This window comes from Amblyomma americanum, chromosome 10 (genome assembly GCF_052857255.1).
Source record: "Amblyomma americanum isolate KBUSLIRL-KWMA chromosome 10, ASM5285725v1, whole genome shotgun sequence".
NCBI classification, from domain to species: Eukaryota; Metazoa; Arthropoda; class Arachnida; order Ixodida; family Ixodidae; genus Amblyomma; species Amblyomma americanum.
The window spans coordinates 111,490,873-111,559,481 of record NC_135506.1 but is presented as its reverse complement, the minus strand read 5'-3'; the positions used below and the strand labels follow the sequence as shown (position 1 = coordinate 111,559,481).

Sequence of the window (68,609 nt, the reverse complement as noted above, 5' to 3'; positions counted from 1 at the left end):
ATATTGAGAAAGGCGCCCAGTTAGAAGAGAAAGAGGGGACGGAAAATGCAAGATGGCTGAAGGGCTTGTTGAGGCCGTTCGATAGCGACGCTGTGTGGAGAGAAAACGCGTGGTTCTTTTTGACGAGTTGTAAGGTAGAGAAGAGATACATCCCAGCAGAAGCAGGACGCAGTGATACAGTGTGTCATGTCTCACCGGCGCCGTATCTTTTCGCTGCATTACAACTAGCCCAAATTGCCACCTTAGTGAACTCCTGGATTTAGGATCGTGATTAGAAGCCAAATTAATATGTATAAAAATAAAAAAAAATCAAGGACGCCGAATTCAGGGATGTCAGATGCTTGTAGAAGAATTTTTTGGGCGAACGCAATGGAAGCGTCCAAAGGCCAATCTCAACAATCATTTGGGGAGTTAGTTGCAAGATGCCGTCTTGGTTGTGTAATTGCTGTCGCCTATCTTTGTGGCGGATCAGTGAACCAGCTCTTTTATCGGCGTAATGCTATGTACAGTTTTCAGAAACACGTCGTACTCCTCATCAGCACGACTATAGTTTAGCGCTATATTTTGCGAAAAGTAACGGTTATAAATTTTCTTTCTTTTTTTTCCGAGGACGGTTACTGAGTGCAATGCTCTCCCTGAGGGAGTGATATCCGCTGTTGACTTTCTGAAGGCCTTTGATGATGTATTTTAGTTACTGTATATAAATATTCTTCAGTTTTATTTGTCGTGCATGCTTTTATTACTGACTTATTGCCCTTGTATGTTATATCTTTGTGCCCTTCCTGCTTGCACCCAAGCAAGAGGTCTGCAGTATTGGGTAAATAAGTAAATAAATAAATAAATACAGGACTTCGTGTTGATATGCTTGGGTATCGGGACCGAGGTCTTCACCGCATGACGATGAACTCTGCAGACGACGGAGGGAAGCCTTCAGGAGGGTTAGTAAAAGGTTTATTTACCTATTTACAATAGAAGCAGGGAGACCAAAAGTCAGAGATGAAGTGCCGTGAAACCAGCCAAATCGCGGCTTAAATACAGTGGATATTCCCTAGGCACCTAGCTAGGGAAACCGGTGGCTGATCAAGCGCCCGATGGGCAGACACACTCTTCATAGTCTCTTCCCTAACCCCGTGACCACTCCGCCCTCAAAAACACGTGCACAGGCGATAAGGAATCCTGGCGCCTTGAGGTCCTGGAATGCTGTTTCCGACGGGTTGACCAGGTGCATAAGGTCGTTGGCTTTGCAGGCGGTGATCCCCTCCGGGGGAAAGATGCGTCCTGACGGCCCCGTGAATTCCAGAGGGTAAGATGAATCAGCCGTGTCCGCCCCCGCTTTGTCTGGCCGCGCAGGTGCAAGCGAGCGAGGCGGGTCCGGCGCCTTTGTTCGGGTCTTTCTGCCGGTACACGTGAGGGCGCAGTTCGGGAGAAATGCCGCTTTCCATACTGCGGACGAAGGGGTGAGAGGCCTTTCGTCACAGCTCACCGTCGCCAGGAGCCGTTCCTAATCCTCTTAGGACGACAGCACCTTTGGTCAAACATAGTTCGATGGCGCCTGCCGGGCTCGTCTGTTCCCGCTGTCGGGGCCTCCGATCACAACAGTGTCCAGAAGATAGCGTATCTAACATCAACTGGTGAAACCACGAATAGCGGCGCACTCCATGGTTTTTTTGTGACCGTAGTGAGACACTCCTGTGCAATCTGAGGAGAATGAACGTTCTCTTGGACACCGTCTCTCTCATCGTGTACCGTCAGCGTTCATGAACTGAGCAGCCAACAATCGCTTTGCGGGACCGTGGTAGAAACACATTGTTTAAATTAAGGGGCTCAGATGGAGCAATTGACGACAGACCACAGTAAGGGTAATCCCGCATGTACATTGAAACCACCACCACTGCTCTCCCAACAAGCTGCACAGAGCATGAGTAGGATTGTTTCTTGGTTCTGTTACGTAGTTATCAAACAAATTCACGGAGCATTGTTTGCGCTTGTTTGTTAAATTATCGTAGCCCGAAGAGTTGCCGCGGTGGCTAAGTGGTTATGGCGCTCGGCTGCTGGCTCGAAAGACGCGGGTTCGATCCCGGCCGTGGCGGTCGAATTTCGATGGAGGCGAAATTCTAGAGGCCCGTGTACTGTGCGATGTCGGTGCACGTTCAAGAACCCCAGGTGGTCGAAATTCCCGGAGTCCTTCACTACGGCGTCCCTCAAAGCCTGAGTCGCTTTGGGACGTTAAAACCCAATAAACCAAACCAAACTAGCCCGAAGCAAAAGAAAAAAACTAACCGTCCTCACCATGTTTTGTGTACTACAGCTCTTGTACATCGTAATCGGGCCGGACAGTTATTCAGAACACTGACTTCAGTGTTGCGACAATATTAGAAGCGCAGCAACGCCATGCGTCGGTTTCCGACTTTATATCCCTCTATCGTTGCCTGTCTCGATCTCCCACTGCAAGCAGTTTGTACATTTGCAGCATAGTTTCAGAAGGGAATCTGTGGATAAAATTGGGACATGCAGCAACGTAACCTCCCGAAAATGGACACAACGTTGCTATACAGAATACGCGGAGTGTAATACGGTTCTTACCTGCGCAAATGTAACATTTGCATCGCAGTCTCAGGATGCAAACAATTATTACGTTAGAACCAGAAAAAAAAATTCAGGGGGCACTTTGTTGAACTAAAGTGCGGTGAGGCGAAAGCCTTTAGCGTGGTGTTGCTGCTTGTGTCACTGATGTGGGGTTAAGATGTTAATTAAGTACACAATTGCTTGTGAATCTTAAAGGCTGGAGACACTGCAGGGCATTTGGGTGGCATCCATCTGATTCGACGCCCTTCTGCAAACACTCTCCAGCGTCCTAGACAAGCAGAACTACGTATGCGTTGGCAGGAAGTAGCGTAGTCGTTAGCACGCTTGGTTGAGGAACGGAAGGATGGTAGAACTACTCTCTGAGTATTTGCATGCTTGCATTCATACTATTATGCTGCTGCAAAAGTGATGAAACCGTTTGCTGTATTAGTTGCCGGCGGCCACACCATAACAATAAAGTAAAGACTTCGAACGGTGATTCCTTGTCAATGCACTGCTATCAGTTAGTGTTTGCGACCCGATTGTGAGAAGAATTCGTTCTAACTCACTCTTGAAATCTTTTAAGAAGAAATAACTAAACAGATAGCCTCACTAGAGAGAATACATGGGTAAGCATTTACCCTTCATCTCGTTATGAGAAGCTGAATTCGCGTTCTTGCTTGTATCATACTCTTTTCAAAAATTTTTGAGTATATTGAATTTTTTCTTTGTTTTGTGCCTTGTTATGAACGCTGCCAAGCTGCAGACGTGACGGACGTTCATTAATATCGTGTTGGCTGCAGCAAATAGCGCTTGCTTTTTTTCTAATGTATACAGATTTCTCTTTTAAAAGCCGTAAAAGATGCATCATCGTGGTCCGTGCAGGTGGATTGTGCGCCAAGGCGGACATTATGCCCGTGATAATGTTCATTTGAAAGACTATTAATGAACTATAAATTGAAGGCTGTAAATATCGAAAGTTAACCAAGTCTTCAAAATTCTTTAATAGATACAAAGTCTTTAAAAGGATCCAATTCCCACAGTCACTCGTGAAATGCGCCGGTAGTAGCACATCTCCACTTTATGCCATGGGGATGAGTTTATCGCCGCAATAACTAAACAGAGATACTTAATCGTCGGGCTTTTAACTTTTTTTCTTTGAATATTGTAACATTAAAACCTTTTTTTTTGTATTTGTAACGCACTGCTGGGTACATTTAGTCATTACCTGTGGTTTGATTTTGGTATGTGCAGCCATATACTTCATCAGAAAAATAAAGTGCATTTATTCCATCTGCAGCACTAAGTTTGAAACCTAAGTAATGTTCTTTCAGAGATTGTTAAAAAGGTACCCTGGAAAATTCGTTCCATTTAAAATAACGGCAACGCAAGAACAAAAAATAATTACGCATTGTATTAGATTATCTGCTTTAAGTGTGGATGATTCATCTATCACCGAACACACAGACTTGTTAAGGACAGTATGCATATGATAGGGAATAAAACAACATTGAGGGTCACTTATATTTACTCCGCTCACGCATCATTTAGTCTAATAGTTGTGACTGTTTTCACCCGGTTTAGGAACGAGGTGCAAACTGCATTCCCATATTCAAATGCACTTGCTCCACTTTGCACCGGACTAGTCCCGAGCAAGACAACATCGTATCATTCACAAAAATGTACAAGTTCATGTACATATCGTTTTATGTAATGTTGTTATAAAAATGTTTGTTGCGCTTCTGTTATGGGTCACAACGTCTTCGCGTAGTATTGCGTGCCGGCAAATAGTTGTTCAATTTAGTATTTGATATTAGTAAGTCGCACCGACCTTAGTATACCGAATTTAGTATTATGCCCCTGCTACACGGGCGCTTCGAATGCCTTCCAACCTAATGTCATTCGACTCGACTGCCGAACTTACGCTGCTACATGAAGTTTCTCAACGGCATTCGGTTCGGATGACATTCGAGTCGACGGAGCTCGGCAGAGACATTCCAGATTTTGGAATGCCGTCGAAACGCGAACGCAGCCCGAACCGACCAATAGGCGTTGCCGCCGCCATCGCTTCGCCCCGCCCACAGCCGCGCGAGTACTTTCGGCTCTGTGGCTGCTCATTTTGATACCTGCTGCTCGCTTTTTCCTGCTCTTTGCTCAGCAAATAGCTCGCGTTCTTTCTACGTAAGTGCTTGAAGATAACAGTGCACCAGATAACATTTACCGCGTGAGCATGAAATTTCTCCAGCAGTGTGCCGATGAGGACGCCTGCGCGCATATACTATTGTTTACATCGCTGCGTACGAACAGCTAGCGCTCGTTTGCATGACTTAAAACACATTCTGCGCTTTAGTTCTATTAAATAATCGCATCTTTTTGTACTGGTTGTACCCGTGGCTTGTTAAGGCAGTGCGACAATCTGTGGGAGGAAGCGCCGATACGATCGCTGGCCTGAGAAACACTTGACAGCTGGGCTACTGACATCGTGTACGATCGGCGCTTGTCGCTAATTGTCCCGACTTCGTCCGACGCGATCAGTCGTTTATTTTAAACTGCTTTATTCAGAAGTATGATTGGGGACCGTTGGCGGTAATTGAAAAGGCATAACTTGTTATCCACAAAATAGCAACGGCGACGACTGCTGCTGGTCGGAAAGCAGTGCTCGGCGGTTTGGGTCACACCGGCGCTTCCCGTTCATCGTATGCGCGCCCTGCGATGTGAGCAATAGTTGATTTGAGGGACAAAACTACACTCGTCGATCATTTGCGTTCGCTCAAACTTGTGAATTCGCTCTTCACAACCGCCGAATTCGAAGACGTAACCCTGCGGACTCGCTAGGCCTAGTCGTCGCGGAAGGGAAGGGAGTCGCCGTCGATTAAAATTAATTTGGCCAGCGCTTATAGCTGGTGAGTGTTCGAGTGTGCACATGTGTAATATACCCGTTCCTTTCGCTTATTAACAATATGGATAAGGTAGAAGGGCGAATATATTCACACCGTCGCCTCATCAGCGTGTTTTCGCTCAGCCGCCGGCCTGCCGAGGACATGAAGGCTGACAGTCCGCCGGTCGGATTCGTCGGTGTCGTTGGCCTCAAAAACTTGTCCCACTACAGTCATATATGCTGCTGTTGACCGTGATAGTGTCGTTGTCGCACTAGTGTGACCACTGCGGCCGTCGTCATCGTACACTGAAAACGAGCTGCGGAAATTTGAAATGCGTTTGGAAAGTGTCGTGTAGCGCCGCGGAAGTCCGTCGAGTCCGAATGCCATTCCAAGTTGCGAATGTCATTCGACTCGGGTGTCATTCCAACGTGCCCGTGTAGCACAGGTATTAGCCTTTCTCGCGATTGCCAAGGACGATTTCTATTAGCGTTTGTCGTGATGACGCTCTGCCGCCTTCATATTAGCAGCAGCATTTTTTTGTTTCATAGAGATAATATGCCGATTTCCTTCGTAATAAGGCGCACGTGCGCTTGCGGATCTTATAAACCTAATAAGTACCACAACAAATAAAATTCTGAGACTCAGTTTCAGTTTCCCTACTTTTGGTTTAACCCCCCCCCCCCTCCCGCTATCTTCAGATAAATGAAATCGTTTCCTAAAGTATTGACAAAATTTCTCCATTTGTCTTTCATTTAGCGCAAAGGATACCTGATCCATTGGAAAGGGTACTCCAAATGGCATTGTACCCTGGAGCCTAAGAGGAATCTCAACGAGGCCTGTCTGCGCGAGTTCACATCCCCAAGGCAACCATCGAATCGACGCCTCCAGTCTGCCTCTGAAGAGATCGTGTACGAAATTCAAAAAAAAGCTGTCTAACTGCCGTCGATCAAGCGGTCTCCTGAAGGTGAAACTTGACCAGGACATTTATCGATGGGCTTTTCACGGGAAAGTCCAACCATTAGAAAAAAATGGCTACTCTGTGAGGAACAAGACTTCTCCAGGCTCCAACTTCCGTCTGCATGGTCGATACGGGAAACGAAACTTGGGAACACGGTGGCGATTGAGTTTCCAATCAGAATTAAGGGTGGGGTAACACTTCAGAAGTCCTGCAAGAGGTTTCCTTGCGGATTTCCTCGTGAGACCTTGCAGGTTTTTATCGTGACAAAGATCATTGCTGGCGCATCGTAATACAGTGATAAGTGTTTATTCCCATGCAGTTCTAAGTTTGTACTATTTGTTTTGTTTTCGCGTTATTTTGGCTTGTTTTATACAACGTGTCACCTGTTTAGCTCACTGAGTGTTACTGTCTTTATTCCACTGCTATGACTTGTTCGTCAAATTTTCTAGTTTTTATTTAGTTTGTTGTTTATAGCTCCACGAAATGGCCACGCCAGATAACCATATAATCTTGTCTGCTTCCTTTGACAGTTGCAGTTTCACATTCACGCTGAGCAATGAGACAGCTATAAAGACAAGACACGAGAAGGACCTTCTTCGAAAGACATACTTTGAAACTGTGCAATCATTTTTGCCCCCGAATGTAAGGCTTCCCATTATGGGTAAATATTTTGAAGACCGGTTTACGTCACTGTGCCATATTGCGGATAGGCGCTACAGGAATTTTACAGGCCGTGCGAAAGCGTCCTTCTTAAAAAATAAAAGGTTCATAAAGATTCACTTCTAGTCTCAATCTAGCCCACCTGAAACGAATACCGGAGAATCCATAGAGATCATCATAATTTCTGCTCTGCAAAAAGAACTCGAAAAAGTAGGAACAGTTTCAGAAAAGTCCATAAATGAGCTCAGAGACACCGTCTCTGCCTTTAAGGCTAAGCTTCTTAACCTAGAGCAGGAGAATGAAAAGCTGAAATCCTAAAAAACTACAATGCTACTGAACAAAGGAATAATGGTCGGCGAGGGGTGCAAAAAAACAGACCGAAGGAAGCTTAATGCCGCTGGATATTCCATCGCGCAAGCACTTGACGCTGTACTGGAGAGATACGGCTTAGATGTATGCCAGCTTCTCGTAACTGACTTAAAAGGCCTGCTGCATAAAGTAACATTCAAGGAAAATGGAGAAATTATGTGTAATTGCGGTGTAAAAAGAGGTTTCTGCAGCAATGGTCAAGTTAACTATAATGCCCTTTCTTCTCCAAACAAACAAAGCTTGCGAGAAGTTGCAAAGGTTGCAAAGGCTATGGTGGCGATAGAGTTACGCCGTACATTCATATTTTCGCGCACCACGCTTCCGCAAAGCACGAAAGGTTCAAGTGCCTTGGTTGGTTTTCAAGCCAAGGGTTAGAGAAAAAAAAACGACGTGCTAAAGCATCTACACCATGGGAAGTCTAACAAGTGGAATGCAGCCGCTGATGCTCTCAAGCTGGCGAAAAGGCTTGAAGTGAGTGAGAATATCAGACTAAGCCGTGCATATAAAAAGCGGGACAAAGAGTATTGGTTTGAGGGACTTATTCAAGAGACACGGGCGAAGAGGCTACGCTGTGCAGAAGAAAAAGTGAGCGAAGGAAACTGTCTACAAAATGTGGACGACATGCATGGAGGAGAATTGCGCACGGAGCTTCGGGCTATGGGAATGTCGATGAAAGTCAAATCAATAGAAAAACTTCGCAACCTTGTAAGGAAAGAAAGAGAAAAGCAATGATTGTAGCCATAGGAGGAGATAACAGTTATGTGGTGAGATGTGCCTTTTAGTTTTGCGTGTTTCCTCCTATATTTATAGTGCTGTGTTGTACCTCTAGTTTAGAAAGTGCATCACTGCTTGAAGATGAAGAATACTGTTTCTGATTCCTTATGTAACCTGCCCCTAAAGGAGAGTTCGGTGTGTACTAAAAATAGTGCATTTGTATTATGTGACTGTTTACCTGCCATATATGCCCTGAGCAATTTTTTGGTGTAATATAAATGTGATATGTGTGTTTTGTAAGTATTGCCGTTGTCACTTTTAAAATGATCTTTTGGCTTGTCTTTTGCGTAAGAAAATTCTTGTATGTAAACGAACCATGGATAACTGATTTATAACGCAATCAGTACAGCTAGAAAAAGTACTTGGTGGGGGGGGGGGGGGGGTGCTTTGAAAGTGAACATGCACACACGCCGTTAAGTTCTGAGGGGCAGCAGGGGAAAATTTTGCAGCGAATTTAAGAAAACTGATTGGGCGTATCGGGCGTAGATCATATGATACTGGCATCAAGTGCACAATGCGCACAGACAGGCTCGAAATAAGTGACGCCAGCAGTACTACGCACATTCAATGCCATCATTTATGTTCATTTGTATGTCCCTCTTTGCTGACTCATTTGGTTTGGCAACCGATTAAAAGTTTGCCTTGTTCTTTATTCTTTTCGCAAAGTATTGCTCCTTTTGTATGCCATGTTGCTGTGAAGTGTGTTTAGTTATATTCTATTCATATTCGTTACGTTTGGAGTGCATCGTTCTGGTTGTACATGTAACATGAACACAAGGTAATAACGCTACGTGATTCTAACTGTACACATTTTGTTTACAAATGTTGTATAAAAAGTGTATAATAAAATATTTTATGTCGGCACTATAGCCCTTGTCCTTGCCTTTTTGCGGGGAAGTTATAACGCCTTCCGCACCAGCTATCAGATAGTGTGACAAGTGCAAGTTTATTGACAGCGACGCCATGAAAATAGACCTATTACATTTGCTCGATTTCCTCCCCAAAAGTGCAAAGGAGAAAAGAAATATAACCTCCAGTGCTTCGAATATTACTGTAAACGTAACAGATCACTTCCCATGAGTGTTATCGTTACGAAGGCTTCCCCTTCATTCATGGTAATTTTCTGACATTGTGCTTTCCGCTACGTGCTATAATGACATCCCCGCCTGCTATAATTACATCCCCGCCTATTTGATATTCTCATTAACTTTGTAACATAGAATGCAATTCGTGACTTATTTTATTGGTATACATTCCTTTTTAGCGTCTGGTTATTTTTGTTGCGCTTTACCTGTCTAATACAATTGTATTTGGTTTGATTTACCAAACGCTGCTGCTTCCAAAGTAAGCGATAGTATTGTTCAGTGCAATATAATTAGTTTTTCACGTGACCACAGAAATCAAAGCTGCTGCAGGCAGAGTAACCTGGGAACTGGGAAAAGCTACAATGAAATAATACAAATTCGTTCCAGTACGGCATATGAGGGACAGCGCACTGGAGCGCTTCGAACTAATTCGACCGCCCGGGGGGTAAACAGCCGGAGCGTTGTTGCATTTCGCGTACGCTGAAATGTGGGCATAGCGGCTGGGTCCTGAGCCGGCCTTACATCACCCGGCACCCTGTGCAAGACTTTGCCACCCCCCCCCCCCTCCACCCGCCTCTTTCTCTCTCTTTGAATGTATTTGTGGAAGTGTTTCTCTTGATTTTTATTGGCCGTCCTAACGGGGGGCACTTGTAGTTTTCATTCTTTTAACAGTCTCAATGTAGTATTAGTACTGGTGTGGGCAGGACACTTAGTTGTTTTTATTTTTCTTCCCCCTCTAATTTATACCCCTTGACATCCTTTGATCTTGCTTTTGGCGGTCAATTTTTTACACGAGTTCATAGCATTTTGAAGAAGATGAATCTTAAAAGCAAGCTGCTTGCGATAACGCAACTCATCTATTATACTGGTGAAATAGAAAAATTTATTGCTTAAAATGATTACTGCCCAGCCTCAAAGGGCAGATGCAAACGTTCTTCAAAGGAGGCTCTCAAGACAGTCGCTTCAGACGATTGATATGACATCGCGACTAACCCTGTTAATCCGTGGTTAACCCTCTTGCACCTGGCGACCCCTTGCGATGTCACTCTGGGAGGTGCGGGAGAATTAACTGCGATATCATGACAATCGGCCGACGAAGCAGCGTAGCAGCGACTGGCAGCGTAGCGGCTGGCAGCGTCGCAAATTGCGACAGCCACCATATTTACCATTTATATATACCGTTATGAACTGCTTGCTTGATGACGTCCATGTAAAAGCGCTTTTTCGTAGCACAGAAGTGGACACAACTAAATTCCCCAATTTGTTTTCGAAAATGGAAAAAAGTTGGCGGTATCTTGCGGTATCTTTAAAAGCGAAGTTTCGTAGCTCAAAAGAGAAGCCTCATTTTTTCAGTTGTGTTACACAGAATGGATCCCGGCAATACATCATGCATGCATATTACAGAAGTCAGAATGAAAGAACAGCAAAAAAAAAGTCGCCAATAGCGGCAGCAATAAAAGTATGAATAGTGATCATGCGTGAAATTTTTCATTCATACATTCATACTAATATATTTTCTATAGAAACGAGCATATTTATTAAAGTTAGTTGACCAAAACAAAAGGTTCTGAACCCAGGTTAGAACCCTAAGTGCAAACTCGAGTCACCATATTCGAACAACGCTAGAGTCACAAATTTGAAAGCATTACAGGTGAACGTGACAGTAACAACCTGAACGTCTATCTAGACGCTATTTGCTTCTAGACTCCAAATTCTGTGTTCTGCCCGACAACAGCTGAACAGCTTCTGAATGTTTCTGAGCAAAGCTATATCAAATTTTCTTAAATAAGTATTAAAAGAATAAACTTAAACATTTATATCCGCGAATCCCTTTTGATGTCGGCCGTTTGAATGCCGCTACGGTCTTTAAAAGTATCAAGAATAGCTAAAATTCAGGCGAGCTAGCTCTCATACCCTAATATATCATGATCACACGCCCCAATAAACTTTTTAGATAATAGCAAAGGGCTGACAATTTGCAAAGTTGCTCCACGACAAGCATATATGAACAGCCGCGAATATTTTATGTAGCCGCGTTAATGCATGGTCATCGTAACAACCTTCTTTATTTAAAGCTCCGGTCGAGACACTGGGTTCGAGCTCTGACATGTGTTCTGGTCTGCAAGGCAAAAGTCACCCGATAAAAAGGTAAGCGTCGAAATGGACGCAACTTCAGCAGTCCGAACCATTTCTGCAGCGTAGCTTGCTACCGGGCGCCATCTTTCATATTTTAGGCAATATCAGGTTTCAATTAAAAGGCCTCAGGAAGCTTCTTGATCAAAGCTATGCCAGATCGTTGCACACCATTTTAAGCACCATATATTTGGGTACCTAAACCCGGGAAGCATTTTCGATATCCATCTGTGTTACGGTGCTATACAGTTTCAAAGTCTGGAAAAATGCCAAAACTTTGGCCCCCCTCCCGTAGGCAGCATCGTATAATATTCAAACGCGCTGGGAAGCTCGTGTATTCATAGCAAAGGACTGAAACTTCGGCACATTCCTAAGCTAAGTGTATATTATACAAATCCCCGAAGCATTTTTTGTAGGTGCTTTTGTTCACGTTTTACGATTTTTTTGTACCCCTTCCCATTCAATTACGCTCCCTGTCGCCGCCACTGCCGGTAGATGACGCAAGTAGTAGATATCCTAGAAAGCTGGGCATGAAAGCCGCTGAAATACTTTCGGCCGTGAATTTCTTGCCATGTAGATGTCCTTGTTGGATTTCAAGCACCTCCTAGAGGGTCGGCAGTTCCACAACGTCACGACCACAAACCATTCATTGTAGCCATTAAATCAGGGAGCGGTAAATTCTCGCCCCGTGTATTCGTCACCTTTCGTACGTGGCAGAATTTACGACCGACGCCAGACAAGTGCAAGGTCTTGACAACGCTCCGGAAGATGCACTGTCACGCGTTGCTGCTTCCTTCGCTTCTGCTGCTCGATCACCAAACGTGGGCAAAAAGCGCAGCAACGCAACTCGGAAGTTATGGACCTTCGCAAGAACCCTGGCTTGCTGGTTCTCCGTGAACATATTCTTTCGTGCCCCGTCCCCATTGTCTGTGACCCCTCGGCCCGCCCTGCGCGCCCGTTGGTCCGCTCTGACTTTCATCGTCTTGTCTTCGACGCCCTCCAAGGTCTGTCCCATCCCAGAATTCGCGCCACGCAGCAACTTCTCACAAAACGTTACGTCTGGCCCGGCATCAATAAGGACGTGCGCGCCTGGGCCAGTGCCTGCCTAGCTTGCCTGCAGTCTAAAACTCAGCAACACACGGCCTCTCTTTTCGGCTCGTTCCCTGTGCCGTCAACCCGTTTTCACAACGCCCACATCGATATTTTGGGTTTCTGGCCCTCTTCCGCAGGACATTCATAGCGTCTTACTTGCATCGATCGGTTTACTCGCTGGCCCGAAGCGTTCCCTCTGCCTGACACCACCAGTGACACCATCGCCAGGACCTTCGTCGCCGGCGGGGTCTCCCGGTACGGGGTTCCCTCGACCAGCACCAGTGACCACGGCGCCCAGTTTGAATCTTCACTTTTTAATAACTTACGACTTTACTTGGAATTTCCGGATTTAGAACTGCTGCTTACTATTCCCTCGCGAACGACATGATCGAACGCTTCCATCCTTCGCTAAAAACATCCCTCAAAGCCCAACTCGACACTCCCCACTAGACTGCCTCGCTACCACTGGCTCTGCTCAGCCTCCGTGCTACACTGAAACAACATCTTTATTGCACTCCGGCAGAACTTGTCTGCGGCTCGCCCCAGCGTCTTCCTGGTGAGTTTTTCGAATCCAGAGATTCGTCTACAAATCCCAACCCTACCGATTACGTGACGCAGCTCCGCCATTTTTGCCGTCATCTCCAAGCGCCACATCTCCGACGCCAATCTCGACCATCTTCACTCCTATCCGAACTAGCGACTTGCACACACGTCTTTGTTTACCGAGACTATGTTCGCAAGCCGCTTCAGCGCCCGTACGACGGCCCCTTCCGAGTGCTCGAAAGCATATCGAAGTTATTCATCGTCGACATTGATGGGCGCACTGACACCATTTTAATCGACCTCTTGAAGCCAGCCTTCATAGAGGACGCCCCGCCCACTGGACCTACATGTGCGGTTTCTCTGCCCCAACCGGCCGGCTTCCCTCTTCCGCCAGCTTTCCCAGCCACTCCTCAGAAGCGGCACGTATCTTTCCGGCTCCAAGCTTCACCGGTCTCCTTCACTAGCAGGGGGCGGGGGGGGGGGGGAGGGGGGGGCGCTTACTGTATTAGCAGCACCGGCCTTACGCAGCAGGAAAGGCACCAGCCGCCGAAGATGTTGGCGCCGAAGCGCGCCGTTCGGCTGCGTGCAATCAGGCATTCTAGCACTAAAGCCAATATATCAATCATTTCCTTCATAGTGCCGTCATCATACTGATTGGTACCTCAAATCCCTGAAAGTCCTCCTACCGCTCCTAATGAAGTGTCGCAGCGGTTAACTGCTACTGTGGGCAGTTTGCTTACTGTCCGGTGGGCAGATTGCAATGACACCGCAAGGTAACGTGAACTAAGTGGCCCACATGCCTCCTAGGTTGCTCTCTGGGGACCACCTGCCACAGCCACGTCCGTGATTTCTCGCTCACAACGCCGGCAACGGATTTTAAGCGTAACGGGGCCTTTAACTCTGTAACGTTAAAAAGCTTAGACTAAGCTTAGTGCAAATATGAGGGGTCTTCTCGCACCAGGTGCCATGCGTGCGTCGTCATATCGCCATGCGCCCGACGGTTTGGACATTGCGACGAACGAAAAGGTGTTGAGGCGTGCTTAAGGAGCAGCACTTGCGCGGTGCACCTGACTGGTTGAGTTGTGCCGGTCATGCGACCACCCTCAACCAATCAGAACACAGGTTGTTTGTCGTAACGCCAGATGCGCCAGATAGCGCCGGTTCTGCGCGGTCGCCACAGGTTGCTTGCTGTAAGAACTAGTACTCTTTTTGATAGAGTATAGCGGCTACTGTACTCTCTATAGCGGCATTCTACCCCTCCAAATTGCCTAAGCAGTGAAATGCCTCCTTCTGCAAAGAGTACAACTGCCACTGCACTCTCTCTACGGCCAGGTGTTAAGGAATGTTTTTTTTTTTCGCTTTTATAATGCAGCGGAGTTATACCATCAGCTACGACATGTATCTCACTCAAACTAGGTCCGCCCTAAATTCCGCTTAACGTTAATAAGGAGCTCTCCTTTTGAGGTGAAAAAAAATATGCCTGAGCAAAGATCCTGAATAAGTATCATTCAACGAAAGCAGGCTTTTACGTACATGCATATGAGAAGGGACTGTCTACCTCCGCTATTTTAAACTTTTTCATTGAAGCCCAGTTTGCAAGTACAAGAAAACAATAAGTGATTCTCGGACTTCAAGATGCCTTACCGGCAGCTATTTAGGTTACGTGGCTCTGCTTCCTTGCAGCTTTGCGATTTTTAAGAAGAGAGTGAAAACAAGTCAGCCTTATTTTTTTATTTTTTGCTTTGTGTAGCTCAGTTCTCAGCAAAAAACACGTTTTTTGCTTAGAACTTTGGAGTTGCACATGTAACACGGTCCAGAAGCCAGTTACGTTCCTCAGAGTTTTCTTCATCCGGCGCCCTCTGCTTTTCATGCGAGAAAACAAAGGCTGACTGGATGTCCTTTGATCCCGCCACTAGTACTCGTGACGCTGTTGGCAATCTCGGGACTACTGTGAACTCCTTGATCACCGATTCAAAGTGGACGGTGTAGGGGTCCAGTCTCACAACTCCGCGTCATACGTCGTACAGTGATGACGTAATAGCAATTTGCTTGCGGAAACCGCCGCTGGAGGTAGTACAAGAATATAATTTCTTGGCCTTGTCTAACTTCTGTAAGCTCACGGTTTCAGTGAAAGGAGCCTCTAAGTCATATAAACGGGTTAATAAATTTCTATAGGCTAATGTGAATTTTTTTCACTGTTTCTTTTAAGGCGTTCATAAATTTTGTACCTTATTAACGAGTTGCTTGTCTCCTTACCCGATTGTTGTTAATTGTGGCGCGGAACGACATTCCCGTCCTTCGTGATCACCGTGATTCTCAGCCGTCGCTACTATAAAAGTTTATGGTCTAACGTCCCAAAGCGACTCAGGCTATGGAGGACGCCGTAGTGAAGGGCTACGGGTATTTCGGCTGCCTGGAGTTCTTTAACGTGCACTGAAATCGCACAGTACACGGGTCTCTAGAATTTCGCCTCCATAGAAATTCGAACGCCACGGCCGGGATCGAACCCGCGTCTTTCGGGTCATGAAGTCAGGTCCTGTGACGAAAGGTGACGTGTTTTTGACACCCTTAGACAAAGGGTGGCACAGGATGTAAGAAACTCATCACCCCTCGTCCCAAGACCGAGGTATAGTGCCTAGAATATAATGGCATTCTAGGCACTATACCTGAGGGGTGGCGACGCGCGCGCCAAATTTTAGGGAGCCTATATGTCGCCTGGTGGTGGTGGCTAAAAACATTTTTTACCAAGTAATAGAAAGGAGGGCAAACCCCCTAACAATGAGAAAGGCGACCCTTAGGGGACTGCCATTACAAGGTCAAAGGACAACCCTTGGAGGGCTATCCGCTTCAGGGCGTCGGTAATTATCCTGCGCTTGTCAGTAGCAGCGGAGCTGGCCAGGAGAGTCCCCCAGTATGACTCCGCCGCGGTTGGGGACGAAGGTTGTGGGAAGGTAGGACATGTGAGGAGAACGTGAAGGAAGTCTCCCGGTTTCCGGCAGAGCTTACAAGAAGAAAGGAATTGATCGGGGTAGCGGGCATGAATAATAATAATAATAATTGGTATTTGGTGGAAAGGAAATGGCGCAGTATCTGTCTCATATATCGTTGGACACCTGAACCGCGCCGTAAGGAAAGGGATAAAGGAGGGAGTGAAAGAAGAGAGGAACAAATAGGTCCGTAGTGGAGGGCTCCGGAATAATTTCGACCACCTGGGGATCTTTAACGTGCACTGACATCGCACAGCACACGGGCGCCTTAGCGTTTTTCCTCCATAAAAACGCAGCCGCCGCGGTCGGGTTCGAACCCGGGAACTGAAGAGAATAGGGTAGGGAGCAGTTCGGGGTCTGGAGTTGGCGCCAGTGGCAGGCCTCGGTTAATGTTAGGGAGGGAGCCGGCGGTGCGTAAACGCGCCAGGTATCTGGGTAGTAAGTAAGGATATCTCTGAACACTTGGCCGGGAGCGGGGGGGGGGGGGGGGGGAGGATATGTACTAGCGTGTTCAAACTTCGCTCGCCTTTTTCTCCACCGTCGCCGCCGTCTCGAAGGTGAAGAGCGTGGTGCCGTCGAAGCCCACCGCGGTCACACTATCGCTGTGCTCCTGCTCGCCGGGCAGCTTCTCGAGGCAGTAGGCGGTAAAGTGTTGCGCGTGGCGCCTCACGCAGGGCTCGCCGAACTTCACGGGACTTGTGACTTTCTTCTTCATCTGGTATGTCATGAGAGCCAGCGTGGAAGAGAGCGCCACTTCGACCTGCTTCTCGCCCTTCAGGCCAAACTCCAGGAACTTGAACATATGCTCCTGCGCGCAGCATTGACGTGTATCAAGTTACCTCGTAAAAGCCTAACACATGTTAATACTTTACTTTTCAAGCATAGGCTTAACGGAACAGCAAGGTCGAAATATTGACAGGGCATATTATTACGAAGACAGCGAAACGCGTGAAATTTTGAAAAAAAAAATATGGAGCACCTAAGCAGTTATTACGATGTGTAAATATGAGGGCATGTGTAACTGGCTTACTGGGTCAGTGGACACCTCAATCGCGCTGTCAGTAGGCGGTGGCGTCCCGCTACCAATTGAGGCAGTTATACGCGCCTTTCTTCTCAAACCCGGCGGAAGGTTTAGGCTCCGTTAATTCTGAGGAAAGGAAAGGTGCGTAACTGGCTCTCTGGGTCAGTGGACACCTCAATCGCGCTTTGAAGTACGTGACGGTGGAGACGCCGGCAGCCTATTGTTCCAGGAGCAGTGAGGATGTCCATCTCTTGCCGTATTTCGGCCACGGGTTTCTTATGACGGCGGGGTTTTCGCACAATGAGCAAGGTAATGATGTCGCATGAACAACTGTCTCACGTTACCTATGCCCACGTAATGCTGCGTACATAGGTCAGAGTAATTGAAGCTAGCCTTGTGCGCGACTTGACGGTTTCTCGACCTTAAATTATAAAAAAAATTCTCCGCCAACACTGCCTCAGTGTTCGATTTAAGAACGTTAGCTACGAGACCAAATCCAAACATTCGCGGACGCTTCCTTTCTTAAGACACAAGGAGCGCCATCTACCTCATGGATATTGCGCTACTATTGCAATTTAATGCCACCTTCGCTATATGCGATATATTTCCTCATTATATCAAATAAATTTTGAAAACGTGTGCATCGCAACACGATGGATCGTTTGGTTGACTCCGTCCGGAACCCGGAGCGACAAATGGTTCGGGCGTCATGGCCGTCTGAACGTCCTTGGAATGCACGGTTAGAGGGAGGAAAAGTCGTCGGTGCGAATACTACGCATATTTTAGGCTTCATCTCAATTAATAATCTTATTCTCAGGAACATGCCAAGTCATTTGAAACCACTTCGAACATACTGTGTCGAATTGGTAGCCCACAACTTTTATGCGGATGGTGGTCCCGGGGGGGGGGGGGGGGTTCCCACTTCAATGGCCGCTATGCTGGCACATATATAAGGGATCGAAAGTATAGGCATCAATTGAGGCATTACGCGCCTGGTGTTGCTATGTGATGTAGTGCGGTCACGTGGTAACTGTTTTGGCCAATTTGACCTTTATTGAATACAGGCGTGTACTTGTCAAACGTGAGTAGTAAGAACTAACCCTCTTAAAAAAAGGAACCGTTTCTCAAGCTAGCTTGTGACCTACAATATTGATTTCTTTATCACGACCAAAATGTTGAGCACAACGAAGTATACTCAATGGTCATTGATAATGTCGCCACCTTAAGAAAAGTTGAGTCAGCAAGAGCTTCTACCTGCACAGCCACTATGCTGCGTGCTCAATGATTGCAGCGATCAGATTAAAATGCAACCTGACAGCGTGTTTGTCGGTAGGTCTCCTGAACAAAACAGGCCTTTCTGCAGCTGCTGACAACCCCTTTCCCCCATCAAAATCAGTGAGGTACTGCTCACTCATGTACAGTGTCCAATCGAATCGTAGGTGCCAATAAATATATCAGCACTTGTTCCTTTACAAATCACGTGCATGTTGACAAACCCAGGTTCGCAGTTTGACCAGATTACGAAGAGGTCACTTCTGGCTGAATCTATTCGGATTAAAGAACAATAATGCAATTTGTTTTTTCTTGGATGGTGGAGGTGGTTAAAAGCATTTATTTATCTTTGTATACAGAGAGGTGCTCGGGGAGAGGCCTCAAGTGGGTCTTGCCCCTTAAAATACAAGGCGGAGTCCCTCATTCCGGGACCCCGTTGGTCCTGACCGCTGCGAAGGTCCGCCGAACCAGGGCTAGTTGGGCCGATAGTTCCTGGCAGCCGAGCAGAGCCACCGCCGGAAAAGGTGATGGGAGAGAGAAGGACTTTACCTGCATGCCCAACCCATGTGAAAAGTGTCGGCCATATCTCCCCACAGAATAAGCAGCGGCCGTCAAAAGAAGAATCAAAGTGCTTGAGAACCGGCGGGCACAGCAAGGTGTTTGTAAAGAGCCTATGGAGAGTTCGTTCACCAGGTTTACCCAGTCCCTTCATAGGAACCGGGTAGCCCCGGTGTTCGGCACGATAGTGCTGAGTAATATCTTCAAAAGAAAGAAGAGGGCTGTGATCTGGGTTAAGGTCCTCCCAAGGAACGCCTGGTGCCCGGTAATTGAGTGCGCGGGCTGCCTCATGGGGGCTTCGTTGCCTGGCATGCCTTGGTGGCGGGGGACCCATATGATTGAGCGATGAGTTGGACCGCAGTCACGAGTACTGTGGTGAAGATTTTGGTGAGCAAGTGGAGTGATCGAACCGAACTCAAAGTTGCAACAGGCTCCGCGAGAGTCTGTGAGTATGAATTAGAGTCGGGATGGGAGGCTGCGATGGCGATCGCTACTTCTGCATAAGTTGAGCTGGGCGCTCTGAACGAGAGGTCATCCACCTGCTTTCTCTCGCATATGACTGCCGCCGTTTACCATTCCCACCTGGAGTGGTAGTGGGCCTGCAATGTCGACGTAGAAGGCGTGTTTCTTTGAGGCATAGTGGCGGTGCAGGGCATCCGCCCGCGCCTGGTGCCGTCCAGTATGGCAATCCTTGTTCATCTTAGTCGGAAGGGGTCGAAAGTAGAGGGCGCGTCTCCACAGTTCGGGCACTCGAACCCGTCCCATTGTATGGTGGTCATGTTTGATAAGTAACCGCTCCTACAGGCGGCGACCGGACATTGTCTGGGCGAGACGCGTGTATTGGTTAACGAAATGCACCTCGCGAAGTTCCCATAGGTCTTCACCACCCCCAGCGCGAGCAGTCGCGCGTTGGAAGTGGATGTTGGGAGGTCGAGGATTCTCTTGAAAATTTTGCGTAGCACAACCTCCAAGCAATCTTCGTCATGTTTCCGTAAGCGGAGATATGGAGTCGAGTACAGTGCTCGAATAGTTACGAAGGCATGGGAGAGCCGCACCGCATCCTTACTTCGCAACCCTCCTCGCTTGTTGGAAACGCGGCGAACCATTCGGCCCACCTCGTCGCCGACTTTGCCGAGTTTGGCAAGGGTAGTGTCTGCCTTGCGATGCTGATTAATTAAGAGACCGAGTATGCGGAGCTCCTGCGCTTCACGGATAGGGCCGCTGGCAAAAGATAGCTGAACGGAGATTTCGAATTACGGAGAATGTCGAATATGCGCAAATTCAGATTTGAACGGTAGCACTCGAGGCCGCAGTACGTAGCATAGTGGTCTACTATGCTCGCCGCTGCTTGCAGGCATTCCTCCATCTCTCCTATGTTTCCCGTTGTTCCCCAGATGATGATGTCATCGGCGTACAGGGCATGCTGATGGGGGTATCGGCGGGTGCACCCGCCGACACCCGCCAGCTGTGCCGGGAGGTGCATCATGGCAATATTAATGAGAAGCGGGGACAACACATCTCAAACGGGCCGTACTCGGTCTCTTGTATGCGTATATACGCCAGGCGGTCTGTTAAGAAACGTTTGATGTAATTGAATGTACGAAGACCGCAGTTGGTCTCGCTAAGATGTTTTAATATAACGCCGTGCTTAGCGTTGTCAAACCATTCAGATCTATTCACCACCATTAGCACCATTCAGATCGAGTGCTAGGACTGTATCGTCATTGTGTGGGTGTTCTATGGGTTTGAGAACCTCGCGATGAAGCTGTAAAAGAATGTCTTGTGCGGACTTATGAGGTCGGAAGCCGAACATGGTTGCAGCGAAGGTGTTCTTTCTCTCGAGATGTTCCAAAAGGCGGTCACGGACCATCGTTTCCATCAGTTTCCCAACGCATGAAGTGAGGGAGATGGGCCGGAGGTTGTCTGTGTTTTCCGGTTTCCCCGCCTTCGGGATAAAGGTTACCAATGATTCCTTCCAATAGGGTGGCAACGAAGTGCCCACGGCCAAACTGGCGTTGATATATTCAAGTAGAGATTCGTATGCCCGATCGGGAAGGTTTTCCAACAGTTTGACTATGACCTTGTCCCTCCCGGGCGCCGCCCCCCTCCGCATTTTTTAAAGAGCCGCGCAAAGGTTGTGAAGCTCGAAAAGCTGATCCAGTTCCGGATTACCGCTGCCTGCATACGAATAATCCTGCCCGCACGGAGCTTGATCCTGATTGACGTATTGTGAGCGTAAGACGTTCGCTAGCTGCTCTGTGTTTCCTTGAAAATTGTGTATCGTGCGAGTGAGAAGTTTCTTGGTTTCCGAGCGTGTTTGCGCAGGGCCTATGAGACTCCTAAAGAGCGGCCAAGTGTTGTGGCTCGACATCTGTCTTCCTGCGCTGTTGCATCTATCTACCCTCTTATTGTCAGCGAGCTGGGGAGCATACTCGGCAGCTTGCTGGGTGAAGTCAGAGATGCGAGCCGCGGAGTTTACGATTGTGTTTTTGCCGCCGCCATCGTTTAGTGAGGCTGCGGCGAGCTTCCCAGAGGTGCATCAGGTGGTTATCCACGTCCGTTGCACGCTCCGTAAGCTGGATCTGTTTTTCGTGTGAACGGAGAGTTTACCTGAGTCCGTGTGTCCAAGCTTAGTAGTCTTGCTGCAAGAGAGAAGTTACTGGGAGGGCCTGGCGGAAAGCATTCCAGTCGGGAAGTTTGGCCTGTGCAAGGGGGCGATGTATATGTCGAGTGTAAATGACAGTGTTCAGTATGCACTGGTCGCTGCTGAGGGTGTCCTCAGTGTTGATCCGCTGTGTGTGTCGGATGTGTTTAGTGAGGGTAAGATCGGGGCAAGTGTCTTGAGTGACGGAATTCCCTACACGTGTCGGACAGGCAAAATAAGTGATTCCCAGCATAGATATACGTTCCGCCGACTTACGACCACGCGGCTCTTCCTGGCGATAGCCCCATATGGGACAGGGGGCGATAAAAGCGCCCACTATCATGAGGGGGTCGCAACCCGCGATCCTTACCGCTACGCTAAAGATGTTAGAAAAGCGGATGTTTTTGAGTTTCGGGGGGCAGTAGATATCAAGGATGTGTGCGGGGCTATCTGTTCGCTGTAGAGGGAGGGCAGAGACCATTACGTACAAATATTCCAGATTTAGGTCGAGATTAACCTCCGGGACTGTCTAGGCGTTATAGACTAGGAGGCAGGTAAACGAGTCTCGTTGAAATGTACTATAGCCGGATAGCTTGACCGCATTCCCTGTTTCTTGCAACGCAAGGACTGCGGCGGGGTGTTCGAGGTTGTCAGCGTTCGCCCTTCAGTTGGAGCGTTTGGTCCTGTCTTTGAAACTCCGACAGTTCCACTGTACAAGGGAAAGAGCTTCCTGTTTTGGTGGGGGGAGGCGCCCTCTAGGGGGTTGGTTGGGGGGGGGGGGGGGACGCAGCCATGCTTATTTGAAGGGAGATTGCCTTGGAGAGCCGGCACAGGTTCCGTCACCTGCAGCAAAAGCGGTTCCGGCTCCTCCGAGAGTTTTGTTATATCAATGGGTCGGTTGAATATTGGTTCGCGTCTTTGAGGGGTCCCATTCGGCGAAGAAGCCGAGGGTTTGACTCTACTCACCTCTTAATGTTGGCTGTCACGGCGGCCGTAACTGTGGCCGTGACTGCCTTGAGCAAGTTTTCTTAGAATTGACCAAAATCGGACATCTTAGCCGTTAATTGGACCAGGGCATTTTCGAGGGAGGTGAAACGCACGTCAGAGCTAGACGGTGTCGGGTCCGCCGGCACTTCTTGCATCGGTTCCGGACCTGCCTGGGCAGTGGGCGGGGAGGATCCAGCCGTTTCTAGCGCGCGGATTTTGCCATGGAATTGAGAATTTTGTGCCTGGAGAGTCTCAAGCTCGCGGCGGAGGTCCGAGACGTCAGAGTTAAGGGGGGGGGGAGGAGATTTCGTGGAGGAGAAGGTAGGGGAGTATGGGGAGGCAGAGGAGGCCCATCTCGGCTGCTACCTTGGGCTGGGATGTCTTCTTTGGTGCGCCAGGCGGGGGGCCTGTGAGAGCCAGAAAATCCTCAGTTTCGAACGCGGGGAAGCCTGGATCACGTGACGCCTTCTGATTAGGTGATCGAGGAGGCTCGGGGGCATGCCAGGGCAAGGCACCCGCTGGTGGCGCTTGTCCGATTGTGCCTTGCACCATCTTTTTGCTAGGGGGGGGGGACTTTCTGAGCGGTGCCAGGACCAGGGGCCACTGCACTCTGGGGTTGTTTTCTATGACCGGTTGTGTTGCCCGGTTGTTGTAGCCGTCGGAATTTGGCTTTGCAGTCTTGCGAGCCCGTAAGATGGCCGCCACCGCAGATGATGCAGGAAGGATTGCACTCGTGGGGCGCCATGTTGCCGTCTTCGAGGACTGCTACCGTTTGGCCGCAGTGTCCGCCGCGATTGTCTTGAGGATTCGGGCATAACTCCACGCGGTGACCGATGCTGCCGCATCGGAAACACGCGGGAATAGTCCGCTTACATTGCGCACCACCGTCACCACACTGTTAGAGTGCACGTAACGCGGTACCCTATGCCCCCGAAGGTGAGCACGGCAATCGTTGACTTCCCAGCTTGCAGATGAAAGCAATCTCTCCTCCGCACCACTAGACTTGAGATTCCTGGGTGGTAGAAGTTTCCAGCTTATGAAGCGTAATAATCCCCCTGCAGACTTCACCGTCGACTTTGGCGTGGCCGATCATCGGAATGGAGACATTGGAAGAATTAAGGGTAAGTTCACGAGCAAGCGAGTTCGCCGCATTGACGTCTTGAGTGGTGGCGATGATGATATTCTGGTAACCAAGGCAGCAATGTGGGCTAGTTGGTTGTACATTTGGTGTGAATAACGCGCTACACACTAACAAAACAACTGAATCGGGGGACACAGGACAAGCGCGCACTAACCACAGATTTATTCTGGTACGAGGGTACATGAATACATTTCATGAACATGCTGAAACTTTTAAAAATGCGTGCACAAGCTCTCTATAGCGTGCGACACAGCCGTTGGCAATGAATTGATTGTTTCAGCATGTTCATGAAATGTATTTATGTACCCTCGTACCAGAATAAATCTCATTTGTTAGTGCGCGCTTGTCCTGTGTCCCCCGTTCCAGTTGTCGTTACTCACACCAGATATTCTGGTCCCAGATAGGCCAGATGCTAAACGTGTCCACCGAAGAGGCATTTACATAGGCTGAGAGCAAAGCACCAAGCTCACCGTTCTGCAGGACCGTGTTGAGAGGGATCGTCACTCTGGGCTTGATGACGATCGCGAAGTCTTTGTGGAGACGAGGCATAGCGGTGGGCCGCCATTTCTTCGATACCACTGTTTGCGAGAGAGCTGAGGGCTGGAGCATGCAGTATTCGGGTGTACAGAAACAGTTTCACTCACGGAGGGTCCGTTGACCGCCGAGGTGTTCAGGTGTTGCTGGCGTTTACGAAATGCCACCAACGAGAAAAGACCTTCGTTCCCTTTCTCCTGCGTCGGAGTGGAAGTTTCAGGGGAAGACAGGGCGCCAGCGACGACTTCTGTCCAAGGCTTCGTCTCGGGATCTTACCCGCGGCGAGCGGAGGCCGCCATGGCGTCCGCTAAGAACGCTGCAGACTAGCCACTTGGCTTTAGGCCTAGCTGGAGATCCCCCACGGTGAAGCCATAAATGGGCCTGAAAGGCCTACAAATTGGCCCACCTGGTCGAGAGCGATATCTTCAGGTGCCGTGAGATGTTATCCGTCTAGCAGAAGCAACATTTTCGCGGCCTTATGGAATTTTTCGGTAATCCGGACGAAAATTGACGGAGCCAAAATGAGGCGCATCCGCTCGAGATGCGTGGCGGCCGGGTTGCTCTCCTTTCCTGGAGAACAGAACGAAATGCAGGCCGATTTATGGGTCGCTCCTTGAACAGGCGTTTTAGAGCGAAAGCTCTACTCCTCTCATGCAAAACCTCATGCTCATGTCGCTCCGAAGAAGGACCTTCAAGCGGCGGAGAAGGGTGAGTGGCTGTGAGATGTCATACCATGTGACTCCCCGCACCTGTGCGCAGCTGCGGGCGCGCGGAGCCGGCGCCGTTTGCTCGCCTTCGAAACTGCGTTGAACAACGTATTCGACGCTCACCTAGCAGTTGCGCTCAACCGAGTGACTTGCGCTTAGTCTGATAGATATTAAAATAATTGTCAGTGGCTTATCTCGGCTATCGCAGGATATACTTAGCGAGAGGTACGTTTCCATGGCTGAGCTTACTGTGGTCGCTGTATGTTTAGCAATGAGAAACAATGGCCTCCATCTCGGCGGCTATGCGCCGTCTATTACGGTCGGCAGTCCGGAATCTCCGCTTGGCAAGCCGTTCCTCTCTCTGTTCGGGCGTCTCCGCTGCTCTCTTCGCCTCCTGATGCTCATTCTCTCTTTGTTGAGTAGCGAAATGGCAGGCAACCTCATGATCGGAAGAGTTAATCTCCTCGTGTCTGTACCACCGTTTAGCAGCGGCTGGACTTTCCTTCTCTGCATCCATGTCAAACGTTGTGATACAGCCGCCCACTACATCTCCGCCCTTTATACGCAATGCTGCGCATGCGAGGCGCGGTTCGGGTGACAGAGCAGCGTGCGGCGAGGCGGCGACGAAGCGCGCGGCGCACCTGTGGGTTCTCCTGGTTACCATGGTATCGGTGTATGCGTACAACTGCTCATCCGTATGACGTCACACGCGGCTCCGATAATGGAGCGGGCGCGCGGCCGCGGTGATGGCGAAGTGCATGCCGCACCTGCTGCTCCTCTCTGGTTCCCTTGGTAACGGCGCATGCGCGCAACTGGCCTTTGCCACCGCGAAATGCTCGACTGGTAGCCTAGTGCAGCTCTAGCTACAAAAACGCGAAGCATTGCTTGACGTTTGCATAACTACTTCACTGACCACAATGCCGTCTTCTCTTTTATCCAGCAAAAATCAAGTCAAGTCATTGATATGCAATAAACTTAAACCACAGCGAAGACTTTGTCTGACCATGCTTAACCGAGCTTCCGCTCTGTAATCTATGGTCAGCCGGGTTGAGGCCCAGCGAAGTTTTTTAACGTCATAGCGTTAAGGAGCTCATGTCGCTGAATGAGCAAAGAATCCACGAAAAATCCCCACAGAAGCCACCTAGGAGGCAGGTGGGCCACCTAAGTCACCTAACGTTGCGGCGTCATCACAACCTGCCCACCGAGTTGTGAGCAAACAACGCACAGTGACAGGGGGCAGTTAAAGATTGGTCGCTTGAGCTTGCCGTGTCTCATAAGCGCCATCTTTTGCAGCACCTGCCATTGCAGGGCAGTGGCGCCTGACAACCGCTGCACCACTGCGCCAGAAGTGGTATGAGGACTCACTGATCTCTATGAATTTTAAGACAATGACCAATTCTGCATGTATAGGAATTAACGTCATACTCTAAAAGCGGTGCTTAAAGTGTGCCCTCCTTTTGAGGTGGAAGGGAGGTCCTATTTGAACCGTGCAATTCTGGGACTTTTTAATCGAAAAAAATAGGGCTCATTATGGCTCTTGTAAGTAAAATTTCTTGCTTGGACGGGGGGAGCCCGCCTGCCCGCCCCCCTTATTATTCGTGCTAGGCGCTTATCTGCCGTCAAAGACATTTCTATAGAGGGAAGGCGATTATCACAGCAGAAAACTTTCATTAATCCTGTTTGTCTCAAATTACATCTATAATGTTGAAATCGCTTTAGACTTTACAGCCTCCGCGCTGGCAGTGATCAGCAGTATGGTCTTCCGAACCAGTTTTCAGCACATTTTTCGGTGTCGCTGCAGTAACCCCCTTTTCCCAACCGAATCTTTTCTACAAGATAGCCGGATAGAGTAAAATGAACTTTTCCTGTTATTTAGGAAGGAATTGGGAACCTTTTGGTCATTGCTCAGAGGCGAACGCTTTTCCCAATGCACAAAAGGCAAAATTTACGAAAACCTAATTCCGGTCCTGGAAAAAAATGGGTCTGAGATTAACACGATTGTTTTGCACGCTTCCACTTGACCGCCAGTCTCATATTCGATGTCTCTACTTTCTTCTTTAGCAAGCTGGTGACCGCTGCCGACGACTATTTCGCTAAGTAACTAGTAGCCAAAATGTGCGACACCTGGCTGTAAAACTAAGGTTGAGAACTTGGAGAGAAGACAGTGATGCGACAATCTTGTTGGAAAGTTTCCTCATGCTTGGTTTCATCTATTCGCGATAGGTCAAACTACGCGCGAAGGACTTGTTAACTCTGGGCTCTGCTGACTCAGGGAAACATGGCGGATGAGATCTTAATGAGAAATGGGCCTATTATTGGGAAATTCACGCTTAATAGCTTGTCTTTCTTTATTCATGGCAAATCAACCGAAACTAGATGTCGTCTGAAATCCCAAAACTTGTACTGGAGTATTCATACCCAACAATTCTTGAAAAATCATTACTGAGCGGGAAACTGTATATGAACTCAATTTTTTCATATAATGCAAGATTTCACTATACCAAGCAATATATGCGCACATCATCCGACGGCAGTCTTGCATTTTTTCTATTAACGTTTTTTATATCATCAAAAGCGCTCTCCATTGGTTTTTTTTTTTATGGCAGCCTTAATTGTTCGATGCCATCGATGGAAACGCTTTAAAAGAAATATTTTGCTCCATATCAGAAGAATGGACCATTTCCCAATATTTTCATAACAGTATCTTACAATTTTTGAATTTTCGAAATTTTTGGCCGAGAATTCTGCATATAAAGGAATTAACGTCATACTCTTAAAGCGGTGCTTAAAGTGTCCCCTTCTTTTGGGCTGGAAGGGAGGTCCTATTTGAACCGTGCAATTCTTGGACTTTTTCTTGGTGCAATTCTTGGACATGGAAGGCTTTTGATCTCGGGCCGCAGGAGTGGCTTAGTGGTTATGGCGCTCGACTGCTGACCCAAAAGACGCGGATCCGATCCCGGCCGCGGCGGTCGAATTTTGATAGGGGCAAAATTCTAGAGGCCCGTGCAGTGTGCGATGTCAGTGCACGTTAAAGAACCCCAGGCGGTCAAAATTTCCGGAGTCCTTCTCTATGGCGTCCCTCATATCAGGAGTAGCATTGAGACAATAAAAGACTATATAGGCTTTCTATCGCCTAAATCATGCTGTTTCACTGCAGCAACTGTACTTGTACTGAGTACACGAAGCGGCTACACCTCAGAAGATCTTAACTACAACATAATTTTAAAAGAATTCAAATACGGTCCCATCTGCCATCATTTGAAGCAGTTTCCACTGGTGTACCGCAAGGTAGCATAATAGGGCCTCTGCTGTTCATACTATACTAAATGAAATATGTACAATTCATGGAAAACCGAAAAGTGTTATTTATGCACATAACACAAGTTAATTTTTCAAGCGTCTCCTTTCAAGTACTTCCCGCTTTATAAAAATGAGAAATTAGAGCACTAAAGACGTGTGTGAAAAACTACGCAGTACTCCGAAAGTTTGTTTTCACGCAAGACAATCAGCGCCTAGCCAGAATTTCAACACATATAATGCAAAGACCCACACAGAATTTTTAAAAATACCAATACTTTTCCATAATCGCAGGAGCTTGGACGCTCAAGTAGAATCTGTTGTCACTCATTTGCAAGGTGCGTTGGCGTTCTTGGTCAATTCCGCTATTTCCTTCCAGTTTCATTCAAGTTAAAGATAGTAAAGCCATGTTTTCTCTAATTTCAACTAGTTTATTGGCTAGCGGTACTGAAAGACAAAGAAATACACTCAAACTCTACATGTTAAAAAAAACTGTTCGTTCCAAAGCCAGTGTTGATTACGATCCCTGGACTGATCATCTATTTTCACACTAGCAGATTATACCTTTTCAAAGCTTTTACGAATATTGTATACCAGAAATCTCTGCAATATGATAATCGAGGGTTTCTAGACCTACCTTGCCTCACGTGAACTATTCCGACTTAGTTCCTTTGATATACAGAAAGATGATTTCTTTTGCCGCACTGTCAGATGCTGCGTTTAAAAATGCCGCATTTCAAAGATTTATATCCCCGCCCCGGGTGTCCAGTCTGCAAGATCAGAGGCTGTGAGGCGGATATCCACCACCTGTTGTGGGACTGCCCGGCGCTGAAGCCGACGAGAATTCGGCACCTGGCGGCAGTGGGTCTCTCACCGGACAATCCGGATTCCTGTATTGCCTGGACACAGGGTCCATATCATCGTTCACTTCTTGATTTCATCAGATCAGCTCAACTTTTTCGTTTATTTAATCTTCTTACTCATCTCTCACTTCATAGTTTTTATGCCCTAAGGCAATAAACATCGCTTCAAAAAAAAAAATGCCCCACTCCCTAAATCATCTACCCTTTAAGAATATTGATAACATAAAAAGCAGTTTGCGAGCAATTATTGCCGCTTTAACCTAAGAAGCGATGAAGAAAGTGTGCGGCATGATTTCAATCTAATAAAGCGTAAGCCATTCTTGGCTCGTGAGTGGCGTGGACGAAAGTTGCAGACGGAAGTTTATCCGCAAAAGTGTCCGCACGAACTGCCGATCATAAGTTGCATGATAATTAAAATAAAATGCAAAAGTTGATAAAGCAAGAGTTGATAAGCAACATATATGTAATGATAGCATTGATAGTAAATAAATAGCAAAAATAGTGATATATAGTGATAATGATAGCTACTGATAGTGACAGTGTTAGAGATAGTGGTAATGATAGCTGTGATAGCTGCCTGTAGTGACAGTTCTAGTGATAGTTACTGATATTGATAGTGCTAGAGATACATAGTGATAGTTCTAGATAGTGATAGCGACAGTGGTAGTTGGGGATAGTGACAATGATGACAGCGATAGGAAAATGGAAGAAAATGGAATAAACATGGGATGAAATTAAAAAAAATAAAAATAAAATACATAGAGAAAAATTAAATATTCATAAAAATAAGAAACGAAAAATACAAAATAATAAATAATAAAAGATGGGGGGAGAAAGGGAGGAAAGGGGAAGGCTCTCGCATTTCGACTCTTAAGCGGAATCCTGGAATTTATTTTGTGTGCATGCATAATATATGCTGAATGTATATACTGAGGATGTGTGAAGGTGTTGATGAATTGATGTCCAATGTACTCATATCTGGAATTAATGCAATATACTCTGTCTTAGTTCCTCTTGTATGCCTTGTAAAGTGGGGTCCGGCGCTTCTTAATTCATTTCTTATCACTTTTCACCCGGATCTACCTGCCTACATCCGAGCCTACCCAGGTGTATTTAATACCGGCATAAGGCAGAAACTTGGAGGATAACAAAAAAGGTTCAGTTCAAGTTAATGACTACACAGTAAGCCATAGAAAGAAAAATGATATGTGTAACGTTACGAGACCGGAAGACGGCAGAGTGGTCTAAATGAAGAGGAAGGAATGGGCTTGGGCCCTGCAGCGGGCGTAGCCAGGTTGTTGATGATGATGATAAGGATAGACAGAGCGGAAACCCTAACAAAGGAATATCTCAGTTTAAAACTGTCTCCAGCGAGTAGGTGCTGGCGAATTCGTAACATTTTTTTTTCTGCGCGGAAAGCTAAAGAGTTCCAGCGGTAGGCGATCGGTTAATGATTAGTAGTTCCATTAAGTTAAGCACATTTTAAACAATAACCCTGACAGAAAAGCCAAGGCTTTGTCATTACACACCTTGTAACAGAAATTATTAAAAAGATTAGAGCAACTCTAGCCTTAAATAATAAGCACAACTTCTCCGTGTAAAAGACGCCATTGGCCATCACGGTCGCTGGCTCCAAAGACCTGAACACGTCGCTGAGGACTCTCAGTAGAAAGATGTTGCCTGCATCGTTTTCCATATATTGCTGCAAACTACTAAAATTTTGGTCGCCAATGAATGCTAGACTAAGCCGAGGTCGGGAGAATGTAAAAGATATAGAAATATATTTTCAACGTATCTAAAGATCTCGTACACGCAGCATACCATAGTTCCCCTAAAACGACCACACATATGAGCCCGCGTTTATAAGTGCACTTGTGAGTGTTTTGCAATGCACGCTGTGACAGCGTGTTATGCTGCCAGTGCTTTGAGGGTGCTACCACGGCTTGTTTACTTTGCGAGACGGGCGTAGATACTTTTTTAAATGGTGTTTTAATGCTTCACTGGCGCAGAGTGAACATGGACACTTGGTGGGACTCGCAACTGGGCGACTTGAGAAACATTCCACTAATGACAGAGCTGCTTTGGTCAGAACTATGGAAGGATGAGCGCAGGTGGAGGGAGACGTGCATTTGAGCAGTCGGCTTAATTGTGTGTATCTACCCTCTGTTTAACCACTGAACTCGAGAGGGGAATTGAACGCACAGAACCCTAGCTGTTCCACACTGATGTAGTTTGAGCTTTTTTCAAATGACTCCCATAAAAACAACGGAAATTATTTCGCGTTAAAAGCTATTTCTGAAATACCTCCATAGAAAGGCGAAAAAACTAAATTTGTAATTATTCGAAGACCTATGAGGTGACCTTCCACACGTGCCTGTGCCAGATAACCTAGACAACAAAATTATACACCGATGTTTTCGGTAAGCAGAACATAATCGGAGTGCCGGTGCCTGCTCCCAACGCAGGCTAATACTTAAATATGCCTTAAAAAAGTCACCTTATATTCTGAAATATTTTAAGTGGGTGTGGGAGGCCATCAATAAACCAAACATGGCAGAAATGCAAGTTAAAGAAACGAAAATAATTCCTGAGTTGCTTTATAGAATTATGAAATGAACTGAGTCTAACATTTGCAGGAATTTAGCATTTCATTTTCTAAATCTTTTGAAGGCTTTTAATTGGCACCATGCCCCCAACATACAGAACAAATTCGTTACCCACACCAAGCAATATTATGGCAATTATTCCTCATTTTCATTGCAAACAGCGAAGTGAGAAACGTAGCCTACCTGCAGTTCTCAGTAAATAGACTAATAGCCCTAAAATTGCGTCAGTTATGGTGGTGACAATGCCGTCGATAACAAACAATAGACTAACGTGGCAGGGAAAATTTTGGTATGGTTTTGACGTTGTTAAACCGAGTAGACGTGTGAAATCGTGTTCGTAGCCTGATTGGCCCATAGTTTTGCTCTGCTGGGTCGTCGGCACTTCTGGTGACGATATTAGGCCCAGGTTATGCTCTGATCGAGGGTAAACTCATCGGATCTGTTCGTGCTGCAGATGGAAGTTGATAAAGACGACGATGTGAAACGCACAGCGCGACAGTGCGCTACATTTTAGCACGACGTGCAATCGGCTCTGACGATAGCCTATTGGAGTGCAAAACGTTTAATTCGTCAGAAGGCAAAATGCTCTCGCTCAGCGGCCTTTGAAGCTGATCTGTTCACGCCGCGGCGGTTTCGACTCCCACTCGGAGATAGTGATGCGACTTTTTTTTTTTTTTGAACTTAACGTGGCGTCGCTCTTGCTAGGCGACGGCACAAGTCCAAAGATGACAGGACTTCTTGCTCGGTGTTAGTGAGCGTATGAGTGCTTTTGCACTAAAAGAACTCTTGATTAGATTGACTTGTTCCCGCAAAAAATTAATGAGTCGGCGGCGGCGATAGTCGCATTCTTGCACGAAGGTCGCCCAAGAACACTCTCTGCTGTTTTCAGCCGCGCTTAATTTAAAGCTGGAGAATAACTTTTGAAACAAAGAGCTGTAACCACCATCTGTTGTCTAGAAAAACGCAGAAACAGTTGATTGCGGCTGCAATAATTATAGATAAATTTGTTTGCATCTTGCGTCGCAAATGTCTAAGCAGCTTTGAGGATAAACAAACCAACATTACAAAATTTTGCGCCGACGGCTTAAAATGTGTTTTATTAGCGTGCAGCAGCTATGACATGATTCCTGTTCTTACGAGAACAGCAAACCTTTTCATCAGTGCACTTCATGTTCTTCTTTTTCTCGCTGACATGCGTTGACTTTTAACCGAATGTGTTCGCGGATGTTTGCTTTTATATGTCTAAGACATATGAATTTCAGAATATTTCTTACTTGCACGTACGGTAGATTCGTTTTATTTTTGGAATGCACGTATACAAATTGTTAGTGACGTAATTAGCGTCCTTGACTTCCATGCGAGAGGGTCCTATGCAAAGTCTTGCAGTTCGTTTCAGCATTTATTATTTTAACCCTCTTCACGATATGTTTTAGAAAAATAAATAGCCGAGGTGAACTATATAGGGCATCAACTTGGCTGTGATTGCTTTACCTCATTTTAGAAACTACACTATATTGAGCGCTGTATTTTGTACCGTGGAGTTGGGCAAACACCTTATTTGGAAAAGCGATGAGTAACAGCTGGTACCTACTATCAGTGCCAACGCCTCCTCCTAGAGTAGTTCGAAAAATAAGCCTGAAAATTGCTGCATTTTTATGAGTTACCGGCAAGAGCTACGGGCGTAACAATTCAAGCACAGTACTGTTCCCCCCTTCTGTCATCTTTTAGAAGCGGTAAGCAGTTCGAGACAGAATAAGAAAGGAATTCCGGATTGGCACGACATTCATTGCATAGCAAAGGCGTTATAGGAGTGAGCGTTTTGGGACGTTCTACTCTCTCTAGTACAACAAGGAGGCTGCAGCCCAGCTTACCAGGGCGGGTTTTTTCGCGTCCTTGTAGGCCCTGGGCGACCAAGAGCTGACCGGCAGGGAAGTGCACGATTTGTTGAAGTCCACCACGTTGTGGGTCACGAGTACGAGCAGGGTTATTCTGGACACAAACGATGCAACAAAGAGCTCGCTGAAGCTGGATCCCTGCTGACGCAGTCCGCAAGGATGCCGTGCACGAAGCAGTCTCCCGCAAACTGCCGAAGAATATGCACGCTCTCTCTGTTTTTCATGCTTGTTCTTGTATCTTTTCCTTTCTCATCCTGCGATTACAGCCGCTTATGTGGATAAGAATTGCGTACAGGATGAATAAACTTACATGCTAGTCTGCGCTCGTAGTGTGTCTACGTACCTCTTTCTCCCCATGTTTTTGCGCGCTGTTTGTTACAACAGATCCACGCTACCAACTCGCCCAACTTGCACCACTTCCTTACTGTATTCTGCCAATTTCTAAATTGAATTTGCTGCATGTGCGACATGTTGCAAAGCAAACTGGGTTTTTAGACGTGTAGAGAATGCAGGGGACCAAGTATACACGCAGGTGAGCTAAGCAGTGCAAAAAGACAACGCGCTCCATGAAGATTCCACTAATGTAGTATTGTATGCAATTGTTTCGACCAAGTCAGCCCACTTTTATTTGCGCCTCATACTCTAAACACAGAAAAGCACGCTAGCCAGTATCTCATCGCTATCTATAGAGAAAAATTTCAGATGCAAATGTTGTACTGCATGCTTAAACACGATTATTTCGATAGTCTTGCCCAAAAGCGCCAAGTTATGGGGCTGTAGCGAAGTCAGCGCCTAGGCAGCAAGCGCTATGATAGTTTAAAAAGCGCGCGTCATCTTTGTCGGAGAAACGAAGGTTCGAGTTAGGCTGATGGAAAAATTTATAGAGAGCCTTCAGGTATATCTGGCCTAATTGGACGTAAACCTACTAAACGTAGCAATGCAGTTCTTGGTTTTCGGATGTGCCCGGATGTATCGAAGATGCAGTGGGGCTACCACAGCCCATTCTGTTGAGTCACACCGAGTGACTGGTACGCTTTCGCACGTTTAATTTACAATACACCTATAACAGCAGCAGATGGGCACAGGTGAATTTGATATAAACTTTAGGAGAGGAGGTAAGATCACAGTTGTAGGTTATAGCAGGAATGTATGGGGGAAACGTCAATATCATGTAACAGTGGTGCTGGGAAGATACATCAAAGATGGCAGTACGCGACTAAACTGCAACGCGCTTTCTGGAAGGCTATGTCTGTGATGACGGAAGAAAAAATTAAAATTGGTTGTTGGGGAAAGGCAATGGCGCAGTATCTGTCTCACATATTGGCGGACACCTGAACAGCGCCGTAAGGGACGGCATAAAGGCGGGAGTGAAAGAAGAAAGGAAGAAAGAGGTGCCGTAGTGGAGGACTCCGCAATAATTTCGACCACCTGGGGATGTTTAACGTGCACTGACATCGCACCGCATACGGGCGCTTTTGCGTTTCGCCTCCATCGAAAAGCGATCGCCTCGATCGGGTTCGAACCCGGGTCAACATTCACATTCTGCGGAATGGACGGAAAATGCAGAACGGCTGACGCTCTACAGCCGAAGTCGATTGGCTTCGCTCAAAAACTCCTACAAACCCTATCAGCGCATTTAAATTAAGATTGAGAAAGTGCTGGTAAGTGAAGAAAGTGTTGAGTGAGTGAGTGAAAGTGGCACCCCGGAATCTCACATAAGAGCAGATACAATGACGTATTGTGTTCCATACGCGGCAGTGGCTCTATACTGTGACATTGATAGCACGGAGAGACATGGGCGTTCCGTACGAAGAACATTTTCTTTTGAAAAACTACACCACACGACTTCAGGCTGCAGGGGCGTAGCCTGGGGGGGGGGGGGGGGGGGGGGTTTCGGTGTCAGAACAACCCCCAAAATTTTCTGAGCGCTGCATTCCGCCCCCCTGTTTTCTGTTCTCTATAAAGTGATGTACGTTGTCGCGTCTATACAATAGGAAGCGGAAGTTATTGCAGAAAACAATCACTCTTCTTCGCCATCGCGCGTTGTATGTTGTATGGCACTCTTATTAATTGTAGGCGCAGTTCATCCCAATTCAACTAACCTTTTCACGTCCACCTACTTTTTCGTCCTTTGCAGTGCCGTCAAACGATCATAAACTATTCCGAAAATAAAAAGGCTTTTTTTTTAGCGCGCCTCTGCGGCAGTGCGCAGGTTCACATGCACGGTGTAGAAGTTTTGACAAACGCCCTACGTTCGCAGTTACTGAGTTTTAGTAGAGCAGAAGCTTTTGTGTTGTTGTATATTATATGAAATATTGTAAATAGCCGCGAGTTTTCGTTCGTATGTTTTCTTGGGCGAAAATGTTATTTACGAATCAAGTTCTCGGAGTCCTGTGTGCACTCGAATTTTTATGTAGATATTACAGTGATCGGAACAAACAACCTTCAGCTTCTTAAAGCAGAAAAAATTGTTTGGGCATAGGCTGTCTTTCTTTTTTTTATCAGCGGCGTATCACACCCCGCTCCAATATATTTATGTCCGCGCCGCTCTCAGGCTGTATTCATCTTGAAGAGGGGAAAAAATCAAGAAGAGGTTTTATTCAAAGTTTGCGATGAAGAACACCGGAACCTCCAATATAAATTTCCATCGCTCAAAGAAGGCCGCGTAAGGTTATAATGAACTAAGCATAAAAGCGGCGCTAAACGCTCTTCACAAAGTGATGAACATTATATTAGTTATCTGGCAAAACTTGAGAAAAACACGCATATCCTGCAGACTAGACATAAATAAATTTGTTTAGTGCCGACGCCTAGGGCATACTATACCGAGCAGTCTCTTTCTTATACTGTTCCAGTATTATTAAATAAATAAAACAAACAATTGTTTGACCCCTTTCAGCATTGAAGTGATGTTATTAAGCGATTTTTTCTTAGCAAGATTACGTAATATTACACTCAGTTTAAACCTATACCTGTTATTATTTTTTTCGTTTCCCCATGAGCAGTTATTTGTTTTTCTAATACCTATGTTTCTGCTGCAATGCATAGCGCTGCTTTTTTTACAAAGTGTTTTGTTATTTTGTTTCAGTGTTTATTTGGAAAATTGAAAATCTCTGCCTTTGTACTGTACTGCCAAGTTGATAAAGGGGGCAGGACCTCTGTCAAGCTTACGAGCTTTCAGTCCTATCTCCTTCTCTGTCCAATAGAAAAATAAAGACTGAATGAAATAAAAACTGAATGAAAATAATATCCGTGCTGTGAAGCCGGTTATTCCTAAATAAATCGATCTTGAAAAGTTTCTATCACTCCGGTTGCAAAAGAAAGCAGTATACTAACTATGCTAATGAGCACGTGTGTCATTACAAGGAAAGATAAGGATTTTTCAAACAAAAACAAAGGAAAATAAAACAGAACGATCTCGCATTGAAAGATCGTAAGAAGTTTCAAGTGTTCCGTGTAGTTTTTTCCCAGGTTACATTCGAAGCCCTTTAAACAGAAAACGACAGGGCTACGGTTCATAGGACACCTAAAATAGCAAGGATTGATACCACGAATGTTTGCAGAACAGTGCGCGATTAAATGTCGCCACCTTGCGACTTTGGATGAGCAATATGTGACTAAACGCCCACGCCCGATTTCGAACTCTATTGAATGCGGTGACGGTGAGGCGTTGAATAAAAAAAAAACAGTACTGCATTGGTAACAGGCACCTACTTCATTCTCTTGACGGCCTGAAGTACGTCCTTTGCCAGGTTTCGCGTGGAGGCGAGGCTGCTTCCAGTGTCCATCAGCTTGAGGCCCAAGAAGAGCTGCGGATCTGCACGTGTCTTCACGTACGACGACAATGTCTGTGCAGAACCATAGCGGAAAGTTACTCGTTGCTGTCAGCAGCAGTTGTCAAACAGATGATAAGGTGAGCAGCGCGTGCATAGACCGGCGCCGCGAAAAGGACGAAGAACAACACTCTGAATTAATTCCCCGTCTCGCACAGTGTCTTCCCTGCGCACTTCTATTTTTGATGCAGCTAGGACTTGTCTTAATGCAGCCTATGTCCGTAAAGTTCGAGACTTTTATTTTCTTCGCTAGAAATGATTCCGCAAGACAAAAGTTGGTGCGTGTTTGTAGAGCCATCTTTTCAGGCCAACCTGAGCTATTTATCTTAATTGATGCGCCTGCCGCTAGACAGCGCCACATGTAAAAAATTCGTTGTCACTAGGCGTCTGCGCATTGTACTGTTAGTGAATGTGGACAGATGGACGTCCACCTAGAGCAGCGTGTAAACATAAAATTCTTTGCGAAGCTTGGCAAGACAGCCACACAGACGTATGAGCTCCTTCGTAACGCTTACGGCAACGAGACGTTATCGCGGGCGCGAGTTTTCTAGTGGCACAATAGGTTCGTTTCGGGGAGAACGTCGGTGGAAGACAACGCAAGGCAGGGACGCCCTTCAACCTGACGGAATGAAAACAACGTGGCTCGGGTCAGGGAAATCGTACAGCAAGACCGCACCATTACAGTCCGCATGCTATCAGATGCTCTCGACGTTAGTAAGACAACATACCACCAAATTTTGCGTGAGAACTTGGGGAGACGAGAGCTGAATGCCACACTTGTGCCGCACTCCCTCACACAGGACCAGAAGGACACGCAGGCATCAGTGAACGCTAATTTGCTCTCAGAGGCAGAGAATGACGCTGCATTCGTCGATAGCATCATTGCTGAAGACGAAACATGGTGTCTTCAATACGATCCTCAAAGAGGAAGAGCGCCGAATGGCGTTCCACAAGCTCTCCGGCATCGAAAAAGGTGCAGCGACAGAGGACCAAAACAAAGGCGATGCTGATAGTTTTTTCAATGTCAGAGGTGTCATACACCACGAGTTCACCCCTCAAGGGTAAACGTGAATGAGGAGTTTATATCGGCATGCTCCGACACACACGACGCCGTCGCCCTGACTTAGGGGCATCTGTACAATGGAGCCTTCTCCACGATAACGCAATGCCGCACACTGCTCTCAGCGTGACAAAATTTCGCACCAAGCACAGCATTAATGTACTTTCCCCATCCATCATACTCGCCTGACCTCTCTCCATGCAATTTTTTCCTGTTTCCTCGTGTGAAGAAAGCCCTAAAAAGTCGCTGCATGGGAAGCGTGGAGGCCATTCAAGACACCACGACAAAGGAATTGACACCCCTGCCAAAAGAAGCGTTTTCCAACTGTTTCCAGGACCTCAAGAAACGTTGGAAGCTGTGTATACTATAGACAGCGAGAGAGACTATTTCGAAGGGGTGCTGCACAAATGATTTCAATGTTAAACGCATTTTTTAATGGACTCAGTCTCGGAACATTACGGAGAAATGCTGCATGATAATAGATAGTGTGTGGCAATATACGGAGTCTACGTCTAATGAATAGAGGGAGGACAGCGGAATCGGTAATCATCGCGATCAAAATGTTACGGGACGTGTGCTATCGGAAAGAAGTTAATTATAGCAGCTCTCATAGGCACCGAGTTTTAAATCTTCTGGAGGGTGGGAGGGGCGGCTGGGTCCTAGTTAGCATTCTCTATCTTTTTCAGTCGTCCTCCCCCCTTCCTCCGGGCATGCTGCTTGGCAAGAGATATTTCTTTCTTCATTTTACTCTCAGGATACAGAGTACATTACAGAGGGGAACGGCAATTCACAGCAATATAGAAGATTAGAAAGATGTAAGGGGGCCAAGTACTGATCCTTGAGGAACCCCAGAACTAATTGGTACATTAGACGAATCAGTGTCATTAATGCTGGCAAATTAAACACAAGAAGAAGGAAATTAACGGACCCAGTTATACAACATTCTTGAACAGTCTATGCTGCGGCGCGCGCGCGGCTCCTTCGCTCCGCGTCGGCTTAGCAAAAATGTGCGCCGATTTTCGTGACACACGAGCCTCCCAGAGCGTTTGAGTATTATGCAATGCTGCGTATGGAAGGGCACCAAAATTTGCCTTTTTTCAGATTTTGAAACTACATAGCGCCGTAACAAGGATCGACATCAAAATGATACCCGGTTTTAGGTACCCTAAATATGGCGTTTAATATAGCGTGTAAAAATCTGGCCAAGCTGATATTGCCTAACATATGAAATATGGCGCCTGGTAGTAAGTTACGCTGGAGAAGTAGATAAGGTGGTTTCACGTAAGATCGAAGAAAGCGTTGGTGCTCGATCAGTTAAATTTATTTCAATATTTTGCATATTGTTGCCTGATGACTGGAAAGAAGGGAACTGGAACTGGTTTTACCTATATTTTTCTATGCGCCCAAAACTAGCAATGGCGAAAAGGGGTAGTGCCGTGCTCACGTGATCTGCTGTTTTGGCAAACTTTGGATTATTATTCATTTATTTTCTTTACCCCAGTCGCCGAAGCATTATAGAGGGAATTGGGTTTATATAAATCGTAAAAAAAAAACAACGGGAATCTTTGCGACCAAACGCAATACGATACAAAATTTACGAGCAGTGAACTAGCACACAATACGAACATTAGCAAAGATGATCTAAGCGTAACGGAAGTAGTACCAATTTTCGACCAATAAACTAGGACACCTTGCAAACATGAGCAAGCATTTCATGGCAAAAAATAAGAATAAAACGGGCTACTTGTGAAGAAAACTAAATCAAATCGCGAAAAAAGAATGCAGACAGTGACTGTCGAAAAAAAAATTGAAATCGCTTATTTACACAGCGTCCACGGGAAGGTGGTTCTTGTCATTTAACTATGTACGTGGCATTATCGAATAAAAAAAAGTGTTTGTGTGGCAGTGACTCACGTGAACTTAGCGTTGGTGATCAACAGGTGACGATTGATACGTTGGCGCTGATATAGAGTGGCTGATGGGACGATTTTGTTTATTTTACTTTGTTGCGCGCTTTTTTTCGCTCCAGGGCATTTCGCCATTCCTGTCGTGAAGCGTGCGGCTTGATACAGCGACATCGCTCTCGGCGATTTCCCGCCGGCCGTGTGAATGTCCCAGTCCGTAGAAGAAGATATGCTGCCCCCTGACCCCATAGCTCATTCAGGGGTGGAGGGGGGGGGGGGGAAGGGGGTGCTAATACCACCGGAAAAATATCGGGGAGGGCTTAGCCCACTCTTCCCTTTGGAGACTGAGCGATGACTGAGCCTGAGATGACTGCGGCTGAGCCCCTCGCGGTCGGCGCCTATGGAAGATCTACCTCGGAAACATGTGGCGTGGTGTCTGTACCAGCGTATAGAGAGCTTCCACGTCATCGCGTACACTGTCATGTTTCAAGGCAGTGCATTTCATGACTGCGCCGAAATACAACCTTTGTTCGTAATGTTCCGAGACTGAGTCCATTAAATAAAATGCGTTTGACATTGAAATCATTCGTGCAGCACCCCTTCGAAATAGTCTCCCTTGCAGCTATACAGAGCTTCCAGCGCTTCTTGAGACCTTGGAAACAGTTGGAAAACGCTTCTTTTGGCAGTGCTGTCAGCTCCTTTGTCGTGGCGTTTCGAATGGCCTCCATGCTCCCCATCCAGCGACCTTTCAGGGCTCTCTTCACACGAGGAAACAAAAGAAAATCGCATGGGGAGAGGTCACGCGATTATGCCGGATGGGGAAGTAGAGTAACGCTGTGCTTGGCGAAAAATTCTGTCACACTGAGAGCAGTGTGCGGCCTTGCGCTATCGTAGAGAAGGCTCCATTGCCCAGATATCCATAATTCAGAGCGACAGCGTCACAGTTCACCACGCATGTGTTGGAGCGCGCGAATATAAAACTCCTGATGACATTTATAATATAAATCTCTGATGAATATAAAACTCTGAATAAAAAACTGCTGATGACTCCTGATGACATTTTATTATTATTTTTATATCATTTTACTGGTTAAGGAGTTTTCACATGGCATGTGAGGACATTGATAACGTCTGTAATCGTAGCAAGTCACCGTAGACCGGAAACCATGTACAAACATGGCTAATAAGTGCCAACGTTCTGTCTTCTGCGGCGGTTCAATGGCTCTCTCATTAGCTCCCGTAATCATGTAGACTACATGATTGGTGACTATCGGGATCTTTCTGTATTTTGGCCGCGGTCACTATTTTTTTCTCCACAATTCGAAACTTTGTTCTTATGAAGCGTTTTCTATTCCAGGGTTAGTTCCGTGACTGAATGAGCTGTCTGTCGTAAGCAACAAATACACGCGCGTTAATCATAATCAGATTAAGCAATTCCGACATCAATAATAATAATAATAATAATAATAATAATAATAATAATAATTGGTTTTTGGTGCAAAGCAAATGGCGCAGTATCTGTCTCATATATCGCTGGACACCTGAACCGCGCCGTAAGGGAAGGGATAAAGGAGGGAGTGAAAGAAGAGAGGAACAAATAGGTCCGTAGTGGAGGGCTCCGGAATAATTTCGACCACCTGGGGATTTTTAACGTGCACTGACATCGCACAGCACACGGGCGCCTTAGCGTCTTTCCTCCATAAAAACGCAGCCGCCGCGGTCAAGACGACTAGAAAGGAAAGCCTAGTTGCACTTGCCATAGCGAGGCAAATGTATATGTGAGTGGAACCCCTGCTTCAAATTTCGCTAGATTTTTTTTCTTTTATCTGCATTCGATCCCGACACAGCTTTTAGAAATAAATTTGTATTTAAGCTTTTTTATTATGACCTAATTACTGTACTTTACGCGGTCACTTTTTTTTATGGCGATGGCATTTCTTACAACAACTGGTACCCTAAGGACGACTATTTAATTGTGCGTTATATACTGGCACATAAACTATTTTTGCTAACAAAGAAGCCACAGCGAATCATACGTGACGTCTGAGTGCAGGAGGATGCCGCATGTATTACCGAAAAACAAAAAGATCTGGTAATTCTTCCACGGGAAATAATATCAGCTGAAACAATGAAAGTGGCGTTACGTAACAAACAGTGAAATATTTCAGCCGCTTGATGTATATTGCAGGGTCGGTGGGTGTACAGTCCATGGCGTCTGAAGTAAAGACCAGTAGAAAATTTAGGTGATACACAAAGATGCAGCGTAGACAGGACATGGTTGGAGCCTGCAGCACCGTTCTATTTACTACCTTTGCATATGTCGGCTTCCCCGCTTGAAAACAGTTTGCTGCGGTATACGCTTTTACAGAGAGACATTTCATTGATGTTAAAGTGGTACCACTTATTCAAACGGTATAATTGGAAAGGACAAAACAGGACTTTACAGGCGGAGGCGCAGTAATGATGTTGAGAATGGAGTTGCTTGACGTGGATCCATAAAAAGAATTCGAGTGACATATCATCAGCCAGACAACGTCCACTGTAGAACGAAGCCCAGCCATACCTCACCATATCTATCTCACCCTGCAGCAGCTGCAGGCAGCTAATCCCCTCGAACTTCTTATCCTGACTTGCCCTTGTAAATTTAACAAAGCACCCCTGCTACGCTTGCCTTTTTTGTATCCAGTCAGTAACTCTTAACGACCATCGGTTAATTTGTCTTAGAAGTACATGCCCTGCCAATTTCTTCCTCTTGATTTCGACTAGGATGTCATTAACCAGCGTATGTTCTCTGACCCACTCTGCCCACTTCCTGTCTCTTAACGTTACAACGATCATTCTCCTTTCCATAGATCGCTTTTGCTGTGCGACGGACATTCTGAGAGTTTTGAGAAAGAAAAAGTACTAGATTAGCTAACGCACTGCTTTACACGAACAATTCAGTGGAAAGAGGCTGTTGTAGTTTCTGAGCAAGGTGTTGATCTTTAAGCACATGTATAACAGGTGGCGGTTACTTCGACGGTCTGGGAAAGGCCAAAAGGCCAAATAATTTGAATGTTTTGGAAGAACTAGTGCGGGAATAATCTGAGATTGTGCGCGGAAGTGAGTATGACGTACAGGCCACTCCCTCCTCGGCGAGACCGTCCTCTACCTAAGGAATCTAGGGAATGTAACTCGGAAACGAGTGTGGCCGAAAGACACTCCCGTTTGCTTATGACGTCGCACAAAATGCAAATAAACCCAGTCGTTTTCTTCCTCCCATCGCCCAACTCCTTCGCTCGACTGCACTCCTGTTGTAGTGGAATGGACGTCGGCCTGACCAATGTTCCCTCAGCCGCGACCCCGAACACCACATACCACATCCAGTACTATGCAGGCCTCTTGGGACTAATAGAAGCCTTTTATGCAATACGTTTAGCGTAAGCGCTGCTACTGCACGTTGTCATGTTTCCATCGGTATTATCACGTACCGCCGTAATTATTCGCCGCTCATATCATGCCTGCTCATCGCATTTTTCCACGCCTTGACCACAACTTCGAAGTCAAGCCCATTTCTGCTCTAACTTACTTCATCCTTCACCGTTGTTCATACCAATTCATCACTGGAACAAACTTCTGGACAGCGTTGGATCAGTTAAAAGCCATGATGAATTTGTTCGCAAACTAGTCTTTTTTTAGATGTGCAACATCTGCTGCATTGTTTGCTTTTATTTTTGTGTTAATCACTGATTTTTTTTGTCTTGTTCTTCCTCCCCTATCCCCTAATGTAATGCGTTGCTGGGTTTTTTTGGGTATGTGAATAAATAAATAATTGAATGAGTATGCGCACAGCAAGCTCCATATACATGCAGCGAGAAAGCTCTCAGATTATGACTTAGGCTGCAAAAATTTAAGCTGACCGCGCTTTTCTCGCCACAAAAAGCGCAAGTTGGCGGTGTGCGCATGCGCGCTGATTGTAGTGCGAGGCACCGAGGACAACTCCATCCAGTTATTGTTCTGAGTAAAAATTGGTTCTCATGCTCTGTGCGGCTATGCTGACGTTCTTCCAACAGAAAAAAGGCGAATTTATTGGCGAGAAAATTGCATTTAAAATCTTACCAGCAGTTGATTCAAACTCGAGACGTCCTTACCGAAAAGGACTGGTTGCCGTCATTTGGCAGTGAACGGCAGTGTAGCGTAGCCTCTGGGATCCGCACGACATATCGTTGTAGACGCATTGTACTTTCCAAATCTGTCGGCGATGGCGACACCTGTTCTCAAGTATTTCACTTTTGCCTGGCTTATGCTGCTATGCTGTATGCGTCTATGTTGTATGCGGCTCCGTTTGCATCGAGAGTAGTTTGAGTGGGATTAGAATGCGCTGCTTTATTGATACAGGCTACTTTCTGTTTCGACTCAGCGTTTTTTTAATCAATCTGAGGACAAAATTCCTCAAATAACTTGCGCTTTACCTTTGGCGGTACAAGGTTTGAGACCTTGGAAGTTGAAAGAAAACGCGAACTCGAACAACTTCCCTTCAATATAAATGAGCTAAATAATTTAAGATGCTTATCTTATGATGAGAGAACGAATTGCGTGCCGTACCAAGCAGCTAAAGAACACTGGCGAAGCGTTTATGAAGACCGAACTTAAAAGTTATCAGCTGCCTTCAGATTACGCGTCCATCCCCTGAATGAAGAATGATGCTGTTAAGCGCTCAGCAGCTACTGCTGATAACTGCAGAATCTTTGGGTGTCTGTCGCAGACGTCGAGAACGTAAGGCTGAGGGGATCGCCTTTGAAATGACGCCCAATCGGCCGAGTGCTCCGTCGGAGTTCTGTCTCTTACGTCTGGCTGATTCATGACCCTGGCTCCGTTCTCTCATATTGTGAGCATCGTGGGCTATTAGATCAGGATAGTCGGGCTGCTGAAGCTTTCGTTCAGCTACAAGCGCACACAACTCAGGATTTGAACAGAGTTCATTGTTGGGCCCGTTGTACAGGGCCGTCCTCTTAGTGCTTGAACACGACTGCATGCCGCCGGCGGAGCGCCTTTCGTGAGCAACCGGTAAACCATTAAAGATTGATTTTTGGGGAAATAAAATGGCGCACTACCTGGCTCACTTATCTCGGAGGACACCTGAACCGCACCGTAAGGGAAGAGATCAAGGAGGGACCCAGAGAAGAAAAGAAGAAAGGGTGGTGAAGTGAAGGGGTCTGGAATAATTTCGACCACCTGGGGATTTTTAACATGCACTGACATCGCACAACACACGAGCGCGCAGGCGTAGTGAGAGTCGCAGACGGGTGCACCGTCTTTGTCGTCTGCTACAGCACGTATCTGCGCTTGTCTCGGCCAGTAGAAGCTGTATACGGCGTGTTGGAGTAGTATATAACATAGCACGGATTATACCGTTCCTTTTTTTTCTAACTGGAGGAAGACACAGCCAGACCAGGAGCATCCGGGAAAAGAACGAAAGAGAAAGACGTTGCCTCTCACCACAAGCATGTGGAAGGAGCCACTCAGGACTAGCTGCCGCGGTGATTCCGTGGTTATGGTGCTCGACTGCTGACCCCAGAGACGCGGGTTCGATTCCGGCCGCGCCGGTCGAACTTCGATGGAGGCAAAGTGCTAGAGGGCCGTGTACTGTGCGATTTCAGTGCACGTTATAGAACCCCAGGTGGCCGAAATTTCCGGAGTCCTTCACTCCGGCGTCCCTCATATATCCTGAGTCGCCTAGGAACGTTAAACCCCATGAAACCACACGGATGGATGGATGGATGAATGGATGGAAGGTAGGAGCATCCCCTTTGAAACGGGGCAGTGGTTGTTGCCACTATGCTCAGTTTTTTTCCTTTATTTTTGTTTACTCTGCTGTAAGTTTTTATTACAATTCGCCATTTCCTTTAAAACGTATGTCACCTCTCTTCTTTTGTACCACCAATTCTCCAATCGCTTTTTGCTAATTTCCACCGCAGATTTATTTACATGACTATTGTTATCTCTAAACCCTAAGGCACCAGGAAGAGTGACTGTGCCTGCATCGACATCGGGATGGATACCATCGCATTTTAGGATGAGGTGTTCTATTGTTTCTACAGATTTACCACTCACAGCACTTGTGTCGTCTTCTTCGTTAATTTTTTTTCTGTAGCTGCGCGTTCTAAGACACCCTGACCTAGCTTCAAAGAGGAGGGCACTGCCTCTGGAGTTATCATAAAAAGTTTCCTTCCTGATCTGCCTTTTCCAGCATCGATATAGTTCTACACTATGTTTCTTTTCCATTGAATCTATCCAATTTTTACCTTCGACGTTTTTAAAGCGCATGTTGGAAAGCGCCCCCCGACGGTCGGGACACATATCCCGCCTGCGCCGCACGCGGGACATTATCTTATAATATACATGTTGGACATATGTGAAGCATGCGTGCTTCTGCATACGTGCTTCTGCATACGTTCATATATCTCTAACATGCGTTTTGTACTACGCAAGCTAGATTCTCTTCGTAATCGTGCGGGTGTTATGCATTGCAGTGAAATCGTACTAAATGTAACATTGCTAATTTATATTGTACGCTTTTCTTGACTACAATACCTTTGTACCCAATAAAAGTTGCAAAGAAGGATGCGGTACACTAATAGGTGGCCATCACTCTCTCGCTGCCTCCGCGGGTGCATTGCTCATTTCATGCTGAATTAATTTTTATTCACTGCCGTGCTTCGCTAAACCAGCTTCCATTAGAAGCTAAAGGCCTGTGATATACAATTTGACGTCGTAAAGCTCTCTGCACGAGTGAAGTGAGCGAAATTCTTGTGGAGTAGTCCGCGTGGTTTGGCTGCGACCGCTGTTAAAGGCAGGTCTGCTGGTTCTGCGTCGTTGTAACACCAAGGAGAAATGAGGAACAAAGTGGGGAGGAAGGGGTAGTAACTAGTCTGCCTCTGCATGCTCCCGCAGGAGGCAGAGTTACGCAGAGATCCCTGTTTTCCAAGCTCTACGGGAAGCAGTTTGGAGGCGCCCGTCCTCCTCCTGGTGGTGGCTATACAATACCCCCTCAGACGGATAACAACGCATACTGCGCTCAAGATGGCAGCTGCTGGACACCTCCGACTCATACGTTGAGTATGAGCCGACGCAAATGGGAATATTGGACATCAGCGAGATCCCGTGACGGCCGCTCGGCGAATAGCGTTACGAGCGGCGCGGGAAAAACAGTCGCGCAACTCTTCTCCCTACGGGAGCATATATAGGAACTCTAAGGCGTAACGGTTTGGGGGGCCTCTGTGCGCAGCGCCACCAACCAGTTCTTGCTCCGTTTGGCAGGGCGCAGTGTGGGTGCGCCCCGACTGATGCCATGGAATATTTTAGAAAAGATAAAATAAAACAAATGAATAAAATATATTGACTGCCGCAAACAACTGCCGAAGAATGCCGCGTTTCACAGGCGTGGTAACCGTAGGCAAGTTTTTTTTTTTTTTGACGGCTTTCTGTGGTGGCCAACTAGTGTTGTTAATGATGATGTACAACCCTCGACATAAAAGTACATTTTCCACAAAGCGAAAGCGTAAGCGCTAGAAAACTTCGCCCGATATATCGCTTACGTCCACACTATGTAAGCTACTAGAACGAATGATAGCTACGCGTCTCTCAAAGTGACTAAAACGGTATGACATACCACCCAGCTCAGATTCGCTTTCGCCCTCACTTGGGCACTGAGGACGGATTGGACCACCTATCATGTATGACGCCTCTCGGACGAATATCGCGCAAAATCGGCACGTTTGTAACCATGGGCGTTCACAAGGCGTATGACAATCTCAGCAACTCAGCGTTTGCTTCGTCTCCCTCTTCAAGTGCGCAATTTTGTGGCTTCGTTCATGGAAAACCAAACGCATCAGCCAGGAATGTATTAGCCACTTCACTGCAAAGAGCGGTGAACCTCAAGGGTTTGTGCTGGCGCCAATATTAGTTATCTCCCTGCTTCCTTCGGGATGGCAACTGGCTAATATTCTTGGAATCTTTTATTTGACGTATGCGGATGATCTAACGGTTTGGTCAGTACACAGGAATCTCACCCGCCAAGAAGTAGGCCTTCAGATCACTCTGGACAAGACCTCGCAGTGGTGCACCAAGATTGGCCTGGCGCTGTCGGTACAAAAGACAAACTTTGTGGCTGTCGCAAGACGATGGGGTAGACGCCGCCTTTTGCTCGCCCCTCTACAGCCGTCCATGAAAAGCCAACTCCTTACTACAGCCTCGTTGATGTGGGTGCTAATGGCGACTCGGACAGCTCTGGATATCGAGCACCGTGGGTTCGATCTGCCCGACAGAAGGCCGCCAGTACGCTGCACCTGATTCGCCGATATGTCCAGTAAACAGGTTGTGCATAGTTTAATATACGTCGAACGTTAGTCCGCTCTGTGTTGGAGCTCGGCTCGTTTATCAAGCACAGCTCCAACGCCTTACCCCGAGAGGTTGTGATCGATTGGAAACAGTCAACAGAGAGGTGAAGCGAGTTATCACTGGCCTTCCTCCCTTGACCCCTATTTACCAACTACAAGCGGCAGCTAGGCTGAATACCACTTATGAACACATGTAGCAGTGCCGCAATGCGCGCAGCCTAAATGTATCAGCAACCCCTGTGGTACCTGACCTAGTAAATTACTTTCATCCTATTTATCCGCCTCTTTACGCACCGCCTTTGGAACCTCCTCCTTGGCCGCACTCCAGGTCACCGACAACCGGCACTTACGTGCCATGCGCAGCGCTCATCATACGATCTTTTGAGCTTGCGTGGACGCAAGCACAAAAAATCTTATGTTGCACACCAGCCTCCTCTGACCAGCTCTACCTAATGTACGACAGACATGTTCCTATATCACAGAGGCACCGCTTCCCTCTGTGATAACAGAGCTCATTGCCATTCGTGACGGTTTGTCCTCTTTAAAGGACCTCCTCTGTGATTCCACCAAACTGTCCTCTTCTGTATGCCGACTCCACACAAGCAGTAGGGGCTCTATTGCACGTAGCCTATCCTCTGGGTACTGTGTAGCAGCAGCGGCGGCCTTACGCAGCAAGAGCAGCACCAGCCGCCGAAAATGATGACACCGAAGTGCAGCCCACTTGAGTTCCCTCCCCGTGCTGGCGTCACGCGCCGTTCGGCTGCACGCCATCATACGTTCTGGCACTTCAGGCAGTAAACCAATTATTTCCTTCATCGTGCCGGCCTCATACTGATAGGCGCGACAACTGGTGACCAGGACGTCCGCTGAAACACCCGTTCCCATCATGACCAACGCCGACGACAACGCCTACGCCATGGCCGATGACGGACCCTCCAGCACAGTCTCTGCACTGTCCCTTCGTCTTCCCCAGTTCCTGCCGGCAGATCCTCAACTCTGGCTGGCTCAAGTCAACGACATCATCATCATCATCATCAGCCTGACTGCACCCACTGCAGGGCAAAAGCCTCTCCCATGTCTCTCCAATTAACCCTATCCTTTGCCAGCTGCATCCACCCTTTGCCTGCAAACTTCTTAATCTCATCCTCCCACCTAACCTTCTACCGCCCCCTGCTACGCTTATTTCAAGTCAACAGCCAGTTTACTATTGGCCGCGTCACCACCCAGCCGCAAAAGTTTCATCACGTCGCTACGTCGCTACGACCTGAGATTGCTGCCGAAGTCCGCGATCTCCTCATAACTCCGCCCGCCTCGGCCCTGTTTGAAACGTTGGCTGCTGAGCTCATCAAGCGAACACCCGTATCGGAACATCGCCGCCTGCCGCAGCTCATCTCATCCGAAGATTTTGGGGGCCGAAAACAAACACAGTTGCTGCGGCGGCTCCAGCAGCTCCTGGACGACAAGGCTGCCACCTTCGACCAAGCCGTCCTGCAAGAGTTTTGTAGCGGGAGCTTAACTAGGCTACCAGTCGAGCATTTGGCGGTACATGCGGGAGGTCAGTTATGCGCATGCGCCGTTACCATGGCAACCGGACAGAAGCAGTGGGTGCGCCGCGTACTTTATCGCCGCCGTCGCCGCGGCAGCGCGCCCGTCCGCTCCACAGTGGAAGCTGTATTTGACGTCACGAGGATTATCAGTTGTCCGCATGCTCCGATACTATCGTAACGAGAGAGATCCCACACCTTCGCTGCGTTCGTCACCACCGCCTCGCCGCACGCCGCTCTATCACCCAAACCCCTCGTCGTCGCATGCGCAGCATTGAGTGTAAAAGGCGGAGATGTAATAGGCGGCTGTATCACGACGCTTATATGGATGCAAAGAAAGAGAGTCCAGCCGCTGCTAAACGGCGGTATGGTTTGGTTTATGTTTTGGTTTATGGGGGTTTAACGTCCCAAAGCGACTCAGGCTATGAGAGACGCCGTAGTGAAGGGCTCCGGGAATTTCGACCACCTGGGGTTCTTTAACGTGCACTGACATCGCACAGTACACGGGCCTCTAGAATTTCGCCTCCATCGAAATTCGACCGCCGCGGCCGAGATCGAACCCGCGTCTTTCGGGCCAGCAGCCGAGCGCCATAACCACTCAGCCACCATGGCGGCTCTAAACGGCGGTATGTACAAGAGAACAATAATTCTTCCAATGCGGAGATAGTCGCCTGGCAGTTGGCTACTCAACAAACAGAGAATGAGCCTCACAAGGCGAAGCGAGCAGCGGAGACGCCCGTACAGAGAGAGGAACGCCTTGCCAAACGGAGACGCCAGAATGCCGAGCGTAATAGACGCCGCATAACCGCCGAGATGGAGCCTATGGAAGGCGCCAGTCAACGGGAACCAACCGAAGCGGATGTGAAGGCCCGTCGTGTGACTGATCGCACCATTCGAGTTTCGGAAAGGGCATCTGCGACGCGGACATTTGAAGCAGACTTTGTGAACAATTCGTTTGGACACAATTGTAGTGTGTGCGACAGACTGTCGCAACAAAAGGACTTGACACCTGTGAGTAATCCGCTCCATCCGTTGCAAATTCATCGTTACATTGCCCTTTTATCTATCTTTCGCAAATACGTCCATGCCACTGATTCACCGCCAGCACATTTACAACGTCCCTCCTACTTATTGCATAGATTACATAATAACTACCGCTATGCTCGCATTTATGGCAACACTCATGCTTTCAACTTCTCATCACTCCCGCGTGCCATCCGTCTCTGGAACGATCTTCCGGACTGCATTGCCCTGCAGGGTAATCATGACACCTTTCGCAAACATCTACTCAAGCACTTAATTGATAACGCTTAGCACGTCATTTATATAGTCACGATTCATATAACTTCGTTTTCAGCTGCTTGAGAGAGCCTCGTTCTACAACACCATTTGTTGGGCGAGTTGGTGCTTACGATGATCCATAACAGCGCGACAGACGGGACAGAGAAGCGAGGACACAACACAGAGCGCTGACTCACAACTAAAACGTTGATTGGCCGCCAGCCAGTATAAATACTGCCCTGGTGGCCGCGAAGGATACAAGCACGCTTCACTTGCGTGACATTCAAAATCACCAGTACATCAGGCACGTGTAACACGTAGGAGTCATACCTGGTGAATATCACCGCTACAGCTGGCACTAGTTTGAATTCACAAGTTAGCAATCACAATCAAGGTAACGATTTTACTTATCTTACAGTGCTACAGAAGGAGTACTGTTGCATTAGCCAGAGGTCCTAGCTATCAGTTGGGCTTCTATTATTTCCCTAGCTAGCGAGTCGCGGTTCTTTGCTATCACAGAGCATTTATCGTAGAGTAGAATACAGGCTTTTGAGTCGTCATCGTCTTCCTCGTCTTCGTCATCTTTGCAGTGTCTGCAATGTTTTGCTACGTGGCCTGTGATGGCGACACGAGAGACATTATATTCGTGGTCCTTTAATCTTTCGTTCACACATCGGCCAGTTTGGCCGATGTAACACTTGCCACATGACCGAGGCAGAGAATAACTCCTTCCTGGCAAGGCACGAATTGTTTCGCATGCCTTATCAGGTAGCTGCGTGGTTCCCTTTCCACTGCATTTACTTTTCTGACCAGGCTAGACAGTCGCTAGACAGTTTGGGAAGCATGCTGGCGTTGAAGTGGTCTTCTCGGCGCCTAAGGGACTGTCTAGCCTGGTCAGAAAAGTTAATGCAGTGAAAGAGAAACACGCAGCTGCTTGATAAGGCATGCAAAGCAATTCGTGCCTTGCCAGGAAGGAGTTGTTTATTCTCTGCCTCGGTCATGCGGCAAGTGTTACATCGGCCAAACTGGCCGATATGTTAACGAATGATTAAAGGAGCACGAATATAATGTCTCTCGTGTCGCCATCACAGGCCACGTAGCAAAACATTGGAGACACTGCAAAGATGACGAAGACGAGGAGGACGATGACGACTCAAAAGCCTGTATTCCACTCTACAATAAATGCTCTGTAATAGCAAAGAACCACGACTCGCTATCTAGGGAAATAATAGAAGCCCACCTGAAAGCTAGGACCTCTGACCAATGTATCAGTACTCCCTCTGTAGCACTGTCAGATAAGGAAAACCGTTACCTTGATTGTGGATGCTACCTTGTGAATTCAAACTAGTGCCTGCTGTAGTGGTGATATTTCCCACGTATGACTCTTACCTGTTTGCACGTGCCTGATGTACTGGTGATTTTGAATGTCACGCAAGTCAAGCGTGCTTGTATCCTTCCCGGCCACCAGGGCAGTATTTATACTGGTTGGCGGCCAATAAACGTTTTAGTTGTGAGTCAGCGCTCTGTGTTGTGTCCACTCTTCTCTGTCCCGTCTGTCGCGCTGTTATGGATCATTTCTTTGTTCTGTTGATGCGCAGCTTTCCTCATTTATTCCTGATATACTCTTTTGCTTTTGTAATTTTTGTGCTTTTTCTCTATTTTTGTTACATGACGCGTAGTTGTTTTTTACTTTTATCTCTTTTTGTGAATTGCAAAATCGCATCCGAGCTCACCTGTTTTTGTGTTTTGCTGTAATTTACTATGTTTTTTTTATTTCTAACCTATTTTGCACAAACGTCTGTATTTGCCACCGTTACACAGTGCCTTTCCGGAGGCCTGTAAGGTATCTGTAAATAAATAAATATGAAACTTTGCGTTTGGCATTACCAGAACAAGCTCAGTCAGGGAAACGGACCTCCCGTTACGCATATCCTGGCATAGCAGAGCTAAGCCACTGCAAATTTTTTTCTTCAGCGCATGCCGGCGCCGGTCCGCCTGGTGCTTGTGCCCGTCCATGGCTTGTCTTTGGAGAAGCTTGCTGATCTGGCGGATTCCGTCATGGACGTTTCCTACTCGACAATTTCTCTCGGCGCAGTATCCCAGCCTCCCACCCCGCCATCATCTCTTCCCTCATGCGTGGACCTTCAGAGCCTCCCTGACGCCTTCCACTCCAAGATCCCCCGTCTCTCCCACCAAACCGCCGCACTGTCGACCTCCCGCTCTCTTTCGCCTTCCCGTCGCCAGAGCTCACCTCGCCGATGTTGTGCTACATCACATCTTCAAGCAGCCAGCGAGTGCTGTTATCACCGCAGCTTTGGCGAAGCAGCGCGCCGGTGTACACCTCCCTGTCGCTTCCAGGGAAACTTCCCTCGACACTACTAAAGCGGCAAGCGGTGTCATTCCTGAGAACAGCCGCTTATTTTTCATTCGCGACCACAACTCGGGCCTCCGTTTTCTCGTCGACACCGGAGCAGAGGTGAGCGCCCTGCCCTGCAGCATTACATCTTACCCTTCTCGCCGCACTGGCCCATAGCTACAAGCCGCGAACCTCACCCTCATCGCTACGTGCGGCGAACGATCTCTCAGACTCAATTTGGGCGTCCGAAGTGTGTTGCGATGGGTTTCCCTTGTCGCGGACATATGCTACCCTATCCTCGGAGCTGATTTCCTGCACCACTACAATCTGCTGGTCAACATGCACAGCAAGTGTCTCGTGGACGCCGCGACGAACCTCTCTGTTCAGGGCCTCCTTCTTCGAGAACCGCTTGCCAGTATACCCAGCCCACACCAGTTTCGACCGTCTTCACATGTTCCATCCGAACTAACGACCTGCACGCATATCTTTGTTCGCCGAGGCTCTGCCCTCAAGCCACTTCAGCGCCCCTACGATGGTCCCTCCCGTGTACTCGAAAGAACATCGAACTTCTTCATCGTCGACATTCGTAGGCTCACTGACACCATTTCAATCGACCGCTTGAAGCCAGCCTTCACAGAGGACACCCTTCCCACTTGACCTTCATGTGTGCTTTCTCTGCCCCAAACGCCCGGCGGCCCTCCTCTGCCATCTTTCCCTGCCACTCCTCAGAAGCGGAAAGTATCGTTCCGGCTCCCAACTTCCCCGGACTCCTTCACTAGCGGCGGGGGAGGGGGGGGGGGGGGGCTACTGTAGCAGCAGCAGCAGTGGCCTTACGCAGCAGGTGCAGCACCAGCCTCCAAAGATGATGACGCCGAAGTGCAGACGAATTGAGCTCCCCCCTCTTGTCAGTGTCACGCGGCGTTCAGCTGCGCGCCATAATAAGTTGTAGCACTTCAGTCAGTAAATCAATTATTCCCTTCATCGTGCCGGCCTCATAATAATTGGCGCGACAACTGTTGTCGATGTGTGCACCATCGTGAAATCGTGTCCATTCCCTGTAAGAGTTGTTTGGGCTCGACGCAATACGCACAACCTTAGGGAGAACAGTGCGTCCATTCATTACAGGTGCCATACCCGCTTGCTGTACTGGAATTATCCGCAGGAGACGCTGTAACGTCTAAAAAATTGGCAGTCTTAGCTCCACTATGCCGGGATATACGTAGCGGGAGGTACGTTTGCCTGGCTGAGCTTGTTCTGATAATGCCAAACGCAAAGTGTCATACTGTGGATTACTCACTGTTGTCAAGCCCGTTTGGTGCGACAGTCTGTTGCACACACTGCCAATGTGTCCAAACGAATTGTTCACAAAGTCTGCTTCAAATGTCCGCGTCGCAGATGCCCTTTCCGAATCTCGAATGGTGCGATCAGTCACACGACGGGCCTTCACATCCTCTTCTGTTGGTTCCCGTTGACTGACGCCTTCCATAGGCTCCATCTCGGCGGCTATGCGGCGTCTATTATGCTCGGCAGTCTGGCGTCTCCGTTTGGCAAGGCGTCCCTCTCTTTGTACGGGCGTCTCCGCTGCTCTCTTCGCCTTGTGAGGCTCATACTTTGTTTGTTGAGTAGCCAACTGCCAGGCGACTATCTCCGCTTCGGAAGAGTTATTGTTCTCTATTACATACCGCCGTTTAGCAGCGGCTGGACTCTACTTCTGTGCATCAATATCAAGCGTCGTGATACAGCCGCCGATTACATCTCCGCCTTTTCATCATCATCATCATCATTTATTTACCCTTAAGGGCCCCAGGGGGCATTACATAAGGGGGGGGCGAACAGTAATCATGTCACAAAGAGCAAAATTGGAACATAAACTTAACACATGTAGATACAACTGTGAACACTTCAAAAGAAAAACAAGCAAGTGAGTAAACAAAAAAAAAGAAAAAAGGGCCTTCAACAGGAATTAGTTGGGGAATAAATCAATTAACATCTGTTTAAATTTTAGGGAATTAACTTCATTCACAACACTGTCTGGAAGGACATTCCACTCGGCTATGGCAGCTGGCAAGAACGAGGAATTGAACGCATTGGTTGAACCATGAATGCGTTGAATACTACGGCAATTATACAAACGTCGCGATGATCTTAAAGGGGGCATTATTAGGCTCTCACGCAGTTGGGGAAAATTATAATAAAGTTTATGAAATAGTTTATGAAAAGTTTATGAAATATATGCAATGCTGCGCATCCGACGACGAGGGGTTCGGGTGATAGAGCGGCATGCGGCGAGGCGGTGGTGACGAACGCGGCGAAGGTGTGGGGTCTCTCTGGTTACGATAGTATCGGCGCATGTGCACCACGGCTCATCCGCGTGACGTCACATACGCTTTCGACGGTGGAGCGGGCGCGCGCCCGCTGCGACGGCGGCGACGAAGCGCGCGGCGCACCCACTGCTCCTCTCCGGTTGCCATGGTAATGGCGCATGCGCACAACTATCCACTTCCATGTACCGGAAATCACGCCGCGCACCCACTGCTCCTCTCCGGTACCCATGGTAACGGTGCGTGCGCACAACTTGCCTCTCGCATGTACCGCGAAATGCTCGACTGGTAGCCTACTGTAGCTCCTATACTACAAAAGTAATTTATCCGCCGCTATACGCGTGCTTTAATTCTACCACATGGATCCAACATTGAATCTAATTGGCTTTTAGGGAAAGGAAATGGCGCAGTATCTGTCTCATATATCGGCGGACACCTGAACCACGCCGTAAAGGACGGGATAAACGAGGGACTCAGAGAATAAAGGAAGAGGTGCCGCAGTGTAGGGCTCCGGAAAGATTTCGACCACCTGGGGAACTTCAACTGCCCTGGCATCGCACAGAACACGTGCGCATTTGCGTTTCACCTCCATCAAAGCGCGTTCGCCGCGGTTGGGTTCGAACCCGGGTACTCCGGATCAGTAGCCGAGTGCCGTAACCGCTAAGCAACCGCGACGGATTGATCCAACATTCCAGGCGATTTAACTCGCCGTAAGGAGGTGTCGTTGAGGAGAATCCGAGTGGATGCTGCGCTGACGCCTGCGGTCAGGGCCTCGTGGCCACCACAAACCCCGCTTCTGATCTGCCCGTTCTGCCCCGCTTCTCCTTCAGAGGCGATGCTATGTTTATGCTGACTTGCCCCGGACTTCCGAGGCACGCCAGTGACACCTCGGCATTTAGGGTTACCACACCAGCCAACCGCCAGCCGAATATGGACCCATGGGCTCCAATACCGGCCCTTGTTGGCATATATAACCGACACCGGCCTGCAGAAGAAATGCACATTTGCTCTTTTCTTCCAGCTTAATAAAAAAGTGGACCTAGTGAATGCGTTGTCGTCTGTCACTTCGTGAGGTGTCTGTGTACTGATGTGTACATGAGTAATTACGAGTATGTTGAAAATTGTTCAAAAATGGCTTTGAGGAAATGCAATGCAGTAACTGTCTCACTTATCTCTATGGACACCCGAACCGCGCCGTAAGGAAGGGATAAAGGAGGAAATGGAAGAAGAAAGGAAGAGAGAGGTGTCGTAGTGGAATATTTCCACCACCTGGGAGAGAGAGAGAGAGAAAAAAACTTTATTGTGGAGAGGAATTCGGGCCTCTCAGGCCCCTGGTCCCCGCACGACCCCACCACACTCAAACGTTCACGACCAAAAGGTCCATGACGCTGGCAGCTCGGCTGGCGACGATCTTTTGTCTTGTCGGGTCCATGGAGCGTAGTGAGGTCTCCCAGTCATCCCATGTGGAGTGGCACCGGACGTAGGTGAAGCCGGACAGGCCAGGTGGATATTGGTCAGGTTTGCCTTCTGTGCATTGCACAGAGGGCAGGAAGGTGGGATGGGTCGGTAGAGGGAGAGCAGGCAGGGGGTAGGTACGGGTGAGCGTTTGCAGACGAAGCCAAAGGTATTGCTCCCTGGTAGTGAGGGAGGAGTCGGGGGGTCGGTATAGTTCCCTTTCGGCACGAGCATTCGCAATGAGTACAGCAATGGTACACGCACGCTCCTTTGAGAAATCCGCCATGAGGTCCGCCTTTGCCCGGTTTCTAGACCCTTGGGCTAAAGAATCGGCGACCCCATTGCCAAGGTTTCCGCAGTGCGCGGGCACCCAGATGAGCTTAGTGCTGCAGGAGGAGGGGTAGTTCGGGGTCAGTATTTGGTAGGTGGCAGGGTATACTCTGCGCCTTGCATAACTTAGCATTGCAGTTTTTGAATCACTGAATATGTAGGTAGCACTGGAACTGCCGAGCGCAAGCGCTATTCCTATTTCTTCGGCTTCCTCTGGGGTTAGTTCCCTGGGGTAATTCTTTTAGATTTTGGTGGGTATGCGGAGTGTACGAAACCGGTGTGGCTCCGTGCTGGTCGTATGCAGTAACTACCCATACTCTGTTCATCGCTGTACCGTTCATGAAGGGCCGCTTCCCTGGCTTCCTGTCGCTCGAGGTTTGGGTAGGGGTGCATGTTACGAGGGAGTGGTCAAACGTGTAGCTTTAGACGAATTTCTTTACGGATAGCTTTTCAGGAGTTAATAATTACCGGGATGCGAATTTGGAGCTAGAGAGCATATGCCTGCCGGTAGAAGTGCTGTCTAGGCGCAGATATTGGGCTTGTAAATGTGCTTCGGTTATTTATTGTATGGTGTTATGCCCACCTAACTCTGCCAGGCGTTCGTTGTTGGTGCTTTTGGGCAGGCAGAGCGCTGCCTTAGTACCTTGTCTGATTATAAAGTTTGCTGTTTAGGTTTCGGTTACATTAAGTTTTAGGTGCGAGGCAGAATACAGCACTCTACTCATATTATAGGCTTGTACCACTCGCAGAGCATCCGCTTCCCTTAGTCCGTGAACTTTACCTGTGACTCTACGTATTAGCTGCGCAGTGGCTACTAGCGTCCCCTTTAACCGTGTGATGGTTTTAGTATTTTTCCCACTTTTTGGAGGTAGAGGCCCAGGATGCTAATGGTTCGCACCTGTAGTACCTCTCTACCCGCACGCAGATTCTGATGGGAGTGTGGTATGTACGTTCTGCCCTGGGGCGGTATCAAGAGAAGTTCCTAATTTTCTAATGAGCAGGCGAGGCACGCCTTGGTTACCTCTTCCTGTATTACCGCTGCGGCTGTTTGTGGTGTGTCTTCGATTTGGGCGTCCGATCCATATGTAGTTCACAGGGTGATATCCGCGTACAACGTATCTCTAACGAGCACTGATATCGCGCGGTGCACGGGCGCCTTTTTTGCGTTCCACGTCCTTTGAAACGCGGCCGCCGTGGTCGGGTTCGAACCCGGGTACTCCTGCTCAGTAGCCGAGCGCCCTAACTACTGAAACACTGCGGCGGGTATCACGAGTATACGAATTTTGCTTTCAAAATGGGACCCGATAATAATCGCGTTTAACTCCATAAAGCATTTCATTTGACTGCCATGAGCTGTGGCAACGCAGCGTCATCTATGTCGTAGAGATGATAGTAAATGCATATAGCTTGCGGTGATGTACGATAGGGGGTGTTATGACAGCGTTAGGTTTGAATTTGGGCTTATGGACTTCTACGTTCCAAAGCGACTGTCACAGAAAGGGCGGCATCTTTTAATTCAATTATGCTTATATAAAACTGATTTGTCCGCGTTTCTTTAAGCATTGTATGTCGATGTAGCCTGTATGTGTCTATGCAAGAGCACGAGTACGTGCACACTGTTTCAGTTGTAGTTTCTTCTAGTTGTGCAACCCTTTCGCACTGCACGTGCGCGGGGGTACGTGCTGCTTGTTCTGGCTATCTCTTATTTTTTTCCCTGCACAGTCACCCCTACCACTGCCAAAGTCTTGAGCTGCTTTTGCATATTCATCAATTTTTTTCCTACTTCAAGATGGTGGCCATACAGTGTCGTAGTGTCGATGCGTACGTGACTCCGTTTTTGTCCGTCAACTACTTGGTGCGTTTTTGGTGTGTTTTTTTTAGACAGCGAGTGCTTCGTCCGCTAACAACATAAGCCTTTAAGAAGCGGCCGAATGCGCACGAGCTTCAGTGCGCGCCGAGGTAAGCCGCCGCCACGCACAGAGGCTTCAAGGCTCAGCAGAAACGCGCGAACCTGCGCCTCTATCTAGAAACTTTCGAGGCCTTGCCCGCCGTGGTCGCCCTCCTGGAGCCCGTCTAATGGATGCCCGTGAAATGGATAGTGTCATATATAGCATCATGGCCAAGGTAGAGGAGCGCAAAACTCGCCTCACTCCTGGACTCTCAATGGAACATCCTCCCACAGTCCCACTCTCCACACCCCTCCTTCCCCTCACTACCCAACAACATGGCTCCTCCGACGGGCCTTAATTCTTTACAGATTATTCAGTGGAATTGCAGCGACTTTCGGCGAAAGCGCGATCCTCTGCAGCAGATTATCGCAAGTTCGTCATCCCCACCAGACATTATCGCCATTCAGGACGCCAATGTTTGCAGGCAGCTGCCAGGATACGCTTTTATCCCCTAAGACCCCACTGATCTTCCTCGGGAGGCCACATATGTCAGTAAATCCTTGCATTACGTGGAGCACATAATTACCTCCTCTATCGCTAACAGCCTTATTGAAGTCTTACCGCCCATCCCTGCAAAATCAACCCTGTTCTTTCTTAACTGCTACCTTCTCCCACGTCAGCCAATTAACTTACTCCCCTCACTTCTCAAATCCGCAACCCAGTTGGCCGGATCAAACCCCCTACTTATTGCCGGAGATTTTAATTGCGTTCACGTGGACTGGGGCTATCGGCGCATCAACCACAGAGGCACAGTTTTATACAATGAGACGCTGGCGCTCCAGCTGACCATATTTAATGATTTCAGCTTTCCTACGCGGATTAGTAACAGTGTTACTGCCGATACTAGCCCAGACCTCACGCTTGGTAGAAACTTGGACCACCTGCAGTGGGAAAGAATGCTTTCCACGCTAGGCAGCGATCATCACCTAATTCGAATAACGCTAAACTATCGCCGATCTCAGCGCAAATTTACCGTTAAGCACACTAATTGAGACGCGCTCCGCAAATTTAGACAAGCGCAGCCAACACAGCCCCCTTCGACCTAGACACATGGATTGTTCAGTTGCAAAAAGACATTCGCCAACACACCCAAACGCTCAACTCTACCCCAGACACCCCTGTTATTGACAGCAAGCTCGGCCACCTCCTCCAAGCAGAGGACAACATAATGCAAAGGTGGAAGACTTAGCAGCACAATAGGAGACTAAAACTTAAACTTGCCCAGATTCAATCCCAAATAGTACAATGTAGCTCTTTGCAAAGCTAGCTGGGCTCAGGTTTGTGACGGTCTCCGCGGCAGCCTCTCCACAACCCGCGCTTGGCATCTGTTACGGCACATGCTAGACCCCACGCAATCCAAATCCCAGACGCGCCTTAGCATTCGCCGCCTCACTCGCAACCATCGACAGGACACCGACGCCTTCCTCGCCCAGGCGAAATGCACCTATACAACCCCCGGTCTCCCTTGCAAGTATCCTGATTATGCGGGCCCACCCCAGCCCGAGCATGACGCTCTTATTACAGAATCAGAATTTCGCGCCGCCCTATTGAAATTACGGAATACCGCTCCCGGATGTGATCAAATTACCAATGCAGCTATCAGAAATCTTGACGATGCTTCCATCTCTGACTTAGTCAACTACTTTAACGAATGTTGGGAGGCAGGTACTCTCCCTGCCTTGTGGAAGCACGGAAAAATTATTTTTATTCTAAAACTCCACAAGTCTATCACCCTAGAAAACATCCTCCCCATTTCTCTTACATCCTGTCTAGGCAAGGTCTTCGAGCACATAATTCTTGCTCGGCTAACAACGTACATGGAAGACAACCACCTTTTCCCCCACAGTATGCTCGGCTTTCGTGCGCATCTATCTGCGCAGGACGCCCTACTTCAAATTACGCATGACGTGCTTGATGATACCATCCCCCACCACAATAAAGCTATTCTGGTAGTTCACCTCACCAAGGCATTTGACAGAATTCGACACGATGCCATCTTACGGGAACTGCAGGCTCTACAGGTAGGCCCTAAAACCTACAACTACGTTCGCGCGTTTCTCTCGGGCCGCACTGCCTCCCTGCACATAGATCAGATTACCACATCCCCTTATACACTTGGAGAGCTCGAAACCCCTCAAGGGGCGGTCCTTTCTCCCCTTTCTTTAACGTTGCTCTCATCCCCCTAGCCCACAAACTGGCTCTAATCCCACACCTAAAGCATACCCTGTACACTGATGATATTACCACATAGACCACTCATCGCTCTGACGGGGAAATTGAGGAAACTCTTCAGTTAGCAGCAGACCCAATCTCCTCTCACGCGTGATCCATCGGGCTCGAATGTTCCCCATCTAAGTCCGCGCTCGTCCTAATTGGGCCAAAATCTGGCGCTAACTCGCCCATCCAAATCAATTTAAAAGTGTCCCCTATTCCCATCACACCCGCCCTCCGCATCCTTGGCCTCCACTTCCAGGATTCTGGACGAAATGAACATACCCTTAAAAGACTCAAGGCCTCCACGCAATCCGTGTTTCACCTTCTACGCCGAGTGTCCTCCCCTAACAAGGGCTTAGACGAAGCGGACAAGATGAAAGTAGTGCACGCATTTACGCTTAGCCGCATTCTATACGCAACCCCATATCTGAAATTGAACCGCACAGAAACCGAACGCTTGAACGCAATGATCCGCCTTGCGACTAAGGCAGCCCTAAACCTACCTCGTAGCACTAGCACACCCAAACTTCTTGCACTAGGCATGCATAACACCATTCAGGAACTAGTTGACGCGCACCTTCAGACACAGTACCTTAGACTTGCCACGAGCGCCACTGGCCGCCATATACTCTCTTCCCTTCGCATCAACATACCCGCTATCCAGTCAACCCTTATAGCCATCCCTCGACACATCCATACATCTCTCGTTGTGAATCCCCTTCCTCTAAATGTCCATCCCCAATATCCCATCCCTCGCCGCGTAGCTCGCGCTAATGCCCTCCATAAGTATTATGGGCAAGCCCACGATGCCGTTTGGGTAGACGCCGCATGAACAGCGCATGAAGCGGTAGCAGTTGCCTGCAATCCAACCCTACCTCACCCCCTAACTCACCGTCTTCCCTCGGGCTCTACGCCTGAGGAGGCAGAGGAGACCGCCATCGCCTTAGCCCTTGCACATTCGGACGCCCAATACATCTTCAGCGACTCCAAAATGGCTCTGTCCAACTTTGCCAGGGGGAGGATTCACGCCCCTGCCTGGCAATTGTTGAACACCCCTACGCAAAATTTACCGGGCAGGGTAGAGCTTCAGTGGGTGCCGGCTCACTCTGGAAACCCTGGAAACGAGGCTGCCGATAAATTGGCCCGAGGTTTGATTTGCCGGGCTCAGGACAGTCTCGATCCAGGATTCTCGAGGGAGCGGGCGCACACCATTGCAGAGCTCACGCAAATACCCCGTTTGGACCGTCGGACTGACCCTCCTCCCCAACCCTCTCTTACGCACTCCCAACAGATCCTCTTCAGACGCCCCCAGACCCGCTCTCTTTCATCCCCTCAGCTTTTATCCCACTATTGCGGCACATCCTCTGCATGCTCCCTATGCGGTGACCCTTATGCCACACTCTCCCATATTCTTTTCGGCTGCCCTGCTGACCCTTCCCCGTGAGGACCGCACGCCATCTCGAGCTGGGAGGACTGGGAGGTTCTGCTCATGTCTGCAGACCCGACATCGCAGCTTCCTGCGGTGACTCGCGCTGCCGACGTCATGTCCCGGCATGTCCTACTTGATGCAGCGCGGGACCGCGCAGTGGCCCAGGGACCCAGCTGGGTCTCAAATTCACTTACTCAATAAAGTTGTTCTGTCTGCTTGTCTCTGCTATTCAACATGGCCATGATGCACCTACCTGAGTTGTTGGGTGCGGTCGAAGGAGTCCAGCACGCGCTGTACGCTGACGACATCACCCTCTGGGCTAAGCAAGGACGCCTAGGCGACATAGAGAGCAGCCTGCAAATGGCCGTCAGCATAGTGGACCGCTGTACCTGAGACTGTGTTCTGCAATTCTCCCCGCCGAAATCGGAATTCGTGCACCTGCGCCCCTCGCGCACATGCTCGACACAAATCCACCACTCCTTGTAAAGCGGCCCGATTCACAAGTCCAAGGAAATGAAAGTCCTCAGACCCTTCATACACAACCAGTGACGCTGCGACACAACACTAGCCAAGCTCCGGCAGGTGGGGGACCAGGTGGGCCGCATGGTCCAGCAGGTTTCCAACAAGCGCGGTGGGTTACGATGCAAAGACGCCTTGCGGCTGGCGAACGCATTCGTGACCAGTCAGATCTTGTTTTCGACTCCTTACCTCCACCTGCGGAAACAGGAAGAGGATGCTGTTGAGGTCATCCTCCGCAAAATCATGAAACGAGCGCTGGACCTCCCGGTCTCTAACTCTACCAGGCACCTCATGGCACTGGGGATGGTAAAAACTTTCAGGAAGCTTCGAGAGGACCACCTCAACAAGCAATACACTCGTCTCACAAAGACAGGGTCGGGTAGCCGCCTTCTATCTCGTCTTCACATCCAGCGCACCCAATTCACACAGGAGAGATGCCGCCTTCCCGTACACTGGAGACGCGCTCTCCACGTGCGGCCTCTCTTCACCAACATGTCCAAAGAGGACCATAATGGCAGGCGCCTGGAGCTGGTGGAAGCCTTGCACCACCATTTTTGGAGCAAACTAGGAGTCTTCTATGTGGACGCCTCCGGCCCGGACCCCAGGGGATGGTACACGGCCGCGGTCGTCCATGAGGGCAAAACAGTAGACGGCCTTACTTTCAAGGCCCAGTCAGAATTTAATGCAGAAGTGGTTGCCATCGCCCTGGCAGCCTCCGACTCCTCCAAATACATAATCGCCGACTGGCGAGGGGTTGTCGAAACGTCGAGCAAGAGTGGGCTACTGTCACGGATCTCCCCGGAGAACACTCGGACCGAAAGAATGGACTAGGCGACAGGTGTACCCACACAGACGCACATTTAACGCACCCTACGTGACATACCCACTACCACACAAAACTAAGGAAACTAACACAAAACTCAGACTATAAATACACACGACCCGGGAACACTGCTACCAGCGTTTACTACTAGCGTTCTACTGTTAGTGGTCGGCGTTCGTGGTCATGGTTGGTTCGGTGCGGCTGCGGCGTTGTATGGATCCAGTAGCCGGCGTCGAGGTGGCGATCGACGTGCTTGGGCTGGCGTCGCTGGAGGCGTGGCTGGCTGTGTCGTACAAGCTCCCGGTCCAAGCGCCCGTGGAGGTGATGCCGGTGTTGTTGGCGTTGGGGGCACCACCCGGATGGGTGACAACAGCGCTGAAGACACCCCTGGCCATGGCAGGGGGTAGCGTCCTCCATTGACTCCCCGGAACGGGCTCAGGCACAGCAGGAAGTCCACGATGCGAAGCCGTAGAACGCAAGCTCACCGGAGCAGGAGCCGGCGTCGCTCTCTTCCAGCCGAAGCATCCATGACCCGCCGGAGCCTCCACTTCTCTGTTCTTCCCCCCTGCCTCGCTCTCCCTCGCCCTTTTATAGCCTTGGAGTTAGTCCACGTAAGCCTTGTCGTCGTCTTCTCCTTCTCTTCTCCACCAATCATCTCTCTCTACCTCACCGAATGCTTCTTCATCTTCTCTATTCTTCGGTTAATCCACGTCTTCTTGTTCGCACCTGTTTCCTTCATAATTTTATTTTGGACTCCTTACTATATGTGACAGCTACTGGCCTGTCTTATCGCATCTACCAAAACTGTAGCCGAGACTCAGATCCTGCGCACCGATCTCACGTTTGGGCTCCAGGTCACCAAGGCTTCCGCGGAAACGAAGCAGCCGACGCCGCTGCCCGCGCGCTTTCTCTCTCCGCGCATTTCCAACGGGATGCGACGCTGACCAAGGGGCCTATTTTCGACACGCATGGCCGCCGTTCGGCGCCATATTGTCTCTCTGATTGGCGCATAGGGCGATCACGTGCAAGTCACGAGTTTCAAATTTGTGGCGCGAAACCGCCAGGCTTCGAAATCGCTTTCTGCTCTGACGTCAAAAGGACGTGTCCTTGAAGACTGATTTTTAGCACAGTTATACTTGGGGCCAGGTTGGTAAATTTAAGTCTGTGGAGGGGAAACAAAGCTACAGCTGGCAGGAAAGAAAGAACTTGGCTCGTTTTAGCAATTTTGAGAAAAAAGTTCGTACTGTGAAGAGTTGGTTCCTAGAATGTGATTGGCTGGAAGAATGTCACGTGAATCACGTGATACGCAAGCATAATTCAGTGAAGTCAAAATGACGTTTCGTGACGCAAAGGAAATGCTGCCATTGCTGAAAAATGCCCCATTTGGCCGCCGTAATTTGAGACGGCCGCAAGATGGTCGAATTATGGTGGACATAGTCGAATTATGACCACACTCATTTTTACGGCTGTTAGCTCGCCGTAGTTTGGTAGGCGCTTATTTCAAGTAATAAACTGTTCAGAAACATGGTTGTTTTGAATGTAGAAGCATTGTAACGGCGTTATAATGGTACCTCTTAATTAAGCAGCCTTTTAAAGCCTTAATTATCAGAGCGTAATTTTACACCCCCGTGAGGACTCTAGCTACGCTCCCGTTTCAAACGCTTCTCTCATGCTAAGATATTATCGGTCCGCGCGGTCGCGGTTGGTACAGCGCGGATATGGCGGCGTCCGTAGCTGCCGTTTGATGTCACGGGCTGCGAGAAGCAAGGCATTCGTGAGTGCGCCTCAGTGTTTTCGAAGGACTGCACGGTTCGTGAGTTTGACGGCCTGGCCAGTGTTATATGGTGTGGTGGCTGTGCAAGAAGCTTTGCGGCAAGAGGCAGCGCGTGAGCACCTTGGCCTGCCTTAAACATGAGATTGTAGGTGCTCCGGCCGTTACTCTGATCCTGTGTTTCAAGGCGCGATCGGTAGCTGTGAACGTCTGGACACCAATTAGTTCAGTGTTTGCCTCTATTTACACGCTGTCGCTGACCTGATATTCAACTGCGTGAGTGATGAGAGGGTGGCACAAAAGGTTGTCTGCCGGCTGAGCAACATGCTTTCAGAATGTGTTCGGCTTGTCGGCGGGACTGCTCATCAGTGCATCATCTGTGTGCATCAGTGTCTGTGTGCATAAGGGCAGTTTCTGAAGACAGCGGTGTCAGCAAGGCAGCGTACATGTGCCGGGTACATCGTCACGAGCATGGATGACGTAAGGGAAACAGCAACGAAAAATTGCTGTTGACTTTCTTCAGATGGCTGCATGCAAGGTTATTCATATTGATGGCTGGTGGCTTTCTTCGGGTGTATAATAACAAGTCCCTTACGTTACTATCCTTTATTGGTCACATGCAAACAACTATGAATCTCATGGCACATTTATTTGCAGCCTATTAAGCGAGGAAGCCTTGTGCAAATAAAAACAGCATTTCAAAATAGTCTTGTCTGTAAAGTAAAACACACAACGAGTTTTCAGATTACTACAATATGCGGATGTGGGTGACTCGTAGGGCGTCTGCATGTCTATGGTTTTCTTTCGTTGCACACAAACACAATGGCTTGGCATCTGCATTTTGATAAATGCAGTTGCAAAAGCATTCGTGTACTTAGATTTTAGTGCCGTTAAATATTCTGAAGTAAAGTTAACCTTGGACTTCCCCTACAATGTGCCTTGTAGCAGTTGCCTTCGCTGCAACACAATAAAAATAAATATGTAATAATTTTTTATACCCATCAGTCTGACTGTAGTCAAGCTGTTTTCACAGTTCTGTTTTACTTCCTCCATCATTTTGATAAAGATGACCAATAAAATATAACTGTTACAAAAGCAGTTTATTTGAGGAGTATTTACAGTCATACGTGAAACTTTAGTTTGAAAATTACAGCCCTGTGATGTCCCGTATTTGAAAGTCTTTCCTCTTGTGTGTATGAAACTTGCATTGCACTCAAGCTCACGCACTAAAGACAGTGTTGATTGCCTTCCAGGTGACATGTGTATATTGTGCCTCTTCGATGACTCACTGCTATCCTGGGAAGTCATGTGGTGAGGAATGCTGCTGCAAGGTTCAACATCGTTCACCTCTCAGCTACAGTGCTTATCAAGCAAAGAATCATTTTTTGGAAGAGTTGCATTGGATGTCTTCACAGGTGTCAAGTGCTGTACATATGGAACAGGATTCTTTTCAAACGCGATCACAACTTGCACTGTGCGACACATTGCATGCATCCGCACTTAGCTGCAGGACTCACTGCCATAGTTTTCACCTGTAGTCATGCTATGATCAGTCTATTTTAACATTTGTTATGCTTCAAGTTTCATTGCACACAGCAAGAAAGCTGTTCAAGTCTGTGATTTTTGTGCTGTTCTTTAAACAGGACCAAATTTTACTTTCAATTTGTCACTAGACTGTGTAATGACAGGTGTGTTTGATGTGTAGACTAGGCTTTTCTCTAGTGCTGCAGTTCTCCACGTGACAGGAAGCGTAGCAGAAACTTTTCTCCTACCATCTGCAAATTGACCGGATGTGTGCTTAAACACATGCTTTAACGCTACTGAACAGTTGCTAATTCTTAATGTACTGTAATGCTGTGTGCTCTCTTTATG

The 68,609-nt window shown here is 48.0% G+C and overlaps 1 protein-coding gene across 1 annotated transcript; it reads right to left on the bottom strand.

The window, feature by feature from the left end:
• Positions 1-16,556: 16,556 nt before the first annotated feature.
• Positions 16,557-37,524, bottom strand: LOC144108633 (uncharacterized). Its single transcript, XM_077641819.1, has 3 exons — positions 37,285-37,524; positions 33,547-33,664; positions 16,557-16,853 (listed from the first exon to the last, which is right to left on the bottom strand). Exons 1-3 carry the CDS (start codon positions 37,356-37,358, stop codon positions 16,557-16,559), a joined length of 489 nt encoding a protein of 162 aa, XP_077497945.1. The 5' UTR covers positions 37,359-37,524.
• Positions 37,525-68,609: the final 31,085 nt, after the last annotated feature.

Coding starts and splice junctions, on each gene's coding strand:
- LOC144108633 (XM_077641819.1), bottom strand. CDS start 37,358: ATGGACACTGGAAGCAGCCTCGCCTCCACGCGAAACCTGGCAAAGGAC. Junction 33,665..37,284: donor CAGGCCGTCAAGAGAATGAA/GTAGGTGCCTGT, acceptor GTTTGTGTCCAG/AATAACCCTGCTCGTACTCG. Junction 16,854..33,546: donor ACGCGAAAAAACCCGCCCTG/GTAAGCTGGGCT, acceptor TGCTGCGCGCAG/GAGCATATGTTCAAGTTCCT.